Source organism: Dromiciops gliroides, chromosome X, assembly GCF_019393635.1.
Source record: "Dromiciops gliroides isolate mDroGli1 chromosome X, mDroGli1.pri, whole genome shotgun sequence".
In the NCBI taxonomy this organism is placed as follows: Eukaryota; Metazoa; Chordata; class Mammalia; order Microbiotheria; family Microbiotheriidae; genus Dromiciops; species Dromiciops gliroides.
The window spans coordinates 80,706,534-80,777,251 of NC_057867.1; the positions used below are offsets into that span (position 1 = coordinate 80,706,534).

General features: G+C 43.3%; 1 pseudogene; it reads right to left on the bottom strand.

The window, feature by feature from the left end:
* Window positions 1-52,026: 52,026 nt before the first annotated feature.
* Window positions 52,027-52,571, bottom strand: LOC122734140 (annotated as a pseudogene).
* Window positions 52,572-70,718: the final 18,147 nt, after the last annotated feature.

Consider the following 70,718-nt stretch of genomic DNA (forward strand, 5'->3'; position numbering starts at 1 on the left):
CTGCAGAACAGGGAACCATGTGGACTGAGGTGGGACATTATATTAGCTCTAGGCTCACTTTAAACCTGAGCTCGTGCTTGTCAGGTGCTGTTACACTTAGATCAGAGACCATGGAATGTCAGGGCTGGCATCCTTAGATCACAGAATGTAAGATCTGGGAATTCCCAGAGATCAGAGAACATGGAATGTCAGGGCTACAAGGGACCCTGGAACAGAAAATCTCAGAGGTTGGGAGGATCATCTTAGCATCACAGAATGCCAGAGCTGAAAGGGACCTTGGAAGGCAGAAGAATGTCAGTGCTGTAGAGGGACCTCTGACTGGGACAAGAGAAAGGCCTTCAGTATAGAGACAGACAGCCAGAGTGGGGAGGGTCGTGAGAACACTGTATAGCATTGCAGGAAGGCCTGTGAAAGAATGGGCTCCAAAAAAAAAGAAAGAATGGGCTCATGTAAACCCAGCAGAGCTCAACTCCCTTCCATTGTATGAGTGGCTGGAGCTAGCTGGTTTGGCTCAGTCACTGACAACTACTGATGAGGTGAATCATTTCATCAATGTAAATGTGGAAGCATAAACAGGCATTGAAGTGCCCTGTGCCAAATAGCCCAAGCCCTGGGCCCCCTGGTGCTTGCCTCTGGCTTGTTCACAGAGCAGGGAGTAGGATGATGCTCTCACACTTTGTCCAGGGGAAATCCAGATCAGGCTGGCCACCCCACCTTTGGGGGAATATAAACTCTCTAGAGGCACAGTGGAGTGTTCAGCCAGGCATCCTCTCCTAGTTCTAATCACAGGTTGCCATGGTGACTGGTGGTTGTCAAGGATACATGCAATTCTGAATTGCTGGCACTCAGGCTACCTCCTTATCTGGCCTCCATTATGATGCCCAGGTGGCAGGAGGGGAGGGCTTCTTCCCAGCTCTGTCCTGACCTGTCAGCTCAGAGCAGATTTAAATCACCAGGGACCAGAAAATATCAGGAGATACCCAGCCATACACTATTATGTACACAAAGATGTATATACATATATATATATATATATGTTTGTGTTTGTGTGTAATCTTTAGCTTTACATATTTATATCTATGTTTTATCTATTATATTTATGCATATTTGTATATTCATTTTTATGTTTTTATTCTATATATTTTATATATTCACACACACACACACACACACACACACACACACATATATATATATATATATAGAGAGAGAGAGAGAGAGACAGAGACAGAGAGACAGAGAACAAAACAAAGATAGGCATAGAGATGCTGAGCCAGAGACGGGCAGAGCCACAGAAAGGAAACCATAGAGACCGACTGCAGAATAAGATGCACTAGAAGACACTTAAAGGAAGCATCAGGGAAGGGAACAGACATGATCCCAGGCACTCTGGTGACCTCACTGAGCTCCTCCTAGCCAAGTGAGAAGAAACTGAGGCTCAGTCAAGTTAAGGTGGTGCCCAGGGTCACTCAGGTACTAAGGATCCGAGGCAACATTTGAACCCAGGTCCTATGATGGCATGGTAGCCAAACTTCTTCCATGATACAATTCTGCCTCCCAAGCAGCTTTTGCCATCAAACCATGGTTTCCCAGGGCACATGAGAATCTGGCTTTTAATTCTCCACATAGAAAGGGTAAATAAAGGGCCTTACACTTGCTTGTTAGCAATCAGGCTAATAACATAACAAATCTAGGACAGCTTTTACATTTGACCTGGTGAAAAATGCAAAGTATAAAGCATTTGTCCTTGATCACAGTACCTGGCACATACACAGCAGGCACTTAATAAATGCTTGACTGATTGGCTGGGCATCTAAAAGTCAAGACAACTCTTCGTCCCTCTCCAATGGCCTTGTCTCCCTCCCCAAAATCTATCCTTAGGTGGAGGTCACACATCCACCAAGGACAAAGCCCTTGGGATCAGGACAACACACCACTGTCCCTTTGGTGGGGTCCAGCTTCAACCTTATTATGCTCCTTAGATCTCTATGTTGGCATGATGATGCTTGAGAGTGGCTCCTTAATGGGACTCCAGCCCCAGAAGTGGGTTTAGACAACCTTCCACCGGGGAGCTTGGGCCTCCTGTTGAATGCTGTGTTTACACTGTGAAGCGTCAATGGAATGAATGGTTGGGTCATTTCAGTCATGTGAGTCTTTGGGACCCCATTTGGGTTTGTTTTGGCAGAAGATATTGCAGTGGTTCTCTGTGTCCTTCTCCAGCTCATTTGAGAGATGAGGAATCGAGGCAAAGAGGGTTAAGTGACTGCTCTAGGGTCACACAGCTAATAAGTGTCTGAGGCCACATTTGAAGTCATGAGGATAAGTCTTGTTTTCAGGGCCAGCCCTCTAACCCCTGTGCCATCAAGCTACCTGTGCTTGTGCTATCAGGTCCCATTGGGGTCTGCCTGATGCATATGTATTACTAGATTAGCTGGTTTACATAGGGGAAATCTGGCAGAGCTGTCCAGGGTCTTTGGTGCTGAAGTAATATTTTGTATATCTGTTGACATCTCATGTAACCTAAGCTCTTGTGTAAATCTTTTTTTTTTTTTTTTTTTTTTTGTAAATCCTTGAAAACTCATTTTGGTAAAAGTTAAAACTGGGAGGCAGCTAGGTGGCGCAGTGGATAAAGCACCAGCCCTGGATTCAGGAGGACCTGAGTTCAAATCTGGCCTCAGACACTTGACACTTACTAGCTGTGTGACCCTGTGCAAGTCACTTAACCCTCATTGCCCTGCAAAAAAAAAAAAGAAAGAAAGAAAAAAAGAAAGAAAGAAAGAAAGAAAATGTTAAAACTGGTATTAAAAAGTTCTTACATTAGAGAGTCGGATATAGATAGCAATTCCACCAAAGGATTCAATTCAGGCCAACAAGAAGCTGTTGAATGCTCACCAGCTAAAATTGGATAGTTTTTGCCAGTGACTTTTCTTTTCTTTTTTTTCTTTTTCTTTTTTTTAGTGAGGCAGTTGGGGTTAAGTGACTTGCCCGGGGTCACACAGCTAGTAAGTGTTAAGTGTCTGAGGCCTGATTTGAACTCAGGTCCTCCTGACACCAGGGCCAGTTCTCTATCCGCTGTGCCACCTATCTGCCCCAATGACTTTTCTTTTGACGTTTAAGAAAGAAATTTACCTCTCATGCTTCTAGGCTTAGAACATCTAGAGATATGGGTACACCAGTGAGATGAGAGTATTAAAAGCAACATCATATATATGGCTACACCACTCAATTTTGAGTGTGGAAAATCTCAGTTCACATTCTACATTACTAAGTCTGTGCTTTCAGTTTTTTCTTATGTAAAATGAGGTTCCACTAGGTGACCTTTGAGGTCCCTTCCAACTCTATATCTCTGATCCTACGTGTGATTTGGGGCGAGTCCCTATACCTCGCTGGTCTTTATTTTCCTCTGTAGCAGGAGGAGATTGGACTAGGTGCACTCTGAGGGTGCTTTGAGCTGGAGACATCAGTCTATGATCCTGTGGACCCATTTGGTGACGTAAGGTAAGGACTGGGTGAAGAGGGCATGGAGGCAGCAGATAGAGAGCACATGGAAGAGACTTGAGGAGGCTTTGGACAAGAATAGTGGGATATGGAGTCAGAGGGTCCGGACTGGAGTCCCAGCTCTACTGCTGCTACAAAGACCACATCTAGTCTCTCCCAGTGGCTGCTCTTTCTTTGTGTACTCCAGGGTGAACTTTTCTTTGACACTCTGCTTGGGCTTCCCTGATTTGGCACTGGTCAAGGCTTGGCCCAAACTGGCTAGTTATTTAACAAAACTCCTTCAAAGCTAAGGGCAGCCATTTTCTGGTACATATTTCCTCCAGGTTTTGTCCTGGTCAGTGGGTTACGTGAACACGTTGCCTGGGGCATAGCCTCTGGACTTAGCTGCTTGCCCATTTCCCTGGACTCACCTGCTTAGTGAGGCTCTGACTTGGCTGCCTCTCCTTCACACAAGTAGAAGAGCATGGTCATTGGTCTCCCAGCATCTCAGGGCAGGGGACACCTGGAAGACCGTCTTTGGGCTGACCCTCAACCTTCTGCCATGTATTGCCTGTATTTACTGAGGAGGCTGAGTCACCTAAGGTCTCCATGTTCTGGGCAAGTCTCTAAGAGTACAAATTGCAGGCAGAGTAGGAATCAGTGGAGAGATTTTTCTATTCTGGGAGTCCCCCACTGTCCCTATCCCTTCAGCTGTCTGATCAGGATGCCTTCTTCTCAGCCTCCAGGGGCTCCTGGCTCCATGCGTGGGCCCCCTCAGGGTGTCCTGTGGCCCCCTGTGGGTGCCCTGGGTGAGGCTCTTTGTGGGTAGTGCAGCATGCTGGAGCCTTCGTGGGATCCCAGCCCTTTGCCTCAACACTCCTTCATTCAGGGGTGGGGGGAAGGAAGTTGCCCAGGAGCAATTGCCCTCAGTTTCCTACAGCCCAGGTATGCTCAGGGTCAGACATGCCTGGGTGCCCCCATGTCCCTCCCAGCTCCTGGTCTGATTTTGTCTCCTCATGCCTGGATGAAAGAGGCTGAGTCCAGCCTCTGCCCCAGATCACCCCTTTTCTCCACTGCTCTGGGGGTTGTCAGGAGTCTAAATCCCATTCAGGGGATGGTGTCCTTGGCTTTAGCTGTATGGCCAGAAAGGAAATCTGACCTCCAGTTCACCCCATTAGGGCACCTGGCCTCCCATTCACCCCATTACAAAAGGGGAGGTTATGTGCACAGGGGCATCCTCCAGGCACACTGCTATATCCTTAGTCCATCCTTGACAGCTTTGGGGATTTATCAATACTGTCCCAGGGAAGCATGTGTGTACACCTGGTCTCTCATGTCTGCTTGGTTTGCCCCTCCCTGTAAAAGGGGGCCTTTAGATCAGGATGGCAGGAAATCCACTTTGTCAGCCAGCCACCAAGGACTACTACCCACCCGTGGGCAAGTGCCTTATCACAAACTTCTCCCTATGATTCACAATACTGGCTGGTCCGGGCTCCTTCTTCAGTATCCCCTTTTCTTTGGTTTTTGGTGCTGTTGTTTTTCTTTTTTGAGGTTTTTCTTTTTGCTCTGAGTCTTCTCTTATAACATGACTAAAGCAGAAATATGTTTGATGTTATTATATATATATATGACCTATATCAGATTACCTGCTGTCTAGGGGAGGGGCGGAGGGAGGCGAGGGAAGGAGAAAAAGTGGAAATTGGAAATCTTATAAAAACAAAGGTTGAAAACTATCTCTACATGTAACTGGAAAATAATCAAATACTTTTATTTAAAAAAAAACTATTACAAAAACAAGCATAACTGCCTGCTATGTGTCAGACACTGCGACAACTGATGGGAGTATAAGGAAAGGTAAAAAAAAAAAAAAACCATTTCTGCCTTCGGGGAGCTCTCCATCTAAATAAGGGAGATAACATGTCTGTCAATAACTGTACAAATAAGACACACAGAGTAATTTGGAGATGGTTTTTGGGGGGAGGAGGTACCAGCTATGGGGAGCCAGGAAATTAGAGTTCAGGATATTTTAAGCCTGTAGACTGGAAATTTCTTGCCCAAGGTCCCAAAAATAGAGATGGCAGCCTGTGCACAGGGGGACATAGGTATATTTGCCAATAATTATGGCTAACATTGATAAAACACTTGAATAAGGCTTATTTCTTAAAGTAATAAATATTTTTATTTATAGTTTGGGGTTCGAATTTTTATCCCTCCTTCCCTCCTTCCACTCCCCGCTGTCTGAGGCACTAAGCAATCAGATATAGGTTACACATGTACAATTATGGAAAAAATTACCACATTAGTAATTTCATACAGGAATTAAAAAATGAAAGAAAGTGAAGAATTCACTTCAGTCTCTGTTCCATCAATATTAGTTCTTTCTCTGGAGGTAGATAGTATGTTTCATCAATTACCCTTTGGGATTTTCTTGGATCATTGTATTGGTGGGAATTGTTAAGTCTTTCATAGTTCTTCTTCAAACAATATTGCCCTTTCTCTGTACAATGTTCTCTTGTTTCTGCTCACTTCACCATACGTCAGTTCATGTCTGTCTTTCTGGGTTTTTCTGAAATCATCCTGCTTGTCATTTCATAGAGCACAATAATATTCCATCACCATGATATACCACAGCTTGTTTAGCCATTCCCCAATTGATGGGCGTTCCTTTGATTTCCAATTGAATAAGGCTAGTTGAGTTCTTTATATAACCTCATTTAAATCGAACAGCAGAGGAGGAGGTAACAACAATATTATCCCCATTTTACAGATGAGAAAACGAAGGCTGAGGTCAGTGAAGGGAATCCTCATGTCCAGAAAGGCTGAGCCAGGGCACACCCACCACCCAAGTTCTAGTAAGTACTCAGCACTACAGAGAGAATGAAGGGGGAAACAGTGGAAAGAATTGGATTTAGAATCACGGGACCTGACTTTGAAACTTGCCTGCTAGTTTTACCACCTGTGATCTTGGGGAAGTCCCTTGCCCTCTCTGTGCCTTGGTTTCCTCATCTGTAAAATGGGTCAATCTTGAAATTAATGAAAAGTCAATCCATAAGACAAAATTAAGATCTTTAATCAGGGCAAAGGAGTTACACCTGATGGTACCCCATGGCAAGTGCTAGGAGTACCCAAAGAGTGGGATTGGGAACACAGTTTATATAGAATACTATGACAGAGTAACTGAAGAGTTTACCTTTAGGAGGGGAGAGTTTGAGATTTACAAAATAACGAGAAGCCAGAATGGTAATTCTGGGTCAGCAACAGGCAATTCACTGGCTTGGGAATAGAGACCAGGGCAGGATCAATCAGTTCTCAGTCAAATGTGGTTGTCATTTCATCCTCTTGGCCAAGAGGAAGTCTGGAATTCTGATGATGACTGAAAAGATGTGACAAGGGTCCAATGTTTCACGGGAACAAGAGTTATCCTGCTAAACATCTGATTTATAAAGGGGGTTGTTTTTTTACATATTTATCCATTTGGAAAAATAATTTGCTAATGGGAATAGATAATAGGGAAAGACTAACAAGTAGGGTACATGGACATAGGTTGCAAAAGTTCTAAATTAATATAAGCTGGGACATGGTACACAGGATTCTCAGGCCACATCCCGTGTCTTAGGAAAGGGGTCTACCCCTGCTGTTGTCTGCTTCTTTTCCCAGGTTAGATGGAGTTTGGTATCACTGGTAGTGGGCTGGGCTGTCCATTGGGGGATTGGAGCCTTCTTCAGATGTCATAGGTTCATCCAGCTGTCAGTTCCCTTTAGTGCTGCAGCAGGAGGTTGGTCACCAGGACTCGGTAGGGCCTTTTATTTGGGTTCCAACTGAAAGGCAGATTGATTCAGGATTGAGTCCCTAGAAAATGGCTGAGAAACAAGAGAGTTAAGGCCTCAAAAAGTTCTGAGTGAATCCCAGCAGTAGGACAGAAGGAAAACCTTGGTGGTGAGGGAGTCACTGGGGGTGGGCGGGAAGGAGGGGCATAAGATGCCCACTGAGGATTTCAAACCATAAAAGAGAATATTTCCCAAAAGGGGTCACCCTATCTTTCAGAAGACCTAGGACTTTTGGCCATGGCAGACCCCAATCATCCATACATTTGCTAACTGATTCTTAATTCCATTTATAAGTTCTACCAGACTAGAGGATTGGGGGTCTGCTGCAGGGGCTTGCTTGCAAAAAAAAGCCACCACCCACCACGGAAGACATGGAGACCATGACAAATACAAACATAACTAGAGGAGGGGAGGAATGAAATAGAATCATTCTGCCAAACTATAAAGGGGGAATTTCTCTGGTGGAAGTCTTAGGGGCTTGTTAACATAATATTTGGGGAAGATTTCACATTGTAGATAAACGTCAAATGCAGTTGGTCTCATTTTACCCCACCAATATTTTCAGCCCAAACTAAGCAGCCTGTCAGGGGTCCAGTGCCTAAAGAGTACAGGTATTCCATCACAAGTAGACACAGAGAGTCAGGGAGGACTAGGCATCCATTTGGCCCATGCCAGAACCCATGGTTTTTCTCCTTTTTGTACCCTTCTCATCTTACCATGTCTTGGGATGGGACAAGACATGGCCTCTTAGACAACAGTAGGCTCTGCTGGGGTGAATGTTAATTTGAGAGCATGCCCAGCAGATGTAAAGGAAGACAGACCTATAGGGATTGGGGGCTTCTGAGCAGTTTACTTGGGATGCAGGTCAGCAAGGACATTACCCCAGGCATAGGGATAGTATTCATAGCAGTGTCCTGGAACTTTAATAGCAGTCACTGCTGCTGGCAACAAGAGGGATTTTTAATGGGAGTTCCAGAGGAAGTCAGGAACCCTTGACATTTTCACAACATCCTGAAATCATGTGCCACCCCAAAAGCATACCTTCTATCCGTGTAAATGTCCACTCATTTCCCTTTCGGTAATTCACAAGATGGTATCAGAGCTTCAAGTTCAGCTTGATGAGCTGAAGAGGCCTTCTCAGTGGTGGTGAAAACATACCCACAAGTTAATTTACCAGAATCATTTGGAGGCAAGAAACATCAGTGTACCAGGAATAATATGACCTAAGAGCCACCATTTCATTAACACCATTGACCAGACTGAGGAATAGCCATAGAATAGGCAGTGAAGAAAAAAAAACTCATTCTTGCAGATAACATGATGATATGCTTACTGAAAACCTAGAGAATCCACTAAAAAAGTTGCTGAAATAATTAAGAAATTCAGCAAAGTTGCAGATGTAAAATAAACTCAGATAAATCATCAGCATTGCTCTACATTCCCAACAAAGTCCAGCAGGAAGAGACAGAAAGAGAAATTCCATTTGAAATAACCACAGACAATAGAAAATACTTGGGAGGCTACCTGCTAAGACAAAACTTAGGAATTATATGAACACAACTACAAAACATTTTTCATAGAAATAAAGTTAAATATAAACAAGTAGAAAAATATTAACTGCTCCTGGGGAAGCCAGGCCAGCATAATACAATGACAATTCTACACAAATTGATTTATTAATTAAATATTATTAAATTTTTATTCAGTGCCAGACCAATTAAATTTAAAAAGAAACTTTAAAGCGCTCAGAAAAAAAAACTAAAAACATTCATCTGGAAGAACAAAAGGTGAAGAATAGCAAGGGAATCAATGAGAAAAAAAGTGAAGGAAGGTGACTTACCACTACCAGATCTCTCACCAAAAACGTTGGTACTGGTGAAGAAAGAGTGTGGAGGATGAGTGGAATAGATGAGGAACACAATAGATAGCACTAAATGATCACTCTGATCTTGTCTTTGATCAACCAAAGCAGCCAAGATATGAGGACAAGAAATCAGTATCTGCCAAATGTTGGTAAAACTGGAAAACCGCTTGGGAGAAATTAGGCACAGATACACATCTGACTCTGTATAGTGAAATTAGTTCTAAATCGGTACCTGATTTAATCATAAAGGGTGATGAATTAGGGAAGCATGGAATGATTTACCTGTCACATGTTATGGTGACTGTATGGACCACCTTTTTATCCAAAAGGATGTTATCAAACTCTGGATTAATAAGATCAAAATGCCCTCCATCTGAACTCCAACTTGAACCTAGCTAGCTAGCAGATAAGTTCCCATCTACTGGCTTCTTTCCCCAGGATAGTAAGTCCCTATCTTGTAAAAACATCTGGGCATCCTTGTTCTTACCAAACACTTTTTGGAATCATATAATCTTATCATAGGGTTTTCTTTTTTTTGTGGGGTAGTGAGGGTTAAGTGACACAGTTAGTAAGTATCAAGTGTCTGAGGCTGGATTTGAACTCAGGTCCTCCTGAATCCAGAACTGGTGCTTTACCCACTGCACCACCTAGCTGCCCTATCATAGGATTTTCTTTAAGTCAAACTATCAAATTGTTAAACTGATTTCTATTTTATACATTCTTCTTATAGTTTTGCTTTTAAGTTGAATCGTTTCATACTGATGAAACTGATACCACCTTGTTTATATATACCTTCCCCAAAAAAGGCATCTTCAAACTCCTTCTTTGGAAGAAGTCTCCACATGATTCATGCTGATTGTTTTTCAGACAAATAAACTATTACTTTGTTTATCTTGTATGTGTCTAATCAGGTTTTTTTTCATAGGAGGCCAGATACTAAAAAAAAACAAAACCTGATGACACAGATTTTTGGAAAAGGGAAGAATTTGTGACCAAACAAGAGATAGAAAAGAATGATATGCAAACTGAAGAACTGTTTACATCAAGTTTAAAAGGTTTTGCACAAAAAACACAAGGCAGAGAAAATTAGAAATAAAGCACAAAGGTGGGGAAAATTATATAGTGCATAATACATTCTTACATAACGTGAATTGGTTCCCTGAGGTAAAGAAGGAAGTAAGGGTTGGATCCAGGAAGGGGATCCTGTGGCCATGAAGGGAGGGGGCTGGCATATGGTTTAAGGACACATGAGGGACAGAGAAAAAAGATCTGGAGAAATCCAGAAACCCATGAGTGCCAGGACCAGTCACTTGGGGGCCTGGATATAACTGACAGGAAGAACAGATAAGTGGGGCCAGAGATGGATACAGAGAGGTGAAGGTGGGTGCCTGGGGAGGTCAGCAATAGGCATGCAGTAACTGAGCACAGCTGGATGGAAGAGAGACCCTTGGGGCTGGACATGCTGGTGGGTGGAGCTGGGCAAGTCTCTCTCAGCACTGGAGGTCTCAAGCCAAGTCCTGATCCAACGGTGGTGGTGGTGGTGGTCTCTCTGCTTCTCTCTTCTGCTTTTCTTGGAGACACTCTCTCTCTCTCTCTCTCTCTCTCCTTTTCTCTCCCTGGCTTTTTATCCTTTCCCTCCATCAATGTTTTGCTTCTGAACTCTGCCATTTTTATCTGCCCCCCCCGAGTTCTGACTCCCCTTTCTCTTACCCCTTTACTCTCCCCTACTTCCCTAGCTGGTAAGAGAGACTTGTATTGCCAATTGAGTATGTATATGAATTTTTCCTTTCTGAAACACTTTACATGTGACTGAGGTTCAAATGTTGCCCAACCCACCCTCCATTTTTCCTTCCATTGTAAAAGTTCTTCCTGGGGCATCTCTTTTACTTAAGACAATTCTCCCCCCCACCCCCAATCTTTCTCTCTCTTTCCCCTTCTCCCACTGCATCCCTCTTTCTCACCTATCCATTTTGATCATCTCAACCTAATCAACTCCCTCCCAGACCCTTCTGCTCTGTAGAGCCATTCTAACTTCCTAATAATGATGAAATTCTGAAAAATGCATAAATTATTTTCCCTTATAGAAGGCTACACAAGTTAACCTTCTTGAGTCCATCATGATTTCTATTTCATGTTTACCTTTTTTGGGTCCTCTTGAGTCTTGTGTGTGATTTTCTATTCAGCTCGGGTCTTTTCATCAGGAATGTTTGAAAGTCTTCGATTTCATTAAAGATTGCGTCTTGTCTTGAAGGACTATACTCCATTGGGAGTAAGCCTGTGGTCGCCGATTTGTTTTCAGAGACAGTGTCTCCAGCCCCCGGATGTGTTGTCTACAAAATGTTTTAATACTAGATGTGTGTCAGCAGAAAGCAATTTTATAGTTACCGGCATGTTCTCAGAGACAGTGTCTCCAGCCCCAAAAGTCTTGTCTAGTGTATGTTCTACGATTAGATAGATGTATTTCCCCTGAAAGTAATTTTGTAGTAACTGTTAAGTTCTCAGAGACAGTGTCTCCTGTCACAAGTATTTTTTCCTCAGTGTTCAGAGACTAGATGTACTTCCCCAGAAAGCAAGCCTATAGTAAGTGGAATGTTCTCAGAGACAGTGTCTTCAACCCCAAATGTCTTGTCTAGTGAATGTTTTAAGATTAGATGTGATTCCCCTGAAAGTAATTTTGTAGTAACTGTTAAGTTCTCAGAGACAGTGTCTCCTGCAACAAGGATCTTTTCCTCTGAGTGCTTGGACACTCGATGCATTTCCCCAGAAAGCAAGCCTGTAGTAAGTGGAATGTTCTCAGAGATGGTATCTTCATCCACAAGTATTTTTCTTCTGAATGTTATAGTTGTCCTGACTTTGTTTTTCTTTTCTAAAAAAAAATATGATATGTCATAAGGGATGGCTCTCAGGGAGGTGGAGAGGGAGAGGTAGGTATGGAATACTGTGTTTTAAGAAAGAGAAAACATTGATAATTTTTTTAAACCAAGTCAAATCTCAAGGATATTAATGGAGGCAGGGGGGAAGAGGATAAAACAGGGTTTTGAATACATGGAGAGACCACCACCATCGCTGGATCCAGGGCTAGGCTTGGGACCTCCAGTACAGGGAGAAGAGATCTTTGCTGTGCTCTGGCCACCTGCTGGAGTGCTCAGCCCCTGTGTGCCAGTCTTCTGTCCATCCATGCTCAGGTATCCTATGCTTGTCACCAGGCCCCACATGTCACCTGTTCTCTCCTGTCTGGGGCTGTATCCAGGCCCAAAGTGTCTATAACTCATCCTTTGTGTTCTTTTTTTGGTCCCAGCCAGGACCCCATGTGAATGGCACTGGCCCCGCATCTTCCTCTGCATGGGAAATAGAGTGCTTAAATCATCCTGTTTTAGAAAAAGAAATTGAACAAGCTATAAATGAGCTCCCTAAGACAAAGTCCCCAGGAACAGATGGATTCAGAAATGAATTCTATGAAACAGTGAAAGAACAATTTCTTTTCCAATACTATAGAAAATTTATGGAAAAAGAGGCAAAGAAAGAATCCTACCAAATTCCTTTTATGCCACAAATATGGTACTGATACATAAACCAAAAAGAAAAAAGAAAATTCGAGAACCAATTTCCCTAATAAATATTGATGCAAATTTTTGAAGTAAAATCTTAGCATGGGAATTACAGCAATATATGTCAAAGATCATACATAAACTATGAGCAGGTAGGATTTATACCAGGGAATGCAGGGCTGCTTCGGAGTAAGAAAACCATCAGCAAAACTGACCATATCAGTAATAACAACCAAAAATATGATTTCATCAGTAGATGAAGAAAAACCTTTTTACCAAATGCAACTCCCATTCCTACAGAAAGCTTAGTAATCAATAGAACCTTTAAAAATAGGATAAGCATTATCTATCTAAAAGAGCAAGAATGATTTATAAGAAATTGATATATCCTTTACTATCTATCATGTTTTTATTTTTAAATATTTTATATATAATGAAAATGATCTATAATGTAACCATCTATAATTATCAATATTGGAGATAAACTTGAAGCCTTCCCAATAAGACCAAAGGTGGGGCACTGATGTCCTTTATCACCACTATTATTCAATGACATATTAGAAATGCTTGCCAGAGCAATAAGTCAAGAATAGGAAATGAAGGAAATTAGAGTAGGCAACGAGGAAACAATACTACCCTTCTTTTTTTGATGATGATGATGTAACTGTATTAATATTATCGCATTTTTCTAATATCCTTAATCCACAAAATTTAGGAAACAACAATCAGTGTGCCCAGTAAGTCACATGGCAAATAGCTATCTGTTCTGAGGACGGAGGCGGGTAGAATATTCAATTTTTAAGACTATTCTAAGATATTAGACTTCATTCAGTCAAATGAGTTCAAAATCCATCATAATAACTGAATATCTGACTGGCTTACGTGGAAAAAAAAAAAGAACTGTGGAGTATAGATGCTGAATGAACCATACTATTTCTTTTGTTTTTGGTGCTGTTGTTTTTTTTTTTCTATTTTGAGGGTTTTCATCATTGCTCTGATTTTTTCTCTTATAACAGGACTAATGCAGAAATAGGATTAATGTTATTATGTGTATGTATATGTGTGTATAGATATATATGTATATAGATATATAGATATAACCTATATCAGATTACCTGCTGTCTAGGGGAGGGGGGAGGGAGGGAGAAAAATCTGAAATTGTAAAGCTTGTATAAACAAAAGTTGAGAACTATCTTTACATGTAACGGAAAAAATAAAATATCTTATATGTAAAAAAAAAATGAAGATCCAACATATAAATATTGTCTCCAGTTGGCAGTAGCTGTGTTGGCAAGGAAGCAACTCATTCTAAATGTTGAATTAAGTTTCCTTCACTTCTTGATTCAACAGTGGCTGGAATCATGGTAAAGCTATAAGCCTAGTCCCAGAGCCCTTAAAATGATATACAGAGCAAAAATGTCTGTTGTAAATGTGCCAAGGCACACAGACAGACTCAGAATAAAGAGAGAAACAGCTTGATAGAGGGAGTTTGTAACATTGTCACACTCTTTGAAAGCAAATAGAATAGTCTCATGTTTTACAGGACTTTGGTCTTTTAAAAACATTTGAATATACCTAATTACTACCCGTCTTTACACAGGATATGCTGGTATACTTACAGCATCCTAAAGAATCAATTCAAAACCTAATTGAGGGGAAGGGCTAGGTGGCCCTGGATCAAGAGGACCCAAGTTCAAATCCAGCCTCAGACACTTGAGGCTTACTAGCTGTGTGACCCTGGGGAACTCACTTAACCCTCATTGCCCCACCCCGCCCCAAACAAAACCTAATTGAAAAAATTAACAATATTAGAAAAATTACAGGATATAAAATGAGCCCATATCAATCACCAGCATTTCTATATATCATATATATTATCAACAAAACCCATCAGGAAGAGATAGAAAAAGAAATTCTGTTTAAAATAACTGCAGTCAATATAAAATACTTTGTGGTAGGGACTGCAGGAACACAATTGCAAAACACCCCTGATACAAATAAAGACACACCTAAACAATGGGAGAAATATTAAGTGATCATGGTTAGCCCAAGGCAATAGAATAAAATGACAATCCTACAAAACTTAATTTACTTATTCAGTAGTATATTACTCAAACTAGAATTATTTTATAGAGCAAGAAAAAACAATAATATTCATCTGAAAGAACAAAAGGTCAAGAATATCATAGGAATCAATGAAAAAAAGATGTGAAGGAAGATGGTCTAGTCATACCAGATATCAAACTAGATTATAAAGCACTATGATCAAAACAACCTGGTACTGGCTAAGAAATAGAGGGGTAGCTCTCTGGCAAAGATGAGCTACACAATTCATTGTAGTGAATGACCACAGTAATCTATAGTATGTGATAAACCCAATGATTCAAGCTTTGGGGACAAAAACTCATTATTTTACTAAAAATGCTAGGAAAATGGAAAAACAGTATGGCAGAAATTAGGTACAGACCAACGTCTCATATTGTATACAAAAATAAGATCAAAATGGGTTCATGATTTAGACATGAAAGCTGATACCATAAGTAAATTAAGAGAGCATGGAGGGGATGATTGACTACAATGTCAAAACGTATGGTACCTACTCTGCTGGGCTATTGTGAAGAAAATTCACTGTCAAGTGTCATGGGGTACAGAGCACCCCAGAAGTTCTCTGGGGCACATCAAGGAACCTTCTCCTTGAGAAACTAAACCAGAGGACAGACAACGCCTAGAGAGATAAGTTGAACCAAATCGGACTGGCTAAACAAAGCAGGGGAGCATCATGGGATATTACTACTACAGTCGGAGAAATGATGTATGTGATAAAGACAAAGAAACACAGAAAGAGCTTTGAGAACGGATGGTGAGAGAAGTAAGCAGAGGCGAGAAAAGAGTAGACATGGTAAGCACAACAACTGAAAGGAAAGAGGGATGCACCAAAAATTAGAAGTACGTGGAACAAAATGTTAAAGATTAATTAGGAATCAAAACAAGATATGACACCATCAACTTAGCCCTTCCTGGAGGGAAGACGTCCACAGCTGGTACAGTGCTCATGTTTTCCAAATGTATCCATTACTCAGGCCGACTTTTTTCTTCTTCCCTACAACAAAAGAAATACTCTTTGTCACATTGGGGTGGCTCTGAGAGGAAGGGAGATACATGGGATACCTCAGTGATGCAAGAAAACATCAAAAACATTTTTAAATAGGTAAAAAAATCTCAAGGATAGAAATGGAAGGAGGAGGGGGCAGCTGGGTGGCACAGTGGATAAAGCACCGGCCCTGGATTCAGGAATACTTGAGTTCAAATCCAGCCTCAGACACTTGACACTTACTAGCTGTGTGACCCTGGGCAAGTCACTTAACCCCAACTGCCTCACTAAGAAAAAAAAAAAGAAAAAAAGAAAGAAAAAAAAGAAATGGAAGGAGGAAAGAAAGGGGTCTGGGTTGATGTTAATCAGCAGCAGCTCTCAAATCATACCACAAGTCAGTGATTAAGAAACCAACTGCTACTTCTTTAAGATGAGGAATGCTGTAAACAGAAGCAAACACTGTCTTGACTAAATCCAAAGAAAGCAGTTGGGGGACAGAGAGAACAGGGGAGGACCCACTATGTGATAAAAAACAGAAAGGATAAATCAAAAGCAGTTTGGGAGATATCTGAGACGAGATCAACACCTCCCACCACATATCAAATTCAACTACAGAGAGATACAGGAATTTGATCTAAAGGTGGAATCATGAGCCAATTGGAGGAGGAAATAGCTTTCCCCCACCTGTGGACAGGGAAGAGGTCGGGACAGGGGGGAATCACAGAAGATGGACAATTCTGCTTCTAAAAATCTGAGATGTTCTGACAGAAATAAATCGAATGTAGTGAAATTAGAGGGGTAAGAGTTAAGTGAGGAAAACCATCTTTTTGCTTATGCAAGCTGTAAGGAACAGATTTAAATTTCAAACACCAAGGAGCCATTCTCCAAGAGGTCAAAGGATACAAACAAGAAGCTTTCAAAGGAAGAAATCCAAGCTATCAATAAACATATGACCAAATGCTCCAAACCCCTCCTCATTAGAGACCCGCAAATCAAAACAACTCTGCTCTTTCAGGCTGTAAATCCTAGAGATCCGCAGGTTCACAGACGGTCCCCTCTTTCTGCCTGATAATAATGTACAGGGAAATGTTCCCTTCACCAAGTGCTGGTTGAAACCAGAACAAAACTAAATATAACATTAAGTTCCACGTGGTCAAACAGAAGAGATGATGGGGAGAAGGGGAGGGAAAGAGTTCATCAACTGTGTCCTCTCTTCCCAAGTCCAAGGTCAAGCAGGTGCAGGCCTGGAGGGAGAGAGGAAGGAAGAGAGAAAGCCAGCCTTCACTGCAGATGGGGAGGGAGTGTCCCCAAAGGCTTTACCCAGCTGGCCTCCACCCCACCCCATTAGCCTCCAAGCCCTGAGCCCTCAAGGCAAAGGACTAAGAAGGGAGGTGGCCCAAGGCAAACTGGAAGTCTGGGCAACCCTGGAGAAGCAAGCATACACAGGTAGAAATAGATGTATATACACACACATACATACTTACGCCCCCCACCTACAAACACACACACACACACACACACACACACATACATGCGAGCGCGAGCGCTCTTGATCCCACTGACTCAGGCAGCACAAGCATAAACAATGGTATCAATAGCACCCCCAACACAACACCCACATGCCCAATGCACTGAGACAAGGTTACAGTGCCAGGAAAGTTCTAGAAAAGTTGGGAGGCAGGGTTGTCTAAGAGAAGATTAAGGAGGGGAAAGGTAGGGGGGAAAAGAGGAGGGCTAGTGGCAGGAGACGATGGGGAAGGATGGCAGGGACAGCAGAAAGGGCAGGGGCAGCAGGAGGGGCAGGGCCAAGGCCAGTAGAACAAAGAGAGAAAGATCTTACCGCCCATACCCCAAATCATGCACATGCAGGATCCTTGGGAATTGGGGGCTGGTAAAGAGGGGAGGAGAAGACAGTGAAGGGCAGAGAGACCTCCAGGGGCCCAAGGCCCCCCGCCCAGGCTCCAGAGAACAGGGGACCCAAACCACCTCTTTGTCCAAAGACACAAAGGACTGATAGGCAGAGAGGATCAGGAGACAGTGACATCACAGGAGGGGCGGGGTAGTGGTGGTGCTGGCCAATGGGAGACAGCAGAGCCTGGACCACTGAGGGAGCAGGGCTGGCCTCCTCCCTGAGCAGAGGGACAAAGGATGTCTGAAGGACATAGGGAGGGGAGGAAGTTCTATGACATCATTCCAGAGGAATGGAGAGTACCAACCCCCCTTCTGCCCTTTCTTTGTTCTGAGAAATCTTTGTCTCAGCTTTTACCTTTTGCCAAACCAATATTCAAGAACTGACACAACAACTTAGTTATCATGAGATTTCAAGAGATAAAAACCATCACATCTTCACCGAAGACAATGGAATGCTCTATCAGTAAGACCCCTAATCTAGTCATAGACACACATGCATGCAACAGAGGAAGCCATGATGATGGAGAGAATGGGGAGGGGAAGAGGTACAGCACTATCTCCTCTCTTCCTAAATCCAAGGTCAAGCAGGTGCAGGACATGAGGGGGAAGGAAGGAAGGAAGGAAGGAAGGAAGGAAGGAAGGAAGGAAGGAAGGAAGGAAGGAAGGAAGGAAGGAAGGAAGGAAGGAAGGAAGGAAGGAAGGAAGGAAGGAAGAAAGGAAATAGGAAGAAAAGAAGCCATTCTACACTTGAAGAGGGGAGGGTGCATCCCCAAAGGCTTTACCCAGCTGGCCAACACCCCACCCCATTACCTCCCAAGGACTGAGTCCTCAAGACAAAGACCTGGGCAGGAAGGTAGCCCTAGGCAAACAGGAAGTCTGGACAACCCTGGAGAAGCAGGCACACACAGGTACACACATGTATAGATACACACATACACCCCCGACCTAAACATACAAGATCCCACTTACACACCTAGGACAAGCATAAACAATGGTATCAATACTCCTGCAACACACCATCCACATCCCCCAGGGCACAGAGACAAGGTGATGGGGGCAGGAAGGTTCTGGAGAACTTTGGAGGGGAGGGCATCTAAGAGAAGAATAAGGAGGGGACAGGTAGGGGAAATAAGAAGAGAGGAAGGGGCAGTAGGGCAGGGGCAGAAGGAGAGGGAGAGCTTACCTCACACAACCATGATCAAGCACATGCAGCACCCTTGGGCACTGGTCAGGGAGGCGGGTTGGAGGTAAAGGAGGGCTGGGGAGCACAGGACAAAGCACAGGCAGACCTGCAGCCTTCCAGGGCCCCATGCCCAGCCTCCATGGAACTGGGGACCCAAACCTCCTTCTCCTCCTCCAAAGACACAAAGGACTGATGCTGGGGGAGGACCAGAATAAATGCGGTGGTGCTGCCTGACCTCAGCCAATGGGAGACAGGAGAGGCGGGACCACTGAGCGAGCAGGGATGATCTCATCCTAGAGCAGAGGGAGGAAGGATGCAGGAGGGAGGGAGCTCCGGGAGGGGGCTCTGTGACATCCTTCCAGAGGAGTGCGGAGCCCACCCTTCTGCCCTTTCTTTGTTCTGAGAAAGCCTGATCCCAGCTTTTACCAAATGAGTTTTGAAGACTTGACACAACAGCTTAGTTAACATGAGATATCAACAGATAAAAAACCATCACTTCAGCACCAAAGATAGTGGATAGCTCTTCCAGGTATCCTCTCTGTAAACCCCCTAATCTAGTCCTAGTCATACATGCATGCCTCAGAGGAAGCCCAAGGGCACATGGCAGCACAACCACCCTGTGACTCTTCAAACACATGATGGATGCCACAGGCTGATGCACACAGACCCACACTGGTCATCTGCCACCCCCACCAAGCTGTGTGAGTCCAAAGTAAACATGCTGTTGTTAAATTCAGTGACTTGAGAGTGCTCCACCTCATGCCAACAGTGATTTTGAACTGAGCATAATTGGCCATTGGGATGAGAGTCAAAGGCCTCATGACTCACACTGAGGGTGAAGGAAGCACCAAGCCCAGAATTCCCTGGTTGGTGTTGACTGCCACAGTAATAAGACCAAAAGTTAGGTCAGCCCATTCAGCAGCCAGAGACAGAGTTCTTAGCCTCCAGGGACTGCAATGAGCACCTCAGGTCATCTAATGGTACTGGTGGCTCTGCATGTGAAGGGATCTCTCTCGATGGGAATGGGGATGGATGGGCTACAGCCAAGGCCAAACCCTATGGTCTCATACCCAGAGGCTCAACTACCTGCTGAGACTGGAGCCCTGAGATGGGAGAAGAGAAGACATAGTGTAGAGATTGGGGAATTCCTGCCCACTTGGGCTCCTCGTGCCAGGCAGAGCTCCCACCCAATGGAAGTGGTCCTCAAGCTGTCCTCATCAGCCAGAATGGTAATCTCCCATTACAGGGAATATGTTTGCCTCAATAAGCATCTGCAGCTACATCTCCCAGGTACTCCCAGGACATGTGCCCAACCTCCCAGAAGTCATGGCAGTAACAGATCAATGCCACCCTGGGAAGGCCAGGGAACTCTTGGGCCCTGTTCTTGGGAGTTGAGTCTCCAGGACAAATTGCCTGATAAGAAAAGGCTGTTTCTAAAAATAGTTCTGGCTGATCTTCTCCAGTCCTTCCTTTTTCTGTTTCCAGTTCAGAGATGTCTTGGTCTCAGTCTTTCTTCCATCAGAGGGTTTTATACATTTTGCAAAAACATCTCAGGTGCTCCTCTAAAGCCAGGCTTGCATTCCTCTGGGATAGTTAAGTCAACTCACTCCCCAAAATGGCTTGGTGGACCAAGGGATGGAATTATTGGGACCTTCCTTCTTTGTAACAGAACGAAGGAGGGGAAGCTGACACTATATTACCATGGTAGGGATGCATTTGCTTGGAAGAAATGGTGGGTAAAGTGATCTTCCCAACACAGGTCTTGCCACGTCACTCCCCTATTCAAGAAACTCCTCAAGGCTCAAATATGAGCTCCTTTGTTTGGCAGTCAAAGCCCACCATAAACCTTGCCCTAGATTTGTGCTCTTTCTACACCCTATCCTCTCCCCACAGGTAGTCTGTGACCCAGTGAAACTGACCTCCTTGCTGGTCTTTGCACAAGACTCTTCATTTCCCAGCTCTGGCCCTTTTCAGGGGCTGTCCCCTTTCCCTCCTCATCTCCACATCCTGGTTTCCCTGACTTCTTTCAAGTCAAAGTTATCATCCCAGCTTTTGTGAGAAGCCTTTCCCGAGCCCTCCCAAGTTCTGGGGCCTTCATCCTCTTGCTTATTTCCAAATCATCCTGTATAGAGCTTGTTTATACTTTCCTGTTTGCATATTGTCTCTCCTATGAGTCTGTGAGGTCCTTAAGGAAAGGGACTGTCTTTTAGTTTTCTTTGTGTCTTAAGTGCTTAGCAAAACATCTTGCACTTAGCGGGAACTTAAAAATCTTTATGGACTGAATCCCTGACCGCTAGATCATAAGTTCCTGCATTAGGTTGTAAGCTCCCCCATTAGACTGGAAGCTCTCCCATTAGACAATTCTCCTCTAGTTGACAGTAAGCCCTGGGGCAACTAGGTGGCACAGTGATTAAAGCACAGGCCCTGGATTCAGGAGGATCTGAGTTCAAATCCGGCCTCAGACACTTACTAGCTGTGTGACCCTAGTCAAGTCACTTAACCCCAATTGCCTCACCCCCCCCAAAAAAAAATTCCTGATAGTAAGCCCTGCTGTCAGATCCTAAGCTCCCCCATTAGACTACAAGCTCCTTGAGGGTAGGGACAACTGTTGCCTTTTTTGTGCCCCTAGCACCGAGCATAGAGTCTGACACATAGAAGGCACTTAATAAATGGTTGTCTATTGATGGCACGATTGATAACACTGGAGTTTCTTTAAAGTTATGCCTTTTGGGGCAGCTAGGTGGCATAGTGGATAAAGCACCAGCCCTGGATTCAGGAGGACCTGAGTTCAAATCCAGCCTCAGACACTCGACACTCACTAGCTGTGTGACCCTGGGAAAGTCACTTAACCCCCATTGCCCTGCAAAAAAAAAAAACAAACACCAAAAAAAAGTTATGCCTTTTCCTTTCCTTGGCTATAAACACAGTTCTATGTTCCTTCAGTTGCTTTAGCTTATTCTTTTTCACACGGACCTATTCCCAGTGGCTCTCTTCTCACCCTGATCACCTCCCCCTGTTAGCCCTTGCTCTTAGAGGATCAGGGCATAGCGGGTAGAATGTCTTATGACCTTTATTGGCCTTTATAGCCAATAAAGCTGAGAAGGCCATAGGTGCCCAGGAGAAAGATCTTGACTTCCTGGCACTGGTGTTTTTAACCCACCACACTACCCTAGGTTTCCTGCTAGTTAGTATAAGAGGCATCTGGGCCATGGCCAATCCTTCATGTTGCTTTGGGGTGACTCTCTGTGCGGAAGTGGCCACATCCACAGAGAAGATTAGGGAGCAGCTCACTTGGTTCTCCAAGTTCAAGCAGAAAGAACCAAGGGATTTGTTCCCCTGGTCCAGCCTAGGCTCTTGGAGAGGGTGACTCAGAGGCCTTCCTCAATCAGTTTCTCCAATCATCTTATTTGTCATAGATTCCTATGTAGGTGCAATGCAGTCTGCACTATATCCAATGAACAGTGTATACTCAGCCATTTCCTGTTCTGCTAATTGAGATGAATCTCCTTTGAAGGTAAGACTTATGCTGGGGCAGTCTGGGACAGAGGGGTCAGGGCTGTATTGAGTAGCCGGAGCTGCCTATGGCCCTATTTTTCCAGGCATGGCTCCTGCTAAGGCTGACCTGCCATCAGTTCTCATTAGAACTGGCCACTGTAACTCTCCCACAAACTTGCTGATGTGGCACAGTTATCATTCCATTCTCCCCTTCCTGAATAGGTCTTCCTATCGCACCTATTCCAACTTCAAATGGTCTTTAGAGATACCCCTATGCTCCTGGTCCATGTTCTCTCAACCCATGCCTTCACCAACCATGTGATAACTGCCAAGTCAGGCCCTTTGTATGAAAACCCAGGCCCCTGGTGGCTCTGTGCTTTCAACCACATCCTTCATCACCTTCCTCATCTGGGCCAACACTCTGCATTCTGCCCCATGGAGTGGAATTTGACATGACACCTATTTCTAGCTAAATTGTTGTTCATCTGCCCATCCCTTCCTAAGTGCTTGGCTGAATTAATAAGCCATTTTGACCTATCCTAGGGTTGCTTAACGCCACTCACCTGAATCCACTTCAACCTCCACAAAGATCTTGCATCTACCCCTCATCACTTTTCAATTGGAATATTTCAGTAGCCTTCTAAATGGACTCCATGACTCTTTAATCCATCCCCCACTGAGCCACCAAAAGAATATTCGTCCAGTGTAAATCTGGTGATATCCATCCATTGTTTTATGAATTCCAGGGGCTGCGTAGTATGTCTGGGATCAAAAATAACACCTCTGTTGCCCATTGAATTCCCATTCCTTACCTGGCTTCATCCTTCCCTTGTAACCATGTTATTCATGATTTCATTGCCTCTGTGGTCCAGACAAATTTCTTTTCTTGCTATTCTTCACCTGTAATACTTTAGTCCCCAACCTTACAGAGGCTGTCCACTTTTAATCGCCATTGGGGAAAACACCACAGTCTTTTGGTGCCCCTTCATCCTTGTAAATGACATTGCAATTTGCTGAAAGATTAGGCACAGACACGGAGGAAGGGGAGAAGCATAGACCAGGGGAGTCCAAGTGTTACTGTGACACTTCCATACCTTCCAAATCATGATTTGATTGGCTATTAGCCCATGTGACAGTTCAGTCCCAGTTACAGGGGGTGAAACACAGCCAAATGAAGTCCTGAATTTAGGGACTTAGCAATGCAGCCCTTCAGTGTAAATATGGCCATTCAGACCAAACTGTCACCATTAAAATGTTGACTAAATCCTTAGTCATAGCAAGGGTCACCTGATGCAGGAAAAGGCTCAAGGATACATACTAACTGGGGAAAGTATTGATGTTGCCCCCCTACCCCACCCAAGAGCATAGGAGGAAATCCCAAGTTCAAGTTTTGCTAAACAGGGAAATTGTATATGGGGGGGGGGACACTCCTCTAGTTCCTCATAAATCGAAGGGAAGAAGTTGGGCAAGAGAGAAATGGAGAGCTGCCATTTGGAACTGGATGTGCTAAAGGGAACTCCAAATGAACATGTTTTTTAAAAAAAGGCACAGGGGGCCGCTAGGTGGTGCAGTGGATAAAGCACCAGCCCTGGATTCAGGAGTACCTGAGTTCAAATTCGGCTTCGGACACTTGACACTTACTAGCTGTGTGACCCTGGGCACATCACTTAACCCCCATTGCCCTGTGCAAAAAAAAAAAAAAAAGAAGGCATAAAAAAATATTTAATAATAATAATAAATAAATAAAAGAAGGCACGGTTCCCCCAGAAACCCATTCCTCTGTTGAGCTTCCTTTTTACTGATAAGGACATAAGTACCCTTCTAGGCACCCAGGGTTGCCACCTCGAAGTCACACTCTGACAGGTGACCTTAGGCCTTACCTTGCCTAGAAAGAACTAAGCCTCCATCTCACTGTTTGGCCACCAGCTGTAAACAATGTTCCCTAAGGTGGAAGATTGGGTCTCTCTGTAGCACCAGAATCCGTTTACAGGCTGGATTTCATGTTGTATCTCAGGGAAACTCTGGAGAGCCCAGGCAACTTCCTGGCTTCTCTCTGCCATCTTGGCCCCACCCTCCTGAAACTAGAACAAAAAATATACACCATTCAGTTAAAAGACACCACGGAGAAGAGATGATATGGAGCAGGGGAGGCGAAAAGTTCCTAGACTTTCTCCTCTGCCCAGCCCCAAGGCCAAGCCGAGGATGGGAGGAAGGGAGAAAGGATGGAAACGTCCACCTGAGGAGAGGAGGGAGGGAGCGTCCCCAAAGGCTTCTTTCTCCCTGCCGGCTTCTACCGCAAACCCCCTCTCCACGACCCCCCAAACCCGTCCTGCTACAGAGGCCTGGGCAGGTAGGTAACCCTAGCCAGAAACCATCCTGGAGGACCATTCACACACACACACACACACACACGTTTACCCTTGAGCATGCCCACCCACCCTCAAACACACAGCTGATCCTACCGACATACACAACAAAGGTAGAAACAAAGGAATGAAGATCCCCACACCCCTTACCCACATCCCTCTGGAAGCTGAGAAGCCAATTCGGGGGGCAGCATGAAAAGTTTGGGGGGAACCGAAGAGAAGAGGACAAGAATGGGAGGGGCTGAGGCAGGAGCAGGGGAGGGGGCACTTACCTCACACCCAGCCCCTCAGGCAGGACCCTCAGGATCGGTCAGTAGGGAGGATGGGGGTAAAGGAGAGCAGGGGTGTGGTGGGGGAGGGGAAGGGGGGAGGGGCAGGCAGACCTCGAGCTGCTCGCGCCCCCTCTCCAGACTCAAAGGAAGAGGAAGATCATCCATCCTCTTCCTCCTCCAGAGACAAAGAGGACTTACATTAATGGAGGAAGGGGCCGTTGCTGTGACGTCACAGCAGGGCGGGGCTCGTCTCCCAAAACGGAGAGGAAGGGAGGAGGGAGCGGAGGAGGCTTTGTGACTTCAGGCCCAGGGCAGTGGGGACCTCCCCCCAAATCCTTTCTCTCAACCCCCATCACCCGGCCCGGCTAGGGGAGGGGGCCCCACTGCATCTTGCACCTGGAGGTGGAGTTGAGGCTGACCAGGGTCCCAAGTTCCTGAGGACAGGATGCTGGGTCTGGGATGGGGGCGACGGCTGAGCTCAGCTTGGGGTTGTTGAGGGTCGAAACTGGGAGAGGGAGGGCGAGAAGGGGGAGGGGCGGGTCTCAGCCTCCTTTCTCCAGGCAGGAGGAGACAAAGATCAGGCGGGAACAGGGGGGCACCCAGTCACATCAGCCGCCTTTGTCCATGTGTGGGTACCCTGGTCTAAAGCCTATTATCATGTAAAACTTCCAGAGCCTGGACAAGAGGGAGCCACACCCTCCTCTCTGTAGTCAGTAGAGGGCTACCAAGTGACTTCATCATTTTCTTTCTCAAACTATTTCAGATTTGGGACTTTATTCTCTCCCACACCAGCTTCCTTGCCGTGAATTAGCACAGTGGAGAAACAACTGGAATTGGAGGCTCAAGACCTAGACTAGCGTGCTGCTGCCTTACTAATTGTGTGACCATAGGCAAGCCACTGAAACTCTCTAAACCTCAGTTTTCATGAATGTAAAATGGGGGTGATAATAATACCTATGCTAAGTAAATTACCGGGTGGTTGTGAGGTTCATATGAGATGTTTACAAAGTGCTTTTCAAACCCTGGAGCACCATAGAAGTGTTTATTATTACTGTCATTATTATTCCTCTCTGTTAATCTTTTGGATGGAGTTTACATATCATGCTATCTAATCTTTTCTTTTGAATGTTCTTTTAGATCACTGCACAGAATTACTGTCCAATGAAAGTCACTAAGAGTGTTGGGATGTTACCTCATCTGCTGCAGGCTCCATGAAGCCGTCTTTAGGGCAATTCTAGGAGGACCCAGGACTGTGGGGATCACATGTTCCTCATACCTTTCCCTTCTTCCCCTAGGTCTCTGTATGCCCAAATCCTTGCATCCATGCAGATTATATATTAGGGACATTGGGAATGCTATTAAAATATTGCTGTTGCATTTTTATGCATCAGTGTTATGACTGGGAGATGGAGGCAAGAGTTTTGTTCCATGGCACTGTTCCAGTTCCAGGACAATTTATTTCTGAATTCTCAATGATATCCCAAGGTCTCCATTGGTAGTTCATGTGAACATTTGTCATTTGGCTATTGTTGAAGTATAGTGAGCTTCTAATGGATAATCCCAGCCACCACTTCATGTCTTGCTAAGTAAAATACACCCTCCAGAACATTCACCGGAATTCAGTAAAATAGACATAAAAGGGGCTTCACGTGTGTTATTTCATTTGATTGCATTCAGCACCACACCAATGTAAATACAAGAAATGGGAGTCAATGCCAGCCTGCTGCAAACATGCTGGCAGATACAGAGGTTCCTAAGTGGCTTAGCATCCAGGATTCAGAAGGAGAAGTGAAATTGCAATTCCAGTCCATTCCTTCCAAATTCTGGCCCTGGGTTCTTGTCACTTTCACCAGGAAACTCCTCATGGGTGGTTTGTATTGGCACTTACCTTATGTAGTAAGCTGGGCAATGGGATGGAAGAGGGAAGAAAAACTGAACAGAAACTGCAGGCAGCAGCACCAACATCATCAGAACCGCCACCAGTATCATCACCATCGTCATCATTGTCATCGTCCCCACCACCAGTCAACATGATTACTGACAGTCACTATTCTCAGGAACAGCACAAATGTCTGCATTGAACAATTCCAAAAACATCTATTTAGAACCCATCAGCATGACTTCAACTGAGCATCCAGGGGATGCTGCTGCTTTGGTGCCTGCCACAAACACCCCTCCCCAAATTAAGCTACTGAGGTTTCTTCCAAAACCAAAATGAAAAACCAACAATTCTTTTTAGGTTTTTAGTTAGTTAGTTTGTTTTTGTTTTTGGTGAGGCAATTGGGGTTAAGTGACTTGCCCAGGGTCACACAGCTAGTAAGTGTCAAGTGTCTGAAGCCAGATTTGAACTCAGGTACTCCTGACTCCAGGGCCGGTGCTTTATCCACTGCGCCACCTTGTCATCCCAACGATTCTTTTTAAATGTCACTTTACAATTTGCATGTGCACTTGCTCCAGAGAAAAGACCATTCTGCCACATTCACCATAGTGAGGAGCCCCAGTAATTATAAATACTAAAGCCCATATTAAACTGTCCAGTACCTGCCTGCCATGAGGATCCTGCAGCTGACACCAGCCCTGTTCACATGCTTGTCCTTTGCAAGGAGCCTTGCACCAGCAGGAATTCGATGGAATTGAGCGTGGGGGATCTGACAAGGCCTGAAGCAAAGCCAAGAACAAGTTGTAAGCGCCCCACATGTAAAGGTGTGACAGGCCAGGACTGTGTTAGAAGATAAGGGCTACCCTTTCACACCTCTGAGCTTGTCTCTCTATTTGTCTGCAGAAAGTGTTGCTGGCCTCATCTCTCTCCATGGTCTCATCAGTGGCACAGAAAGGTGCCACCACACTTGCCGTGTGGACTTGGAAGACAATGCAAGGGCCAGAACTGCAGAGCTGAAGGGAAAGGGAGCAGAAGAGCTAAAAGACTTTCAGCTTGGAAGGGCTCCAAGCTCAGCGGGACTTGCATACTGGAAGTTTTGACTTCAAATCCCTCTTCAGCTCCATCTTAGCTGTGGCAACCTGGCTCACTCACTTTGAGAAACTCAGCCTCAGGTAATTCCATTGTCAAACATGGGGAGGAATGGCTCTCACCTCAAATGAAGTTAAAAAAATAACAAGGCCCTGACACAATCACACCCTCATTGTCACCACCAGTATGGATATTCCTGTGATTGTGAGTGTGCTTCCCTTCTTCCTGAACACTTCAGAAAAGGTCCTTCAGGAGAGCGTCTGAAGAATTCCATCTGTCTATCCAGAGGCACTTCCTCTACTTGGCAGTCATGATTCCCTTTCAAGAGCCACCCTCAAGAAGTGGCTTCACCCACAGAAATGGTTTGTGGCACTCTTTGAAGCCTAAAGCTGCCATATGAATTTAGTGCACAACAGGGAGTCTGACTCTGGCATAGAAACCCTTTCAGGAGTGAGAAATGTAGAACCTTTTTTGAAAATTCAGGGATCCAGAGGCCAAGAGATCCAAGACTTGACCATAAGTAACATCCTGGAAACTGAGCCAGCCTTGCTACATCTTTTGGCCCTCGTGTTCCACTTTCCTGCCAACACAATTCACTTGGGAGACTGGGAGACATAGGGTTGACCAAGCAAAACACTATATGGCTGCACCCAAGATGACATGCTCAAAGGTTTCATTGTTCAGTCTGAAGAAAACTTATTCTTGCAGCCACAAAACTCAGTCTGTCATTTTGGCCATGCAAAACACCCTCAATGTCATCAATACTTGCAACACAAACCCTGGAAAGCATGGGGGCTCTTTCCACTAAGGAAAGGAATGTGGGTAAATGGTGGAGTTGAAGGGGAAATTAGGGTTAGAGATGGCTGAGAGAAGCCAGGAAGTTGCCTGAGCTCTCCCAACTTTTCCTCTGAAACAAAGTGAAATTAAGCTTTTCCACAGATGCTGGAGCTACAGAACCTTTAAAAAGATGACCTGTTCTATTAGTTCACCACTGCCAACTGCCCCTCGCCTTTCCATGAGGTTAGTATTGAGTACATGAATCCTCCTGGGGCAGCCCTGGTCTGAGTCCTCCAGGGGGCTCTACCACAAAAGCAGAATACAGTAGTGAGACTGAGCCAGGTAGTTGCCTCTGCAGGGAACCTTGGGGCATGCTGGGTTTGTGTTCCAAGAATACCTTGTGGGAGCACCGGCCCTGGAGTCAGGAGGACCTGAGTTCAGATCTGGCCTCAGACACTTAATACTTACTAGCTGTGTGACCTTAGGCAAGTCACTTGACCCCAATTGCCTCACCAAAAAAAAAAAGAATACCTTGTGGACAGATGCAAGGTTTTCCTTTGAACTCCACCCAAGATGCTGATCTACACACACACACACATCTCCCAACCCCCCCCCCCCATACTCTTCCAGTGGAGGAATATTTAACCTGTCCCTTAGTATTCCTGAGTGGAGTCGAACAAACAGGATTTCAGCCCACCACCTGATGATTGACGGGCAAGCCAACTCCCCTGGAGTGGAGAGAGCAATCTTGGATGTATTAGCAGATACTTTAATGGCAGTGAACACACCTTTTGTAAAATCTGTTATGCAAAGAGCATCTCTAAAACATAAACAATGTCATAGACCAGTGTGGACCCTTCCCTCCACTCATACTTCCTCCTCAGCTTTGGGAGAAATTAGCATCAGAGAGTAAGCTCTAGGAACTCACAAAGATCGCTCTGAAATTAGCATCAGGAATTAAATGCTCAGCCTCAGACGTTTGACACTTACTAGCTGTGTGACCCTGGCCAAGTCACTTAACCCTCATTGCCTGGCAAAAAAAAAAGAAATTAAATGCTGTCCTTGTGGCTATACAAGCATCCCCTCCCAGCTCTAAACCTAGAATGGCTCCTCATCCACAAGGCTGGTAAGCTTACCGCTTAATGATTCCCTAAGAATAGGTTGCTGAGGGGGGCCGCTAGGTGGCGCAGTGGATAAAGCACTGGCCCTGGATTCAGGAGTACCTGAGTTCAAATTTGGCCTCAGACACTTGACACTTACTAGTTGTGTGACCCTGGGCAAGTCACTTAACCCCCACTGCCTCGCCAAAAAAAAAAAGAATAGGTTGCTGAAACTGTCCCACAAGCTTGCCAATGGGTCACGATTCTAATTACATCTTCCTGAAGAGGCCTTCTTGTTAATATTAAGGGAACTCTTTTGCTACAGGTCCATGTGCCCTTGTGACTCTGTCCCTGGCTGAGTTGCTCTTCATCTGTCCATGTCCTTCTATTCAGTATTTGGTTATGAGAGTCAGCAAAACACTTTGAGCCTTTCTGGTGTTGCTGAAGGCAGTATGCCATGCAAAGAATCCCCCAGAGTCTCCTCTCGATTTGCATGACACCAGCCTCAACCCCCTTCCTGGCTACCAGCTCTATCTCATGATCCCACCTCTCCTTAAATCCCACATCCAATCAGTTGCCAAATTTTGTGACTACCACCTCCTCAGAGAGTCTTTCATCCATTGCCTGTCCACTCACAAAACCTCATCATTTCTCACCTGGACTGTTTCTATAGCCTCCTCATTGGATTTTCCATATCAGGATTTTCCTCCTCTCTGATCCATCATTCACTCAGCAGCCAAAGGGATTTTCCAAAAGCCCTGGTCAATCTGTTCAATAAAATGGAGTGGTTCCCCAGTACAACTAGCATCAAATACAGATACCTCAATTTGTCATTGAAAGCCCTTTCCACCCTGGCTATGTCCTACCCTTAGGGCCTTGTTATATACTATTCAATAATAATACGATTAATCAATAAACATTTATTAAGTGCCTACAATGTGCCAGGCACATTCCTGCCCTCAAGGGGCTCCAACTCTAAGGGGGAGACAACAATCCAATACATATGAATAAGCTGGGTATGGAATAAATAGGAAACAATTAACTAGGGGAAGGTGGAAACACTGAGAGGTTAAGAAAGGCTTCCTATAGGTGAGATTTTAGTTGGGATTTAGTGAAAGCCAGGGAAGCCAGTTCTCAGAGATGAGACATCCCACATATGGGGACAACCAGAGAACATGCCAGGAGGTGAGAGATGGAGAGTCCTGTTTGTGCAAGAGCCAGGAGGCCAGTGTCACAGCTTCAAAGACTGAGGTGTAAGAAGACTGGAAAGGTAGGAGGGGCTATTCCCCTTCAAGAGTGCTATTCAGCAAGATTTGCCTGCTTACTCTTCCTCACATGTGACACTTCACTTCCTATCTACGCGTCTTTGCAGAGGCTGTCCCCCGTGACTGATACAAAGTAGACCCTTAATAAACGCTTGTTGACCAATTATTTGCCACTGAGGAATATAGCACAGTCTTTGTGACATCTCTAGTTCCAAAGTGTGTTGCAGTTTGCTGAAATGCTTAGAGAATTAGTCAATGAACCTGTTCGATAAACTCCAGAGTCTCTCCTGTACATCTGAGATAAAACACAGACTCCTCTCTTTGTCATTTAAAGTCCTTCACCTTTTAGTTATGCCATACATTTTTTACTTTATTATGACCCTTCTGTACTTTACTGTAATCACCTCCTTATTGTTCCTCACACTTGACATTTAATTTCAAAAAGTCCCCCATGACTGGCACAAAGTGCCTGGTACATAGTAGGTGATCAATAAATGTTTATTGAATTGAATTGAAAGTAGGCACTTAAAGGTCAAGGCTTCTTGACCAACTAATTGTCATTGAGGAACATAGCACAGCCTTTCAGTGTCATCTACTGTTCAAATAGGATACTGCAGTTTACTTAAAATTTTAGGAGAAGGAAAAATACTTCAAATGTCATCACTTAATGACATCAAATAATATCATCATTTCATGGTTACTTTAAGGCTCTTATCTTGTGTCCAACTCCGAATTTTATACTCAGATGAATTCCAGAGTCTACTTTGATTGGATTTTAACCTGTGGGCCAGTTTACTCCTGGTGAAGGGAAAAAGAATGGAGCTAAATGAAGTCCTGAATTTTTGACAGGAAGTGAGTAATGAACACCGTCAGTGCAAATCGGAAATCTGGCTAAATCATCAAGATCAAAATGACCTATTATGTGCTTCCTTATAGCAAAGGTCATGTGATATGGGATAAGAATTCATGGCAGTGGAGACACCACTGAGTTGGTTTCAGCCTTCAGTGTACCAGTTAATCAGGGAAGACATTGATATCACCCACTCACAAGAGCAATACTGAGAGAAAATCAATCCAAAATCAAGAGTGATATTAGTTTTGAAGGAAATTTATGAAAGAAATATCAAACCTTTGATGGAGACTTGACCACTGTGAAATCAGGCATGTAGGTGAATATTTGTCTAGGTGTGCAGGGCTAGGAAAAACAAAAAAATAGCCCTAGACACATATAAAATCAGATAGTGAGGCTTCAGCTGCAGTCATTGTCCATGTGAGCTGGGCTTGGATTTAGATCAAGATCCTTTACTTTCAAATCCTGACTGATGTTCATCTGTGTCCCACTGTTACGTTCCAGCTGAAATTTTCTCTGTCTCTGTCCCTGTTTCTGTCTCTCTGTCTCTGTCTCTGTCTCCCTCTCTGCCCTTTCAGGCACTGCCAATATTTTTTTGCCTCAGGTTCCTCTTTACCCACTCATTCCTTGAAGACCTTCCATAGGAGTCCATGGGATCACAGGACTGTAGATCTAGGGCTGTAAGACACCTCAGAACCCATTGAGTTCTATCTTCCCTGTTTTATATAGAAGGGGAAAATGAAAACCACACAAGTCAAGTGAGCTCACAGCTAGTAAATGTCTAAGGCAGGATTTGAACAGAGGATTTCCTGACTTGAAATTCAGTGCTGCATCCTCTAGGTCCTGCTGCCTTCTATTCTCTTATCTCACTAAGATACTCTCTTATCTCTAGAAGTTCTAAGACTAAATGTACAAGGAAGGGTTTGGAGTTTTTGATGTTAAAGGAAAAAATAACTTCCCCTAAATGGAAAGGATCCTATACCAAGCACTCAGTAGATCCTTATTGGCCTGAACTGAATTCTTTGGCTTCCTGGCAACATAATACTCTATCCTGAAGGTGTCAATTCCTTTACCCCAGCTTTGCCTCTTGCTGATGTGAGAGGTTTGAAAGGATTTATCCAGAAGCTTAATTTATGAGATAGCAACAGACATAAAATTCATCATTTCAGCACCAAAGATGATATAAATCTCCTGTATCATCCTATCATGGAAACAACTGAATCCAATAATACCTACCTATGTGTCAGAGAGGGCCCAGGGAGGCATGGTAGCACTCCCACCCTGAGGTTCTCAGAAAATTCTGTCTACCAGAGTCTGATGGGAATGCATCATCTCCTTCACCCCAGCTCCCCCTGACGATTCCCACAGGTCTCAGTGTATCAAGTATTGTCATCAAAGAGCGCAAAGACAGTCTGTCTGTACAACCTGGGTCTGGGGGAATCGCTTCACAGAAAACTCCCTTCTTTCTACAGTGACTGTGCTAAGGAAACAGGATAATGGAACACAGGAGCCCACTTGCCCTTTGCTGCCAGGTGACCAGTCTCAAAGCACCACAGAGCCACTGACAGTGGATCTGCAGTGATTGGAAAGGAACTGATGTGAAATTTAAGATTATATTTTGTTCTCCTTTCCATTCCAGGATCTGGCAGGGGACAGAAGAGGAAGGAAAATCTTCAAGAACTTTGTCTAGGTGGAAGAGTTGCAACCATTAGCAAGAACTTCTTAGGCTCAAAACATCTGAGTGAAGGGTGAGTAGATGATGGTCAAAAAAATCTGAGTCATCAGTTCCTTTTTTTTTTAGGGAGGCAATTGGGGTTAAGTGACTTGCCCAGGGTCACACAGCTAGTAAGTGTTAAGTGTCTGAGGCCGGATTTGAACTCAAGTACTCCTGACTCCAGGGCTGGTGCTTTATCCACTTTGCCACCTAGCTGCCCCCATCAGTTCCTTTTTAATTGGCTTTAAGTCAGTTAACTTTAGAAAAAAAAACATTTTTAGCCCTTACGGCCTGTCCAGCACAGGGCTAGGCTCTGTGGAGAGGGGTATGGAACTTGGGCAAATCACCTCTGAAACATGAGGGGATTGGACTAGATGGTCTCTGAGGTCCCCCCCCATCCCTAGAACTAGGGTCATATGATCCTGTGGATCCACTGAAGGCCTTAAAGGAATAACTGGGTAGAGAGAGAACTAAGGCCACAGATATACAGCATACATTGGACAATGTTGGTCTTACCTGAAAGGACACAGATGGCTTTGTTTAGAAAGGAGTGTATCCGTTGGATAGGGATGGAGACCATGGTTCAGGGCCAATGAAATGAATGAGAAGCCTGAGAGACAGTTTCTGGGTAATTGATAATCAGTTAATTAATTAGACTAGCTGATAATCAATAAATTGATGGTCTCTGATAGAAACTGTTCTCCCTCAGACACTTGACACTTACTAGCTGTGTGACCCTGGACAGGTCACTTAACCCTCATTGCCCCACTTTTAAAACAGGGCAGCTAACTGGCACAGTGGATAAAGCAGTGGCCCTGGATTCAGGAGGACCTGAGTTCAAATTCAGCCTCAGACACTTGACAGATACTAGCTGTGTGACCCTGGGAAAGTCACTTAACCCTCAATGCCCTACCAAAAAAAAAAGAAAGAAAGAAACTGTTTCAACATCCAGAAAAAATAACTGTGGATTCTGAATGCAGATCAAAGCATATGGTTTCTACTTTTTGGTTGTTGGGTTTTTTTTAGTTTTTTCCCTTGTGTTCTGATTCTTCCTTCATGATATGACTAATGCAGAAATATATTTAATGTGATTTTAGATATATAACCTATATCAGATTGCTTTCTGCCTTAGGGAGGGGGGAGGGAAGGGAGGGAGGGAGAAAAATTTAGAACTAAAAATCTTATGAAAACATGCTGAAAACTATCTTTACATGTAACTGGAAAATAATAAAATACTTTTATGATAAAAATAAATAGATTTACCAATTAAAATAAATAAACAAACAAATAAATAGATAAATTGAGGATCTCTCCATTACCAAAGACAAAATCATGGAGATCCCTGAATGCTTAAATATCTTTGGAAAAGGAGATGAAAAATCAGGTGAAAATTAACCTGACTGGTGAACAATTAAGGGGGGGGGTATATTAATGAGGAGGTGGGCTAAAGTCTTTCAGCTCCTCCTGCTGAGAACATGACTTGATTAGGGAACTCAGCCACCTCCTGCAATCTGGACAAAGGAATCCATCTCTATGGAGACCACCATGGTAGGTTTTCTCTTTCATGACCTTGGTTGCGATAAACCACAGTGGTGGGCTTGGGGAGGGGGTGTCTGCAAGGGCAAAGACTTCATGTTTTAGGGCTGTAATTCACCTAGATTAGCTTCTCTTTACACTCTAAACAGGAGTAAGTTCTTGTTGGTTAGGCCGCTGCCAAAGATCAAGGAGTATTTTCCATGAGATCTTGAAAATCTCATTTATCAGCAACGTCCTGCAGAGACTGAGTGACTTACATGGGCTGGTCCCTGAATGAGGAAATAGAGTGAAAAGGAGTTAATCCTAATTTATTAATTGGTTATTAATATAATAGAAAAAAATCACTTCTCTGAGCAAGAAGATGAGATTTGAAATTGGAAAAGCAGGATTGGAATCTCAGCCCTACTACTGAGGGCAATGACTACAGATGTAGCTTCACAATCTGACTTTGTATACTCCCAAGGTTATTTTTTTTCTTTTTTCTTTTTTTTTTGGGACAATGAGGATTAAGCTAGTAAGTGTCAAGTGTCTGAGGCCGGATTTGAATTCAGGTCCTCCTGAATCCAGGGCCAGTGCTCTAGCCACTGTGCCACCTAGCTGCCCCCCTATCCCCGTACTCCCAAGGTTATTGTGGATTTTTGTTTTTTCTTTTTCACTAGTCCTGGACAGGGCAGTTAGGTGGTGAAGTAGATAGAACGGGGGGCTAGGAGCCAGGAAGATCTGGGTCCAAGCTGGCCTTAGACACTTACTAGCTATGTGACCCTGGGCAGGTTACTTAACCCTTATTTGATTCAGGTCATCATCTGTAAAATGGGAACCCACTGGAGAAGGAAAGAGCAAACCCCTCCAGTATCTTTGCCCACAGATAAAAGTCCAAGGATATAATAAAGTCAAACATCACTGAGTGACTGAACAACAAGCCCTGGGCAACTAGGCAAATATTTTCCTCAATGCCTGATTTCGAACTTGTAAAGTCTCATTCAAACTTGCTATTTGTTTCATAAATTTCCTTCAAAACAAAGATCAGTCATTTTTTAAATTGATTTCCTAATTGCAATGCAATACACCCTCTGTCCACAAGAAAACCACGTTATTAAATTCTGCAATGCCGACATTGACCACTAGATGTCGGAAAAGACCGTGACATAATATTTTTCAATATCCTTTTTTTTTTTTTTTTTTTTTAATCACCATCAGATGGCAGGACAAGACTGTCCCATAATCTTCAAGGACACTAAAATGGTCAAGAAACATTTCTTAAAAGCACACACAATGGGCCACACACTGCTCTGGGTGCTAGGGGTCCGAAGATAAAAAGGAGACAGTAATTTCCTCCACAGAAAAGTACATACTACTAACGGAGACCAATTCTGTATGAGTGATACCAAACTCAATGAGCATGGCCCTTGGAAAGAGGAAGAAGACAAGCCTCACCATTCCTTTGCAGAGATGGAAGATCCACAGGGATAGCAGAATGAATTTATTTTCAAACATTTTCAATGTATTGATTCGTTTTCCTGAATTTTTCTTTAAAATTATTTTCTTCTGTAGAATGGATCTCTGTATGCTTTTGTTTTTCAGTTGTGCCAGACTCTTCATGACCCCATTGGAGGTTTTCTTGGCAGATCCTTAGGTGATTTGCCATTTCCTTTTCCAGTTCATTTTACAGACAACAAAACCGAGGCAAACAGGATTAAGTGACTTGCCCAGGGTCACAAGCAAGTGTCTCAGGACAGATTTTAACTCAGCTCTTTCTGATTCTGGTCCCAGAGCTCTATCCACTGAGTCACCTAGCTGCCCTGATCTCTGTACAGTAAAGCAATATAGATATATGAACTATCTATTGGTAAAAGCTCTTAGAGTGAATGGGAAGTGACAGAGGATCCAGCTCTGATGGGGGCCCTTCCTTCCAGCACCACTGACTGAGAACTTCTTTATCATTTTTTCATCCAGTCCCCTGCTCTTCTTGCCTAATATCCTCTGTTAGCCTCACGTTCCTCTAATGGGGATGATCCTGGCATTCCCTAACTAACAGGGCTTTTGTCAGGAAAATAGTGTATCCTTCTCAAAGTTATACAGAAATATGAGTCATTCTATCATTATGATTAACAAACTTGCATCCCTGTCATCAATCCATTAACCAGTCAATCTCAGAAGTATTTATTAAGCACTTACTATGTGCCAGGCACTTGATGTTTCCCTTTGATTCTAGGTTTCCACACCAAAGACCATGCAAAGTCTAATCCCACTGCCCTGTAACAGCCCTTCAGATATGGGAGGATGGCTTCCCCCAGCTCCTCTGGCTTCTCTATTTAGAGTGAAATGCCACCCACTTAGAGACTCATAGAATTTAGAGCTGGCAGGGTCTTGTACTTTCCCTGGGGAAAGAGAGTGTTTCTGCTCCTGACAATCAGCCAGGGATTAAGGAGTTGCCTGGGAAACAGAGGGGTTCAATGATTTCCTTACAGTCACACGGAGATCATTGTGCATAGTCACAACCATGTTGTAATGATGATCAATGTGGAAAACTTGGCTGCTCTGATGTATACAATGATCAAGACACTTCCAAAGGACTCATGATGACAGAATGTTCCCCTCCTGCAGAGAGAACTGAAGGATTCTGGATGCCAATTGAAATCCACTTTTTCACTATTTTATTTTTCTTGCTTTTTTCATATGGCTCACATGGAAATAGGTTTTGCATGGTTTCACTTTTATAACTGACGTCATATTGCTTACCTTTCAGTGGGGGAAGGAGCCACAAAAAGGAGAGAGAATTTGGAAATCAAAATTTAAATCTACTTTTTCACTATTTTCTTTTTCTTTTTTTTCATATGGCTCACATGTAAATAGGTTTTCCATGGTTATACCCATATTCCAGAACTCCTAGGTAAAGGACAAAATATTACAAGCAGTCAGAAAAAAAAATTCAAATACCATGGAGCCACAGTCAGGATCACGTAAGAGTTAGTGGCATCTATGTTAGAGGATCAGAGAGCTGGGAATATGATATGAGGGAAGGCAAAGAGCTAGGTTTACAATGTAGAATAAACTAAAGAGAAAAACTGAGAATTCAAGGGTACTGGACATTTTATAATTTGGAGAAAGTTTAAGAATTCTCAAATACAAGACTAGAGAAGCATAAAAGTATAAACAGAAAGTAGAATCAATAAGGTTAAATTGTTTACACTCCCATATACTGTAAGTAAAGAATATCAATAACTGGTCTCATGGGAAGATTTAGAACGTCCCCCCTATATTCCAAAAACCCCGAATTTTTTCCAGAAATACTTCAATTGATAATATTGCATGTAACTCTCTCCATCTTGGTCAGTCCCTGGCCTACCATGCAAGGAATTTCATGTAGGGCAGGGAAGCTAATTGTGTTCTACTCAAGCTTGGGTGGAGACAAATACTTTTGTCTAGATAGCTGAAGGAATGCTTTTACACCCAGGGTCACTCAGTCCATTCATGAAAAAGGATCTTTGAATTGATAGCTTAAAGCTATAATTAGTCTGGTATAGGGCTTCATTAAAAGACAGCCCACCTCCAACTATCTTAACCAGTTTGATTTGTTTGCTACTTGATAAAACACCTATTGTTACAGGGTTATATAAACTGTGACCCAACCATCATGATGGACCTTAGTCTGAGATAACAAAAGAACCATCCTTTCATTAATAACTTGCAGGCCTAATGAATAAAATGATCGAATTATCCTGAAACTATGCCTCCCAAATTTTAATTTGTCACAATATATAATACATGTAACTCATAAGATCTTTATCATTATAAGGGCAATTAGAAGGATTCTACATAGACAGAGACCATGGGTGTGAGTTGATTATGTTAGGGTAATCTCAGAAAGAAAATGGAGGAGTAAGAAAGAGGGAGGCACTGATAGAAGGGAGAGATAGAATTGGGGAGATTTTCTCATAGAAAAAAGGGCATATGATAAAGAGCTTTTACACCGAAGGAGGAACTGGGAGGGGGGGAGATAGTGGGCAACAGTTGAACATCATTCATTGGAGTCTTTCCAAAGAGGGAAGACTATATATCCATATTCAGTTGTGTAGGAAAATCTATCTTATCCAATAGGGAAATAATAGAAGAAACAGGTAAGAGAAAGGGAAGGATGACAAGAGGAAATGATGTGGTATTAGGGATGCATTTAATTTATCAGATTGATCGGAAGGGGTCCCAAAGGAATTATAAGACTCAGTGACTCAGTTTCCCAAGTTTACTTAAAATACTGTGATGACCAGAGGGAGAATCGCCCAAGAAGAGAGGTGTCTTGAATAGGGGGGTGAAAATGGTTATATTTATAGTGAGAAAAAGTGGGGTATCTCCTCATTATCCTAATCTCCTCCTTAAGGAGGTACATGGGAGGTCTGAGCCTAATTTGGACTTCCTGAGGTCCTAAGGCTACCTCTGAGGTGGGTACCTTTTCCTTGGAAGTGTGTTTTGGGGGTTTACACATCATGAGGTGAAATTAAGGACACATTTGGTCGTTTCTGGGCATCTTCATAAAGACAGGCTTAAACCTGTGAGACCCAGAGGGTCTCTGTGTTTATAATATCTCTTTACTTAAGATCTGGTTTCTAGGTGTCCTGTCATGTAGAAATATTAATGGCTATGAATGGTTAATGGTCCCTAGTTACAGTCTCTGCTGATGGTGACGGTTGATAGGGACAAAACCTCTTGGCTGGTTACTGTAAGAACACAAACCTTAGGTTCTCTCTTAACCCTTTTAGGTACTATTGATAACTCAAGTTTTAGGTTATCAATTAAGCCCTTTAAGCTACTACTGATAGGTTATCTATTAGCCCCCTTTTAGCCCCCTCCATCAGAAGGGCAAATTAAGGGTGGCAACTGATCTTTGGCAAGGGACTGGCTAAAAAAGGAAAAAGAAGAAACCCTTGAAAGGGCTTGAAAGTTGAGAGGAAGGAGCAGAGTCAGAGCAAAGTGAACCAAGAACTGGCAGAGCTGGTTCAACCAGCAACAGCAGAAAGAGAAGGTAGCTTTGAGCTCTGGCAGCAAAGGAAAGTATCCGAGATGGAGACTGGCTTTATGAGCATCTCAGAGTGGAAGAGCCAGCTGGTGCCAGCAGTGTATCCATCTAAGGAATGTTCCAAGAAGAGGTCTGCTCCTTCACCAGCTTCCCCTCTAAATCCCTATCTAGTCTTAGACAATATAGTAATCTGATTTTTATTTACACAAAGGTTTCTAGTAACCTGAGTTTTGCCTCAACCATTAAGAGGCCAGGGGTTAAATAGAGATAGATACAAATGCCAATTTAAACAAAGAGTCCAACCTCAGCCTAAATGTTAGGAATTGTCTTAACCCATAGTGTTTCATCTAAAAAATCCTTTGAAGTTATAGAAGAGGGGGCCTGGCGGACTGAGGAGGGGTATTATGTCATCCCTAAGATCACTTTAAAAATGAGCTCATGATTGTTAGGTGATGTTACACCTACATAAGAGATCATAGAATGTCAGAGCTGGGGACACCCTTAGATCAGAGAATGTGATATCTGGGAGCACCCAGAGATCAGAGAATATGGAATGTCAGAGCTGGAAGGGACCCTGGAACACACAATGTAAGAGGTGGGGAGGATGAAATTAGCATCACTGAATGCTACAGATAAAAGGGACCTTGGAACTCAGAGTGTCACTGCTTCAGGGGGACCTCAGACTACCTCTGGACTGGCTCCACTAGAAGGGCTTTCACCACACAGACAGAGCTGGGAGGGTCTTCAGAACACTGAATATCCTTGCTTGGAAGGGTATTCGCCTAAACTCACACAGCTTGTCCCAGAGATCTTCTTGATGCCTAGAATTTTTGATCCTTCAAGGCTAATTAAGACCAAACTCTTCCTCCCACTATCAGACCTCCTGCAGAACTTGTGGTGTATATGGTGCAAATGTATTCTACCTAATCCTGGAGCAAGCTCCTCCTCCCAGTGATTTTTAGTAATAAATGAATAAAAAAGCAAAAACGATTTTTCCCCTTGCCAAGTTGCACAAATGAACCCATGGAATTCCAGCAGAGCTTAACCCCCTGCCTTTGTATGAGTGACTGATGCTTTCTACTTTAATCACTGCACTTTACTGATGCGGTGAATGATGTAATCAATATAGGTGTGAAAGCATAAAGAGGCATTGAAACTCCCTACCACAAAAAACCCAATCCCTGGGCCCCAGGATGCTTGTCTCTGGCTTGTTCAAAGGGCAGAAGTAGGGTGGGGGTCTCACACCTTTTCATATGGAAATGCAGATCAAGTTAGCCACCCACCTTTGTTGGAATATAATGGCTCTAGAGACAAAAAGGTTCCTTTAGCAAGGCAGCAGTAGCTAGCTCTAATCACTGGTTACCATGGTAACTGGTTGTTGCCAAGGAAACCCGCAACCCTGAGTTGCTGGCATTCAGGCCACCTCCTTATCCAGCCTCCATTAGGATCCCTGGGCCAGCAGGAGGGGAGGGCTTCTTCCCAGCTTTGTTCTGGGCTGCCAGCTGGGTGCAGATCTAAATAACCAGGGGCTACAAAATACCGGGAGGTACCCACCCATGCACACATATGTACACACAGGCATATAAAGTGCACATATTGAGAGACAGAGAACAAAACAAAGACAGACATAGAGATGCAGAGACAGAGACAGGCAGAGCCCGAGCCAGAGAAAGAGAAATACAGATGCTGACTGCAGAACAGTGTGCACAAGAAGAAACATAAAGCAAATAGTTGCTGCCATGAGACATGCATCAGGGAAGGGAACAAATATCATCCCAGGCACATTGGTGACCTCCTTGATCAGCTCCTAGCCAGCAGAGAACAGACTGAAGCCTAACCTGGTTAAGTTGTTGCCTGGGGTCTCACAGGTACTAAGCATCAGAGGCAACATTTGAACCCAGGTCCTCTGATTCCATAACAGGCATGACTCCATAAAAGCCAAGCTTTTTTCCAAAGGACAGTTCTGCCTCCCAGAGCAGCTTTTGGTACCAAACCATGGTTGCCCCAGGAGGCATCAGAATTTGGCTTTCAATTCTCCACAAGGAAAAGGTAAAAAAGACCTTAAGCTTGCACGTAAGCAAGTAGGCTAATACTATAACACATACAGGGCAGCCTTTATTTTTGCCTCCTTTAGGAGAATTTCTCAAAATCCTGTGTATTCTTTTTGTTTGTCTGTTGTTTTTTTTTAATTTTCGGGGCAATGAGGGTTAAGTGACTTGCCCAGGGTCACACAGCTAGTAAGTGTCAAGTGTCTGAGGTCAGATTTGAACTCGGGTACTCCTGAATCCAGCACTAGTACTTTATCCACTGTGCCTCCTAGCTGCCCCCCATCCAATAATTCTTAAATGTTTACCCCTTAATTGTTTTTCCATATGTATGGAGCAAACTGACTCAGTTTACCCAAATAACTCGAGGAGACCACCAAGTCAAGCAGAGACAGATTTATTACATTCCCTTAGGAATGGGCAAGTTCAATACCTGAACCGCGCCAGCCAATACATTCCTTTACCTTATATAGGAATGTTGGCCAGAGGGGAAGTCCCCACGCACACTAGGTCGAGCTCACAATCTAACATCCAATCCTGTCTCACCCAGGGTGCGTGTTCAGCTCGTGATCAATGTATGGAGACATGCATACGTGTTCCAGGAACAAGGGGGAAAAGGTAAAGGGGAACAAGGTCAAACCAAAGGAAGAGGAAACAGGGGAGTGACAGTCAGATGTTTCAGATCTCACAGTTCCCACTGACTCCCCTCTCCCGGCCCCTGTCTCTAAAGATATTCAACCTGAATAACAGGAAGAGTCACTCAGGTGCTTTAGCATTGTTAAGGATGACAGGGTTAAAATTTATCTTCGGTTATGTTGGGAAGAAAAGAATAATACATTGTTGGGACCCTAGGGTCAAGGGGATTCTGCTCTGAGAAAAAGAGACATGTCACTTAACATCTGGTCTCAACTCAATTGCTGCATCCTGTGCTGAGTCCCGTCCTTTCTTCTTGAGTCCCGAGTATTGAATTGGTGGGCAAACTCCCTGACCCACTGACTGGGGTTCTGACACATGATGGATTGCAGACAAAACTAATATGTAGCTGACAAGTGGGGAGACTGAGCAGAAGTAAAAATACTGTTAATTGGCAATAAAGCTTAAAGGAGACAGTGAGAATTTGACAAGCAATAAACTTCTAAACGAACTATACTGGGGCAGGGCTGGGTACCTTCCAGACCCCATCCTCAGAGTTTAATCTGACTCAAATCCATAATCATATCATACACATATCACTTGTTTTTTTCTATGAGCTATAATTTTTTTCATTTTATAAGAAAAGGTTTTCATTGTTTTTTGTATATGGTACATCATATTTATATTTCTAATTACTTATATCAGTAAAAGAGAGGAAAAGCACATTAATGGATTGTGCATGTAGCTAAAGAATCTTGAAAATGAATAAATTAAAAATCCTCAATTAAACACCAAATTGGAAATCCTGAAAATCAAAGGAGAGGGTAATAATTGTAAGCAAGGAATCCATTGAGCTAATAAATAAAACTAGAAGCTGGTTGTATGAAAAAATAAAATAGATAAAGTATTTGTCCATTTCATTAATAAAAGCAAAGAAGAAAAGCAAATTAGCAGTATCAATAATGGTGAATTCACTAGCAATAAAGAAGAAATTAAGAGAATTGTTAGGAGCTATTTGGCCCAATTATATGCCAATAAATTTGGAGCTTTAAAAGAAATGGATGAGTATCTACAAAATATAAATTACCCATATTAACAGAAGAGGAAAAACACTTAAATAACCCAGTCATAGAAAAAGAAATTGAAGAAGTAATCAATGATCTTTCTAAGAAAAGATCACCAGGACCAGAAGGATTCACAAGTGAATTCTACCAAACCTTTCAAAACAATTAATTCCAATATGATATAAAGCACCTGGGATTCTACCTGTCAAGGCAAATCCAGGAATTATAGAAACACAGGGATAAAATATTTCTCACACAAATAAAATCAGATCTCAACAACCGGAAAAATATTAATTTCTTGTGGCTCAGCTGAGACAATATAAGAAAAACGACAATCCCAACTAAATTAATCTATGCATTCAGTGCCATACAACTCAAACCATCAAAAATTATTTTATACATCTAGAAAAAATAACAACAAAATCCATCTGGAAGAACAAAAGCTGAAGTTATCAAAGGAATCAATGAAAGTGCACAAGAAGGCAGTCCAGCCATACCAGATCTCAAACCATTTTATACAGCAGTAATTATAAAAGCAATCTCATTCTGGCTAAGAAATAGAGTGGTGGATCAATGGAATAGAATAGGTATGAATTATAGTATATTAAATTCTTAAATTTTTATTCCTTGTTTTCTATAACACTGATTTTTTTCTATGATATAGTTTTAATTTCTTTCTTTTTTGTTGTTTGTTTTTATTTTTTTGCAGGGCAGTGAGGGTTAAGTGCCCAGCGTCACACAGCTAATAAGTGTCAAGTGTCTGAGGCTGGATTTGAACTCAGGTCCTCCTGACTCCAGGGCCAGTGCTCTATCTACTTTTCCACCTCACTGCCCCTAATTTCTTTCTTTTTAAAGGTGAAGTTTCCCTTTTGTGTGTTTGTGTGTGTGTGTGTGTGTGTGTGTGTGTATGTGTGCATGTGCATGGTGCATCCCTAGTGATCCTACATATCCCTTTCCTTCCCCAGAAATCCCAGAGAACCATCAGATATGCCCAATAATATTTTAAAGAGAATAAAATAATCCACACAACTGATTGATACTTTGAAAAAGTCTGAAAATATTTGCAACCCGTAACAGCCATGGAGCTCTGGTTAGAAAGGGCCAGGTTGGGGCAGCTAGGTGGCGCAGTGGATAGAGCACCAGTCCTGGATTCAGGAGGACTTGAGTTCAAATCCGGCCTCAGACACTTAAGACTTACTAGCTGTGTGACCGTGGGCAAGTAGCTTAACCCGAATTGCCTCACCAAAAAAGAAAAAAAAGAAAGGGCAAGGTTGGGGGTGTGTTCTCATATCTGTTCATTTATCATCATGCTTGATCCTTTTCTTCTTCTTCTTCTTTTGAAGGGAAATGAGGGTTAAGTGACTTGTCCAGGGTCACATAGCTGGTGAGTGTCAAAGTGTCTGAGGCTGGATCTTAACTCAAGTCCTCCTCAATCCAGGGTCTGTACTTTATCATTTATTTTTTATTTTTTTAGTGAGGCAATTGGGATTAAGTGACTTGCCCAGGGTCACACAGCTAGTAAGTGTTAAGTGTCTGAGGCTGGATTTGAACTCAGGTACTCCTGACTCCAGGGCCGGTGCTCTATCCACTGCGCCATCTAGCTGCCCCAAGGGCCTGTGCTTTATCCACTGCACCACCTAGCTGCCCCCATGCTTGATCTTTGTGATTTTGTTATACTTACTTTTAACTTTTGGTGTTTTATTTTCATTTTAATTGTTGTAGTTACTGTGAAGTTGTTTCTTGGATCAACTTACATCATTCTGCATCAGATCATATAGATCTTTCCATGGTCCTTTGTATGCATCAGGTACATCACTTCTTACATTTCAGTAACATTTCATTATATCCAGGGACTAAGATTTGTTTAGCCATTCCCTGTCATCTATAGGTATCTGTCTGTTTCCATCTCTTAGCAATCACAATTCTTTGTCATAAAGATTTTGGAGAATATAGGGTCTTCCTTCTTAACAAGGCTTCCTTGAGGTGTAAGGTCAGTAATGGAATCTTTTATTCAAAGGGTATGGACATTTTAGTCACATTATTTGCATAATTCTGAATTGCTTTATGGAATGGTTGCACCATTTCACAGCTCCATCAACAATGCATTCATATGCCCATCCTGCCCAAGCCCTCCAACATTGACTGTTGTCATTTTTCCCAATTTGCAGGGTGTAGGATGAAACCTCAGGGTGGTATTCATTTGCACATGGAATTTTGAGAGCATAAAGTATGGCCTGTAGAGTAAAAATAATGAGCACATTTGATCAAGGGAAATCTGCCTACAAGTGAATGATGATATAAAAGAAGAGAAGTAAAACCCAATGACATTTAAAGAAAAATATGCTCACTACTCAAGAAACACATCTTGAAGACAGGATGCATAGAGATTGTCAGGAGTAGAGGTCTCCCAGAGGAACACACCTTAGCACTACAATGCAGGAAATCATACAAGTAAACTGTCCAGACTTTCTGAAATAGAAAATGAAATACCAATAAAATACCTCATACATTAAAAAAAACCAAACACATATCATTATAGAAATAAAAAAAAAGAAAATGAAATACCAACTGAAAAAATGCAAATGTCACCTTCACAAAAGAAATAAAACGGGGGGGGGGCAATTTCCAAGAAACAGAGTGATTGACTTTAATAACTGAATTGAGAAACACCAAGTTCTACAAGCAATGGACAGACACTGGCCATGCCCTGCCTATCAGTGAATCAGTAATATTTGTGGGAAAACAAATGGGACGGTGAATGAAAAGGAGATACAGCAGACTGTGTGATGATGGATCAACCTGAGGATTAGAAAAGATGGCCAAGGGGCAGCTAGGTGGCGCAGTGATAGAGCACCGGCCCTGGAGTCAGGAGTACCTGAGTTCAAATCCGGCCTCAGACACTTAACACTTACTAGCTGTGTGACCCTGGGCAAGTCACTTCACCCCAATTGCCTCACTAAAAAAAAAAAAAAGAAAAGAAAAGAAAAGAAAAGATGGCCAAGGGAGTAAAGAGCCTTCAGGACTAGTGAGGAGCTGGAGGGAAGGATTTAAAAAAGGAAGAGGGAAGCAGGCATGCCCTGTTTTGGGAGTTAGAGGGGGAATCTACTGGACTAACTGAGAGGGAGGAAGAAATAGCCAGAAATAAAGGACACAAAAACGGAACAAATAAGCAAAACCCCAGGAGAAAGGGATAATAGGAGGAAGTGATCAGGGGTGAGGAGAAAAGAGCCACTGGGAACAGGGCCACTTGAAAAATAATACTCTAAAGTAAATGAAGGAACATAGTACTGAATTTAGAGCCAAAGACTGGGAAATTATAACTTGAAGTCCCCATAATATTATCAGTCAGAAATGAAATGTTTATTCAGTATCATCTATGTGCTAGGCCTTGTGTTCATTGCAGGAGATACAAGAAGAGGCAAAAGACATGCCCTTCCCTCAAGGAGATTTCAATCTAAAGAAGGATCTTTCAGTCTAATGGGGAATCTTACAGTCTACTGGAGGAACTTACAGTATAATTGTAGAGACAAATAGAGGAAAATGGAAACAAAATGAGAAAGAAGGACAGAGTGAAGAAGAAAAAAAAATTCTATAATGTCATTTATAAAAAAATATTTGAGGGGCAGCTAGGTGGCGCAGTGGATAGAGCACTGGCCTTGGAGTCAGGAGTACCTGAGTTCAAATCCAGCCTCAGACACTTCACACTCACTAGCTGTGTGACCCTGGGCAAGTCACTTAACCCCAATTGCCTCACTAAAAAAATATTTGAAATACAAAGACATGCATGAAATAAACCTGGGGAGATGGAAGAAAAAAAACCAATACATGATGCATTAAGTGATTCCAAAAAGCAGACAGTGAAATCATGATATCTGACAAAGCAAGAGCAGATATTCAAATAATAACAAAAAGCAAATAAAAAACTACATTAGAAGGTAAGCAACCATAAACAGCAGATAAATATCAGTAATAACAAACATTTACACTCCCAAAGCCTTAACATCCCAATTCATAAAGGAAACATTAACTGACCTAGCAGAAGACACAGACAGTAACAGAGCAGTGACAGGAGACTTCAATATACCACTGGAGCACTGGCCCTGGAGTCAGGATGAAATCAGGAACTTGCTAGCTGTGTGATGCTGAACAAGTGGATTCACCTGTGCATCCTACTTGTGAAATGGGGGAGAATATCATCTGCCTCACAGGGTTGTTGTGAGGATCAAGTGAGATAATATTTGTAAAAGAGATTAGCACAGGTCCTGGCACATAGTAGGCACTTAGTAATGCTTGATGAGTAGAGTTCCAAGTCTGGAAGATTATATTTCCTTCTGTTGTAATAGTGTACCCAGGTTAGCCTTCAAACAGTCTGCACTGAAGGGTGCAAGGGGCAAAACCAGGAATACTGAAAGGCAAAAGAGAAAGCCTTTCAGATCTAGAAGAAACATTCCAAATAGAAAGGGAATGAGGCTTCAGGTGCTCAAGTGCACACCCGTGGCTTTGGGTAAATGCTTTGTGACTAGTGTTCTTGCTCTGCCATTTCAATGCCTTGGCTAGAAAGGAAGACTACTGGCTGATTGTTAAGGGGAAACACAGGAGGGAGTGTTCTATAACTAGTGTTAGTATCCTTGGTGGAGTAGCAGCTACACCTGGTAGTACCAGTGTGGGATGGGGAGTCGAGTAAGACAAGGGGTGTGCGATAAGAAAGACCTTAATAAGCTGGGGAGGAGATATGATGGACTGTATGATAAAGTGGGGAAAATTCATGCCATCTGAGGATGAAGAATACTATGGTATATAAGTTTTTTCAGTCAATAAGCATTGATAAAATGCCTACTGAGTGGGGCAGCTAGGTGGCGCAGTGGATAGAGCACTGGACCTGGAGTCAGGAGGACCTGAGTTCAAATCCGGCCTCAGACACTTAACACTTACTAGCTGTGTGACCCTGGGCAAGTCACTTAACCCCAATTGCCTCACTAAAAAAAATGCCTACTGAGTGCCAGACACAAAGCAAGGAAAAGAAAAGCCAGACAATCCCTTTTCTCAAGGAGGCAACATACAAACAGCTGAAGTTCAAACAAACCATATACAGGATGAATTGGAAATAAGCAGAACAAAAGGCCAGGAGCTAGATCTGGGAAAGGCTTCCTTTAGAAAGTGGGATTGTCAGTGGGGCCTGAAAGAAGTCAGGGAAAGCAGAAGGCAGAGATGAGGAGGGAAAGCCCTGCAGGCAAGAGGGACACCCTGAGAAAATAGCCAGAGTTGGGAGGTGCAGTGTCTTGTGCAAGAGCAGCAAGGAGGAGGGTGTCACTTAATCCTAGACTATGTGGGGGCAGAGTGTAGGGTATATGACAGATGCAGAAATGGGGGGCAGATTGTGATGCACTTCCAATGCCAATGGATTAGAAGCAGGTCTGGTGGCTTGGGGGGCCTGTTCTTTCCAAGGCTCTGAGTTGAGGGCACAAGTGGATATCCATCTTGGTCTGTGGGGAGATGCTGGACAAGGTGGTAGTGATGGGTTGACTTGTCTGGCACATGCTGCCCTCCATTTCTTCTTCAATTGCCTTTGACAGGAACTGTCACCATTGTCTGAAAGAGTTAAGAAACCTCCTGGGGGCAGCTAGGTGGCATAGTGGATAGAGCTCCTGGATTCAGGAGGACCTGAGTTCAAATCTGACCGCAGACACTTAACACTTACTGTGTGACCCTAGGCAAGTCACTTAACCCCAATTGCCTCACCAAAAAAAAAGGAAAGAAAGAAACCTCCTCAAGCAATCAGAGCATGTCCAGAAGGACAATTACCAGGCACGATTCCTCTAATCTGCAAAACAGTCACAGCTCTCTGTTGCCATGGCGACTCCAGCTTCTCAAGTTCTCATCCCACTTGCATTTTCATGATGGTTTTGACACTTCCTTTAGATTTTTCCAAGGAGAAACTGGTGGAGGCCCTTGATTACTTAGCCCCAAACCCTTCATCTATTCAAGGGGAGCTCTGTCCTCCTAGCCATTATTGGGTTAATGAATTAAAAGGCATTAATTAATAAAAAAGCAATTAATATGTGCAAAGAACTGTGCTAAGTGCTAGAGTACATAACTGTTGCCAACCCCCACTTCCACTTTCTGAACCCCACAAATCCAAGTTCATACATTCTATGTTATTATCCAAAAGGGGTGTCTAATTTTGTGGAATCATACTTCCTGATTCAAAGGAAATGAGAAGGAAAAGGAAGGAGAAGAACAGAGCCAGCCTATCTAGTTCTGGAATTTGCCCCAGGGCTGCTGTTTCCCCTAATCTACCCACTACCTCTAATTCCTCTGCACAGCCTAACATTATGCAGAACATTCAGAAGGTGATCAACAAATGTTTATATTCTAAAGCAATTTGAATTGAAATCTAATCAACAAGGAAGTGCCCACCTCAGATTTTGTTGATCATCAAGTCTGGTCTTCCTCAACTTTTTCAAGTCTAAGTATGGTGTTCATGATTTTTCCAACTCTTTCATGTATATACTTGTTGTTATGATTTTTCTTCTTTCTGATTCTAACATACAATCAATGTTTTGGCTTTGCAGTCCCTATAGTCAGGAGCAGGCTTCCATTGGTCAGTGTCAGTCAACCAGAAGTCTCTGAGTGTCTCTCTTGTGCTAAGTTGTTAGAAGAGTCTTGAGTGGCAAAAATATCTTTTTTTATTTAATAGTATTTTATTTTTTCCAACAAAATGTAAAGATAATTTCAACATTCATTTTATAAGATTTGGAGTTCCAAATTTTTCTCCCTCCCTCCCCCAGCCTCTCCCAAAGACAGCAAGCAATCTGATATAGGTTATAAATACACAACCATGTTAAACAAGTTTCCACATTAGTCATGTTTTAAAAGAAGAATCAGAACAAAAGGGAAAAACCACGAGGAAGAAAAAGACAACCAAAAAGCAAAAATAGTATGCTTGGATCTGCATTCAGACTCCATAGTATTTTCTCTACCTGTGGATAGAATTTTTGGAATTGGCTTTGATCATCCTACTGCTGAGAAGAGCTAAGTCTATCTTAGCTGAGTATCACATCATGTTACTATGTACAATGTTCTCTTGGTTCTGCTCACTTCATTCAGTATCAGTTCATCAAAGTTTTTCCAGGTGTTTCTGAAATCTGCCTACTCATCATTTCCTACACAACAATAGTATTCCATAACCTTGATGTACCCCACCGTGTTTAGCCATTCCCCAATTGATAGCCATTCCCTCAATGTCCAGTTCTTTGCCACCATAAAAAGAGCTGTTATAAATATTTTTTTACATGTGTGTCCCTTTCCATTTTAAGATCTCTTTGGGATACAGACTTGGCAGTGTTATTGCTGGATGAAATGGTATGCCCCGTTTTATAGCCCTTTGGGCACAATTCCAAATTGTTCTCCAGAATGGTTGGATGAAGTCACAACTCCACCAGCAACTTATTAGTGTTCCAATTGTTATGGGCCCATAGCACCCCAGAAGTTCTCTGGGGCACATCAAAGAACCTTCTCCTTGAGAAACTAAACCAAAGGACTGACATGTCTAAAGAGATAAGTGGAACCAGATTGGACTGAGCTAGCTCAGGGACCCCCACCCTTTATTCTAGTCTCCCTCAACCCTGGGGTGATAAGATTAGGTGTGTCTGCTTCCTTTCTGTTCTGAGGAGATGGTTTGAGAGATCTGCTGCCACCCCTCACCCAATTCCTCCACCCACCACCAGTGGAGGATGGTCCTCCCTCACTAAAGTAACTTTCCACAGTCAGATGGTTACCCCCATCAGTTTTCTATAAAAGTACCTGCCTGTCTCCTGCTTGAAGAGACTGGTATCTCAGAGCCACACTCCGCCATGCCTTTCTCCCCATGAGAAGTCCAAGGATTTCTTTCATGGTTTCCCTTCCCTTCCCTTCCTCTGCCACTAAATAAATTACTATCTTATTCTAGCTGCTTTTGTGTGCAAGAGGGTGTAATTCTTTTTTTTAAGCAGGCATAGTTCAGTTTATTCAGTGTTTATTAAAAAAAATCTTACGTGGTTGCCACAGCAGCTGCCTGGGTCCTCCAGACAGGCACCTGAGTTTGAGTCTTCACAAGATGGTCAGTGAATTCCTGATAGGGAGACTCAGTAAACACAGTCACCTTCCACAGGTCTGGGGTTAGGTAGCTGAAAAGTTGCCCAGAGTGGCACTACAGCCCCTTACAGAAGTATAGCAGTCATCAATTCCAGCCATCATCAGGAGCCTCTTAGGCACAGGAGCTGAGACAAGGCCAGGACCTACAGGGGTGGAGATCAGGTGCACCAAAACAGATCCACAGCGCCCAGTGACCTTTCAGGGCACTGTGTGAGGCTTGCCAATCTTATTCCCCCAGTAGCCATGTCTCACAGGAACAATGGACAGCTTGGCCAGAATGATCCCACCACAAATAGCTGTGGCTACTTCCTTGGAGCACTTGACACCCAAGCCAACATGGCCATTGTGGTCGCCAATGGCCACAAAAGCCTTGAACCTGGTACGTTGTCCAGCTCTAGTTTGTTTCTGAACAGGCATGATCTTCAGAACCTCATCCTTCAATGAAGAAGTTTATTTTGGGGCTGAGGAAGGAAAGGGGAAGTGAAGGGAAACCATGAAAGAAGTCCTTGGACTTCTCATGGGGAGAAAGGCATGGCACAGAGAGTGGCTCTGAGATACCAATCTCCAGGTGTAATTCTTTAAAGAGGAATTTCTAAGGACCCCAAACCCCTACCCCTATCCCAAACCCCTAACCCCTATCCCGAACCCCCCCACCCTATTTTCCCCATGACACTAGAAACACATTTCAAAATGAGAGATACACACAGAGTTAAGCCTCAGCCTGTACAAAAAAAGCAGGGGTAGGAAATCATGATATCAGACAAAGTCAAAGCTAAAATACATTTAATTAAAAGACATAAACAAGGAAACTACATTCTGTTAAAGGAACCATAGATAATGAAGCAATATCAATATTAAACTTATATGCACCAAATACCATAGCATCTAACTTTTTAGAAGAAAACTTAAGTGAATGACAGATAGAAATAGATAGTAATACTAAAATAGTGGGGGATTTTAATCTTCCCTTCTCAGAATTAAACAAATCTAACCAAAAAATAAATAAATAAGAAATTAAAGAAGTGAATAAAACCTTAGATAAGCCAGATATGAGAGATATCTGGGGAAAATTGAATGGAAATAGAAAGGAATACCTGTTTTTCTCAGTGGTACATGGTACCTCTACAATGACAGACCATATAGTAGGGCACAAAGATTTTAAAGCTAAAAGCAGAAACATTAAATTTTTCCTGTAAAAATCACAATTGAATAAAAATATATTAATTGAGGGACCATGGGAATACAGAAAACAAAAGTAATTAAAATCTAAACAAACTAATCTTAAAGAATGTATGAGTGAAATAATAGAACCAATCAGTAATTTTATTAAAGAAAATGACTAATGAAATATCACCTATGGGATATAGCAAAAGCAATAATTAAAAGAGAATTTATATCTCTAAGTGCTTACATCAATAAAAAAGAAAGAGTAGACTTATGAATTGGGTATGTAATTGAAAAGAAAACAAGAAAAAAATTTAAATCCCCAATTAAACACTAAATTGGACACCCTAAAAATTAAAGGTGAAATTAATAAAATTGAGTGTAAGAAAAACATGAGATTAATAAATAAAACTAGGAGATTGTACTATAAGAAATCACTAAAATAGATAAAGCATTGGTTAATATGATTTTTTAAAGCTACAGAAGAAAACCAAACTGCTAGTATAAAAAATGAAAAGGGTGAATATACTAGTAAAGAAGATGAAATCAAAGTAATTATAAGCAGTTATTTTGCACAATTACATGCCAAAAACTTTAACAACTTAAGTGAAATGAAAGAATATTTACAAAAATATGAACTGCCTGGGGGCGGCTAGGTGGCGCAGTGGATAAAGAACTGGCCCTGGATTCAGGAGGACCTGAGTTCAAATCCAGCCTCAGACACTTGACACTTACTAGCTGTGTGACCCTGGGCAAGTCACTTAACCCCCATTGCCCTGCAAACAGACAAAAATAAATAAATAAATAAATGAATGAACAAACAAACAAACAAACAAACAAACAAACAAATAAATAAATAAATAAATAAACAAACAAACTGCCTGGATTAGCAGCAGGGGAAATAGAATACCTAAACAGACCACAAAAAGAGCAGCTATAAATATATTTTTTTTACCTAAGAGTGGTATTGCTATGTCAAAGGGTTATGCACAGCTTTATAGCACTTTGGGCATAGTTCCAAATTGCTCTCCAGAATGATTGGATCAGTTCACAGCTCCACCAACAATGCATTAGGGTTCCAATTTTTCCACAGCTTCTCCAACATTTATTATTTTCCTTTTTTGTCATATTAGCCAATCTGATAGGTGTCAGGTGGTACTTCAGAGTTGTTTCAATTTACATTTCTCTAATCAATTGGGATTTAGAGCATTTTTTCATTTGGCAATAGATAGCTTTGATTTCTTCATCAGAAAACTGCCTGTTTATATCCTTTGACCATTTCTCAATTGGGGAATGAGTGACTTGAATTCTTATAAATTTTATTTAGTTCCCTGTATATTTTAGAAATGAAGCCTTTGTCAGAAACACTGTCTGTAAAAGTCATGAATTTATTTTCAAACATTTTCAATGTATTGATTGGTTTTCCTGAATTTTTCTTAAAATTTTTTCTTCTGTAGAGTGAATCTCTGTATACTTTTGTTGTTCTGTTGTGTGAGACACTTCAAGACACCCGCCTGGGGTTTTCTTGGTGGATACTGTAGTGCTGTGCCATTGCCTTCTCCAGCTCATTTTACAGATAACAAAACTGAAGCTACCAGGATTAAGTGACTTGCCCAGGGTCACAAGCTACTAATGTCTCAGGCCAGATTTTAACTCAGCTCTTTCTGATTCTGGTCCTGGAGCTCTATCCACTGAGCCACCTAGCTATCCTGATCTCTGTACAGTAAAGCAATGTAAATATATGAACTATCTATCGGCCAAAGCTCTTTGAGTGAATGGGAGGGGGCAGAGGACCCAGATCTGATGGGGGCCCTTCCTTCCAGCAGCACTGACTGCGAACTGCTTTGTCATTTTCTCATTCAGTCCCCTGCTTCTCTGCCTAATATCCTCTTTTAGCCTCAGTTTCCTCTTCTATAAAATGGGGATGATCCTGGTATTCCCTACCTAACAGGGCTTTTGTCAGGAAAATAGTGTATCCTTCTCAAAGTTATACAGAAATATAACTCATTCTATCATTATGATTAACAAACTTGCATCCCTGTCATCAATCCATTAACCAGTCAATCCCAGAAGTGTTTATTAAGCACCTACTATGTGCCAGGCACTTGATGTTTCCCTTTGATTCTAGGTTTCCACACCAAAGACACCGCAAAGTCTAATCCCTTTGCCCTGTAACAGCCCTTCAGATATGGGAGGATGGCTTCCCCAGCTCCTCTGGCTTCTCTATTTAGAGTGAAATGCCACCCACTTAGAGACTCATAGAATTTAGAGCTGGCAGGGTCCAATCCCCTGCACTTAAACCAGAGGAAACAGGCTTGGAGAGGGAGGTTCGGTGACTTGCCCAGGATCACACAGGCTGTAGGGAGTAGAGCTGCAATTCAAACCCAGGTCCTGGTTCTATATTCAGGGCTCCTTCCACCATACCACCCTCCTCCATTCATCTTTTCCTCATAAGCTGAGGTTTCCCTGCCCCTCCCCATCCCTGTCTGTCAATGTCCTTCCTAACTGTGGTTCCTAGAAGTGAACATGATATTGTAGGTGTGGTCTGACCAGGACCACAGTGAGTTGCTTCTCTTCTTGGCATGATTATTTTATCCAGCCCTGTGGGAAAGAGAGTCCTCCTGCTCCTGTCAATCAGCCAGGGATTAGGGAGTTTCCTGGGAAACAGAGGGGTTCAATGATTTCCTTACAGTCACAAGGAGATCATTGTGCACAGTCACAACCATGTTGTAATGATGATCAATGTGGAAAACTTGGCTGCTCTGATGTATACAATGATCAAGAGACTTCCAAAGGACTCACGATGACAGAATGTTCCCTTCCTGCAGAGAGAACTGAAGAACTCTGGATGCCAATTGAAATCCACTTTTTCACTATTTTATTTTTCTTGCTTTTTTCATATGGCTCACATGGCAATAGGTTTTGCACGGTTTCACTTTTATAACTGATTTCATATTGCTTGCCTTTCAGTGGGGGAAGGAGCCAAAAAAGGAGAGAGAATTTGGAACTTAAAATTTAAAACAAAAAGAATGTAAATTATAAATGAACAATAACATGTTTTTTAATTAGTTATGTAAAAAAGAGAGATGAGAGAGGGGAAGAATGCCCAGACTAGATCCTCTCTAGAGATTTTGACCTTTCTGGGGATTGCCATGTGGTTTTACCCTCAGGAGAAATTGTGTGGCTTCCCTTGCTTGTGTCCTGCTGGAGACACAGCCTGATTGTGTGTGCTGGGAGGAGAGGTCCGAAGGGGGGAGCCTACCAGCTTGTGTTTGCCTGTAGGAAGTGAGAAGGAAGCAGGAACCTGGCCTGGGCTGAGTGTAGCAGAAAGTGTTGGGAGTCAGGGCTGGGCTCCATGTCCCTCGTCCTCTGGGCAAGGTTCAGGCGGTTGGTTCAGAGCAGGGGGTCCCTACCTTTTCAGGCCCCTTGGCTTCTCAAGAAACCTTCCCATGCCACTTACTCAATGAGAAATGCAATAAATTCTACTGCATATTCTCATTGTAACTGAAATCAAGAGATCCGTTTTCCTTCTCCCAGTGTATAGCACTGGATGGGATGATATCGTTATTTGCTGAATATTCTGTGTACCCCCTTGACAAGCTCCTCTTTCTCTCTGGGGCCGAGATGATGTCCAAGGGCCTCCTCCTCTTTAGATCAATGAACTTCCAATTTTCCTTCCATACTCTCCCCGACAGGGCTCTCTGGAGGTCACTGGCTCATTCATTAAGCCAGGGTTGAGCTGCCAGGCTGCCTGGGACCAGCCCTGATAGCCCCCGCCTGAACCACTCTACCAGCAACCTCCCTGCCTGGCCTGATTGACCTCTGAGCCTGGGGTCCTGGAGGGAACCCTGGTGAGATCTGCTGTCACAGAGATGAGGGCCTGCACTTCCCCCTCCCCAGTGCAGTTCCTGGCCAAGGTTTCCCATGTAGATAGATCCTGTCTATCTGGACATTGCTGAAGCCTATTTACCTCTTCCTCCCCTCCCTGAAGTGACAGACAGCTTCCATGGGATGGATGGATCACTGGGGGTGGAGTCAGAGGGTCTGGGTTAGAATCCTGACTCTGACTTTCTAAGGTTCTAGGCACCTGGGTGACCATGACAATTCATGTGGCCTCTCTGGGGTCCCAGACTCCCCTCTGACATCCCTTTCAGGACTGGGTTCTAGAATGGATCCCTGTGGACAGGCTGCCCTGATACCCAGAGAGGAGACCTCTAGCCCTCTATGGTGGGGATGGGGAGGGAGGACTGTGAGTACTCTCTCTAGGTGGGAGGAGGGAGGGGGATCAGGCTGAAGTCACTGCTCTCCCTCCATGAGGCAGCTGCCCCAAAGTGGAAGAGGCTGCCTCAGGAGGAAAGGACTTAGTTCTCCAGCCCTGGCTGGATGCTCGTGAGTCCTGAATGTCGTACAGGGGATTGGCGCTCCGGCCTGGGCAGGAGCCAGGCATCTGCAGTCCTCTCCAACTCTGTGGGTCTGTGATTGGAAGATCCCATGACCCTAGGCTGCCTCTGAAGAGCCTCATTGTCCTCCCAGCCCTTCCCCCCTCCCAACTGTACCACCAACCTGGGCTGCCACTCACAGGGATGAAGTTGCCCAGTCCCTCCTCCTCTCCAGATCTCAAGCCTTTCCCCAAGGCTGCTTCCTGCTGCTTCTCTCAATCAGCCCAGGCAAATTTCTCTTCCCAGAGACTCTCAATGGGACTTCTTCCCTCTTTCTGCTCCCTACCCACGCCTTGTTCACAAAGGAGCAGCTCTGCGGGCAGGTGTGCTGGGCAGGTTCCTTCAAACAACCTTCCCTTAGTACAAATTTTAGTATATCTAAGCCAGCACCTAGAGATTGGTGCCTCCAGCCTCAGCCAGACCAGGGGCTCTGGAATCAACCGGGATTTGGTTTGGGATATATTTGGCCACATTGAAGACTTCAGGGACACTAAAACACTTTTCCCTTTCCCAACAAAAATAATGAGGTCCCCATCCACTTGCGTTTGTGTTGGGGTGAGGAGGGAGGGTGAACTGGATAATTAAAGGATGAAAGGATTATAGATGGTTTTTTTGGTGAGGCAGTTGGGGCTATGTGACTTGCCCAGGGTCACACAGCTAGTGTCAAGTGTCTGAGGCTGGATTTGAACTCGGGTCCTGAATCCAAGGCCAATGCTTTATTCACTGAGCTACCTAGCTGCCCCAAGGCTCATAGATTTTACAGCTGGAAGGGACCTTAGGGACCAGGAAATCTAGTTTCCTTCTCATTTTTCAGATAAAGAATCTGAGGCACAGAGAGGTTAAGTGACTTCCCTAGGGTCACACAATGACCCTCTGTGTGTGTGTGTGTGGCTCAGACCTTCTGCAATTCGAATACAGCATTCAAACCAGGCCCCTATTAGGACCTTTCTCCCAGTTAGAGGCCTTGGCCTCTATTCAAATGGTACAATGACGCCTTTAGCATCCTCAAAGAATGGGGCTGAATGTGTTTCTCACAGCCCTGACAATACAGGGGCCTTTGGAGAAAACAAAAGCTCCAGACTGTGGCTTCTTTTTCTCCATCCACAGAACAGACAGTGTCTGAGTTGAAAAGAGCCTTTAAGGGTTCAACTGTGAATGTAGAAAGGGGGCAGTGGGGGGAGGGGAGGGGGAAAGACAACTCTGGTTTAGAGGATATAGGAAAAATGAGATTGTCAGAAACAGACTTTAAAGACAACCCACAACCCAAACCAAAATTTAAATGCTCAGAATTGGCAGCACAAAGGGAAAGCTCTCTCCTGACTTGTACTTTGACAGTCTGAATGCCCCAAAAATTATGCCAAAGAGTTTAAAAAAAAAAAGAAAAATATAAACAAGAAAAAACCCATAACAAAATTCAGGTTACTATTTTGGAAAGGAAAAAGAGGATAAATTTAATGTTCAAACAAAATCTGATAAAATAGCCATTTGGAAAAGAGCCTTTAAGAGAGAGAATGTCCAAGCTGAGGGGAACCTGCAATCATACCATTTTAGAGATTGTGGGGACCAATTTTTAATTGGGGAGTGCTAGCTAAGCAGCTCGCCGCAATATTGGGGCAAGGAAGGAAACCGGCAGCCTCCCTCAAAACAGAACAAGATTTATTTTAACAAGAACGAACTTAAAAAAAAAAACCACAAACAGGATCAGTAGGATCAAGGGAAAGGAAATAAAAATGGGGAAAGGGAAATTATAATACCTGAAAAAATACCACCGCCCAGGAATCAACTGAAAATACACAGCAGAACGCCTGTCCCTTTCCAGCTTCCACCTCGAATGCCCAATTCTCCTCCCCCAAACCTAGAAACACCCCACACAGTCCCAGCCAATGGGATAGGCGATCTGACAGTCACATGACTGCCCTCACTAGGCTTCCAATCATTATAATTTTGCCAGGCCCACGTAGGAGTCAGCCAGTGGTGATGACGTGAGGTGCCAGAGCCCTGGCAATGGCTACAACCAGTGGGTGGAGCACCCTGCGGTTTGTGGAGCCCCAGGCCAGTGCTCCCTGTGGCATAAAAACCTCAAATAACAATTAATTTTTTACAAGATGGAGGAGCCCTTCAGGCAGAATCACAACTGGACACAGCGAGCACAGAGGACCTGAAATGTTAGGCCTTAAAGGGACCTTGGAACATGGAATGGTAGAGCAGGAAGGGATGTTAGAGACAATCGAGGACAAATGACCCATTTTCTTTTTCTTTTCTTTTTTTTTTTTTTTTGCGGGGCAATGGGTGTTAAGTGACTTGCCCAGGGTCACACAGCTAGTAAGTGTCAAAGTGTCTGAGACTGGATTTGAACTCAGGTACTCCTGAATCCAGGGCGGTTGCTTTATCCACTGCGCCACCTAGCTGCCCCCCAAATGACCCATTTTCAAGATGAAGGGACTGAGGCACAAAGATAGGAAGTAACTTTTTGAGGAACCACAGCCACAAATTACAATCCCAGGTCCTAATGACTAGTCTGGAGTCTTTCCTTAAGAAAGCTTTTGGGTTCTATAAAACCATGCATACTCGCTGACCCAGCAATACCATTACTAAGTCAGTATCCAAAAAGAGATAAAAAACAAAAAGTTAAAGACCTACTTATATGGACAAAAAATAGTTATGGCAGCTCTTTTCTGGTTCAAAGACTTCAAAATTCAGGGGATGCCCATCAATTGGGGAATGGCCGAACAAATTGTGGGATGTGATTATGATGGAGTGCTATTGTGCTATAAGAAATGATGAGCAGGATGCTATCAGAAAAACCTGGGAAGATTTATATGCGATGCAATGTGAAATGGACTGTATACAAAGTACCAGCAATATTGTAAGATGATCAGCTGTGAATGACTTTGCTAATCTCAGCAATAGGATGAGCCAAGACAACTCTGAAGGACTTATGAGGAAAAATGTGATCCATCCCCAGAGAAAAATTAATCAGTCAGAACGAGGTGTGTCTGCATATATCTTCTGGAATCAACTGTTATAGGGCCTAGCACCCCAGAAGTTTTCTGGGGTACATCAAAGAATGTTCTCCTTGAGAAACTAAACCAAAGGACAGACACACCCAAAGAGGTAAGTGGAACCGGATCCAGATGGAGCTAGCTTTGGGACCCCCACCCTTCATTCCAGTCTCCCTCACTCCTGGGGGGATAAGATTAGGTATGGCTGCTGCCTTTGTGTCCTGAGGAGAGAGATGGCTTGAGAGATCTGCAGCCGCCCCTCACCCAACTCCTCCAGCCACCACCAGTGTGGGGTGGTCCTCCTTCAATAGGGGAACTTTCCACTGTCAGACGATCACCTCATTGGACCACCACTGGACCTCTATAACAGTATCTGCCTGTCTCCTGCTTGGGGAGATTGGTATCTCAGAGCCATGCTCTGTACCATGCCTTTCTCCCCATGAGAAGAAGTCCAAGGATTTCTCTCTCTTGGTTTCCCTTCCCCAGCCCCTAAATAAACTATTATCTTATTCTATTGGTTTTGTATGCAAGAGGGTGTAATTCTTTTTTTTGTTTGTTTTTTGGTGAGGCAATTGGGGTTAAGTGACTTGCCCAGGGTCACACAGCTAGTAAGTGTTAAATGTCTGAGGCTGGATTTGAACTCAGGTTCTCCTGAATCCAGGGCCGGTGCTCTATCCACTGCGCCACCTAGCTGCCCTGAGGGTGTAATTCTTTAAAGAGGAATTCCTAAGGACCCCTACCCCAACCTCAAACCTCCCCCCTACCTATTTCCTCACAACATAACTGGTGCCTGTCATGAAGGGTATGGGAAATTTCCTCTTTCCTCTTGGCACACAAAACCTGGAGGTAGGAACCTCCCTTTTGGGTTTCTTTTCTCCCTCTCCCACCTGGCTTGACCTCCTGTTTGAGTCACTGAGAGGTAGAGATGGTCAGCTTTTGCATGCGACAGCAGACGGGCAGCCTGGGTCTCCCTCCCTCACCAAAAGCTCGGCCAGACATCCAAACCATGCTCGGACCCTCAGACACCATGTTTCTGGGTAAGACCTTTGTGTTTGTGTGTCTATCCCTTGCCAGCGCTCATCTCTTCCATGAGACAGGCAGCCAGCATCTCCCTCCCTTGAGAAAGCTCAACGTAACGTCTGAACCACGTTCAGACAATTCTCCTTAGACAGAATGATATCTGGGTACAGCCATGGGGCAGAAAGGGAGTGTTCTCGAAGGCTCATTCACCGCTGGGATGCATCTTCAGAGACTGGACTAAATTAGGACTTACAAATTGGAGAAAGAGATGCATGATCTATGAATGTAACACTCTTTGGCCAAAGTATCAGTTAGGATCCCAAGAGAACTGGTCTTTACATGGAACTCTTAGCTATAACACCATTTTGCAATTGGACAACTTTTGCAGGCGTGAAGGGAAATGGACAGAGATTCCACACATACTGGCCTTTATGGCTTTAAGCCAGAAGTCAAAAGGAAAGGAACAGAACAGAATATGCCCAGCGAAATCAACTGAGGCTTGGGATAACCCTAAAATGCCTCCTTCCCCACAGGAGGCTCAGGAATTAAATGATTTATTGGACGATGTCCTCCTGCTGGTAGAAAATCACCGCAAGTCCAAGCGATTAGCCAACTTTTCTGGCACACCCTCCTCCTCTGGGACCCCATCCCTTCCTGCTCCTCAGCCTCCTCCCTACCTGTTCCTCGTTTTACCCCTTCTTCCTCGCGAGCTTCTGTCCCTATGGGTCAACCACTGTCATACCACTCTATGACTGAGACTCCTCTTTGCCCACTGGCTGATCTCAGAACCAATCACCTGTGCCCTCCACAGCCAAGCTCCTGCCACACTTGGAGTGGACGTCAGTACTCTTCTATTTGCCCCACCCAACAGTGGTCCCCACAACCTATCCAGCTGTATCCCTGGCACAATCTGGGGGCTCCAATACATTCGGTATTCTCCTATTTTTTCTATTCAGCAGCCACTCCCATCTGCTTTAACTAATCTGCAGTTGCCTATGCCCATTCCCCCCCCCCCAGTCTCCTTTACCCCTCCTTCACCCACTCCACAGCCAAAGACTGCTACCCCTCCCCCACCCACTTCACAGACTCCTACCTGCCGGGTGGGGAGGGTCATGAGAACACAGGCTCCTACCTGCCTGGTTGACGGAATGAGAAGGGGTCGGGGGATTAAGAAACAAGTCGATTATGAGAAGGTGAAGGAGATCACACAGGGGCCAGATGAAAACCCAGCTCTTTTCATGAGTCGCCTCGTGGACTCTCTGAAAAAATATACTAATCTAGATCCAGAAAGAGATGTAGGAATAACTGTCCTCAATATACATTTTATTAGCTGATCTGCTCCTGACATTAGGAGAAAACTCCAGAAGTTAGACTGGGGTCCCCAAACCCCACCCTCACAACTCCTTGATGTTGCTTTTAAGATTTTTTATTATAGGGACCTTAAGGTATCCAAAGAGAGAGAAAAGATGGCTGGTGCCCGATCCATAGACCAAGCCTCGCTAATAGCAGCATCCATTACGTCTGCTACCAGCAGATCTCTGGGTGGCTGAGATTCTGGCAGCTGCAGGAAACTGGGACACAGGAGTTGAGGACAGTCCTCAAAGGTGAGACCACCTCCCCTACCTCCTTGTCCCCATTGCAGCCCCCAAGAGGTTGGCCTAGCAAAAACGCATCTCCCTGCATTCCAGTCTCATGGCCAGCCCCTTGTTACTGACATTTCAATGGCCAAGCTGAACGTAGTGTCATGGGGCGCAGAGCACCCCAGAATTTCTCTGGGGCACACCGAGGAATCTTCTCCTTGAGAAACTAAACCAGAGGACAGATAACGCCTAGAGAGATAAGCTGAACCAAATCGGACTGAGCTAGTTTGGGATTCCTACCCTTCATTCTGGTCTCCCTTACCCTGGGGAGATAAATTTGGGTGTGGCTGTGGCCTTTGCGTTCTGAAGAGGGATCTGTAGCCACCCCTCACCCAATTCCTTTAGTCACTACCAGTGGGGGATGGTCCTCCACTCCTCACCCAATTCCCCCAGCTACCACCAGTGGGGGATGGTCCTCTCTCACTAAAGGAACTTTTCACGGCAGATGGTCCACCCCCATCAGTCCTCTATAAAAGTACCTTCCAGTCTCCTGTTCGAGGAGATTTGGTACCTCTGAGCCATGTGCTTTGTGCCAAATCTCCCCATGAAAAGTCCAAGGATTTCTTTCATGGTTTCCCTCCCCCCACCCTTCCCTTCCCTTGCTCCTAAATAAACTATCACCTTATTCTAAGTTTTGTGTGCAAGAGGGTGTAATTCTTTAAAGAGGAATTCCTAAGAACCCCAACCGGTACCCCATTTTCCCACCATATCAGTAGGAAGTCTTACTGTTCCATCAAAGGAGCAGGTTGTGGGGAATGGGGGAACACCCCTAAAATGTAGGCCAACATTGCATTTAATGTGTATGCATGAGGATCACAAATTTCTTCATCCCCATGAGAAGAAGGCCAAGGATTTCTCTCTCTTGTTTTCCCTTCCCCAGCCCCTAATTAAACTATTATCTTATTCTGTTGGTTTTGTGTGAAAGAAGGTGTAATTCCTAAGGACCCCCACCCTTACCCCAAACCCCCTACCCTATTTTCCCCACAACATAACCAAAAGTACTGCCTTAAGTGATTTGTTCCTGCATTTTGGAACTTGTACGGAAGAGATGACCCATTTCAAAAGTAGATAGAGATTCGTAGGGTTTGGAAGCAGAGAGGAAGTAGCAGAGTTAAAGAGCTGGGTCAGTCAGCACCAGGAGAAAGAAAAGGTGGGACTGAGCTCTGGCAGAGAAGAAAAATATCATAGGCGGACACTGGCTCTATGAGCATCTCAGAGTAGAAAACCCAGGCTGGGGCCACCAGTGCACCTGCCAACTTGAGGCCTAAGGATGGTTCCAAGAAGAGGTCTGCTCCTTCCCCAACTTCCCCTCTTAATACCTACCTGTCTGGTCACAGGCACTATAGCAATCTGCTTTTTAGTTTCACAAAGGTTTCTAGTCATTTGAATTTTTCCTCAACCACAGAGAGGCCAAGGGTAAAATAGAGACAGGGATAAGTGTCAGATTAAGCAGAGAGTCCAACTTCTGACTAAATGTTAGGAATTTTCCTAACCCTTAATGTTCCATCTAAAAGAAATTCCTTAAAGCTGCAGAACAGGGAACCATGTGGACTGAGGTGGGACATTATATTAGCTCTAGGCTCACTTTAAACCTGAGCTCGTGCTTGTCAGGTGCTGTTACACTTAGATCAGAGACCATGGAATGTCAGGGCTGGCATCCTTAGATCACAGAATGTAAGATCTGGGAATTCCCAGAGATCAGAGAACATGGAATGTCAGGGCTACAAGGGACCCTGGAACAGAAAATCTCAGAGGTTGGGAGGATCATCTTAGCATCACAGAATGCCAGAGCTGAAAGGGACCTTGGAAGGCAGAAGAATGTCAGTGCTGTAGAGGGACCTCTGACTGGGACAAGAAAAAGGCCTTCAGTATAGAGACAGACAGTCAGAGTGGGGAGGGTCGTGAGAACACTGTATAGCATTGCAGGAAGGCATGTGAAAGAATGGGCTCCAAAAAAAAAAAAAAAGAATGGGCTCCGGAAAAAAAAGAAAGAATGGGCTCACGTAAACCCAGCAGAGCTCAACTCCCTTCCATTGTATGAGTGGCTGGAGCTAGCTGGTTTGGCTCAGTCACTGACAACTACTGATGAGGTGAATCATTTCATCAGTGTAAATGTGGAAGCATAAACAGGCATTGAAGTGCCCTGTGCCAAATAGCCCAAGCCCTGGGCCCCCTGGTGCTTGCCTCTGGCTTGTTCACAGAGCAGGGAGTAGGATGATGCTCTCACACTTTGTCCAGGGGAAATCCAGATCAGGCTGGCCACCCCACCTTTGGGGGAATATAAACTCTCTAGAGGCACAGTGGAGTGTTCAGCCAGGCATCCTCTGCTAGTTCTAATCACGGGTTGCCATGGTGACTGGTGGTTGTCAAGGATACCTGCAATTCTGAATAGCTGGCACTCAGGCTACCTCCTTACCTGGCCTCCATTATGATGCCTAGGTGGCAGGAGGGGAGGGCTTCTTCCCAGCTCTGTCCTGACCTGTCAGCTCAGAGCAGATTTAAATCACCAGGGACCAGAAAATATCAGGAGATACCCACCCATACACTATTATGTACACACAGATATAGATATATATATGTTTGTGTGTAATCTTTATCTTTACATATTTATATCTATTTATATTTTATCTATTTATATTTATCTATTCGTTTTTATATTCTATATATTTTATATATTCATATATATATGTATATTGACACAGACAAAGAGAGAGAGAACAAAACAAAGATACACATAGAGATGCTGAGCCAGAGACAGGCAGAGCCACAGAAAGGAAACCATAGAGACCGATTGCAGAATAAGATGCACTAGAAGACACTTAAAGGAAGCATCAGGGAAGGGAACAGGCATGATCCCAGGCACTCTGGTGACCTCACTGAGCTCCTCCTAGCCAAGTGAGAAGAAACTGAGGCTCAATCAGTTAAACGTGGTGCCCAGGGTCACTCAGGTACTAAGGATCCGAGGCAACATTTGAACCCAGGTCCTATGATGGCATGCTAGCCAAACTTCTTCCATGATACAATTCTGCCTCCCAAGCAGCTTTTGCCATCAAACCATGGTTTCCCAGGGCACATGAGAATCTGGCTTTTAATTCTCCACATAGAAAGGGTAAATAAAGGGCCTTACACTTGCTTGTTAGCAATCAGGCTAATAACATAACAAATCTAGGACAGCTTTTTTTTTTTTTTACATATAAGGTATTTTATTTTTTCCGTTACATGTAAAGGTAGTTCTCAACTTTTGTTTATACAAGCTTTACAATTTCAGATTTTTCTCCCTCCCTCCCCCCTCCCCTGGACAGCAGGTAATCTGATATAGGTTATATCTATATATCTATATACATATACATATAGATATATATACACACATATATATATACATAATTACATTAATCCTATTTCTGCATTAATCCTGTTATAAGAGAAAAAATCAGAGCAGTGTTGCAAAACCTCAAAATAGAAAAAAAAAACAATAGCACCCAAAACAAAAGAAATAGTATGGTTCATTCAGCATCTATACTCCACAGTTCTTTTTTTTTTTCTTGGATTTGGAGATCCTCTTCTATCATGAGTTCCCTGGAACTCTTCTGTACCATTGCATTGGTGAGAAGAATATAGTCCATCACAGTAGGTCAACACTCAGTGTCGATGATACTGTGTACAATGTTCTTCTGGTTCTGCTCATCTCACTCATCATCAGCTCATGTAAGACCCTCCAGGTTTCTCTGAACTCTTCCTGCTCATCATTCCTTACAGCACAACAGTATTCCATTGTATTCATATACCACAACTTGTCCAGCCATTCCCCAATTGATGGGCACCCCCTCAACATCCAATTGCTTGCTACCACGTAAAGAGCAGCTATAAATATTTTTGTACATGTGGGTCCCTTTCCCCCTTCCATGATCTCTTTGGGAAAAAGACCCAAAAGTGGTATTGCTGGCTCAAAGGGTATGCACAGCTTTATCACCCTTTGGGCATAATTCCAAATTGCTCTCCAGAATGGTTGGATCAGTTCACAGCTCCACCAACAATGCATTAGTGTTCCAATTTTCCCACAGCTTCTCCAACATATATTATCTTCTTTTTTTGTCATTTTAGCCAATCTGATAGGTGTCAGGTGGTACCTCAGAGTTGTTTTAATTTGCATCTCTCTAATCATTAGAGATTTAGAGCATTTTTTCATATGGGAATAGATAGCTTTGGTTTCTTCATCAGAAAACTGCCTGTTCATATCCTTGGACCATTTCTCAATTGGGGAATGACTTGGATTCTTATAAATTTGATTGAGTTCCCTATATATTTTAGAGATGAGGCCTTTATCAGAAGCACTGGCCTCAAAAATTGTTTCCCAGCTTTCTGCCTCCCTTCCAATTTTGGATGCATTGCTTCTGTTTGTACAGAAATTTTATAATTTAATATAATCAAAATCATCCATTTTGCATTTTATAATATACTCTATCTCTTGTTTGGTCAAAAACTGTTCTCCTTTCCAAAGATCTGATAGGTACACTATTCCTTTCCTAATTTACCTATGGTATCACCTCTTATGTCTAAATCGTGTATCCATTTTGACCTTATTTTAGTATAAGATGTAAGATGTTGGTCTATGCCTAATTTCTGCCATACTATCTTCCAGTTTTCCCAGCAGTTTTTGTCAAATACTGAGTTCCTATCCCAGAAGCTGGAGTCTTTGGGTTTATCAAACACTACATTACTAGTGTCATTTACTACTGCATTTCCTGAGCCTAGCCTATTCCATTGATCTACCACTCTATTTTTTAGCCAGTACCAGATAGTTTTGATGACTGCCGCTTTATAGTAGAGCTCCAGGTTTGGTACCGCTAACCCACCTTCCTGTGAATTTTTTTTCATTATTTCCCTAGATATTCTTGATTTTTTATTTTTCCAGATGAATTTTGTTATTATTTTTTCTAGCTCTATAAAATAATTTTTAGGTAGTCTGATTGGTATGGCACTGAATAAGTAAATTAATTTAGGCAGTATTGTCATTTTTACTATATTAGCTCTGCCTATCCATGAGCAATTGACATTTTTCCAATTATTTAGATCTGATTTGATTTGTGTGAAGAGTGTTTGGCAGTTGTGTTCATAGAGTTCCTGGGTTTGTCTTGGCAAGTAGACGCCCAAGTATTTTATATTATCTACCGTTACTTTAAATGGAATTTCTCTTTCTATCTCTTGCTGCTGGACTTTGTTGGTCATGTATTGAAATGCTGATGATTTATGTGGATTTATTTTATATCCTGCTACTTTTCTAAAGTTGTTCATTGTTTCAAGTAATTTTTAAGTTGATTCTCTAGGATTCTTTAAGTATACCATCATATCATCTGCAAAGAGTGATAGTTTTGTTTCCTCCTTGCCTATTCTAATTCCTTTAATTCCTTTCTCTTCTCTGATTGCTAAAGCTAACATTTCTAGGACAATATTAAATAATAGGGGTGATAATGGACATCCCTGTTTCACCCCTGATCTTATTGGGAAGGCCTCTAATTTATCTCCATTGCATATAATACTTGCTGATGGCTTTAGGTAGATACTGTTTATTATTCTAAGGAAAGTTCCACCTATTGCTAAACTCTCTAGTGTTTTTATTAGGAATGGGTGTTGTACTTTGTCAAAAGCTTTCTCTGCATCTATTGAGATAATCATATGATTTTGGTTGGTTTTAGGACAGCTTTTTCATTTGACCTGGTGAAAAATGCAAAGTATAAAGCATTTGTCCTTGATCACAGTACCTGGCACATATACAGCAGGCACTTAATAAATGCTTGACTGATTGGCTGGGCATCTAAAAGTCAAGACAACTCTTCGTCCCTCTCCAATGGTCTTGTCTCCCTCCCCAAAATCTATCCTTAGTTGGAGGTCACACATCCACCAAGGACAAAGCCCTTGGGATCAGGACAACACACCACTGTCCCTTTGGTGGGGTCCAGCTTCAACCTTGTTATGCTCCTTAGATCTCTGTGTTGGCATGATGATGCTTGAGAGTGGCTCCTTAATGGGACTCCAGCCCCAGAAGTGGGTTTAGACAACCTTCCACCAGGGAGCTTGGGCCTCCTGTTGAATGCTGTGTTTACACTGTGAAGCGTCAATGGAATGAATGGTTGGGTCATTTCAGTCATGTGAGTCTTTGGGACCCCATTTGGGTTTGTTTTGGCAGAAGATATTGCAGTGGTTCGCTGTGTCCTTCTCCAGCTCATTTGAGAGATGAGGAATCGAGGCAAAGAGGGTTAAGTGACTGCTCTAGGGTCACACAGCTAATAAGTGTCTGAAGCCACATTTGAAGTCATGAGGATAAGTCTTGTTTTCAGGGTCAGCGCTCTAACCCCTGTGCCATCAAGCTACCTGTGCTTGTGCTATCAGGTCCCCATGGGGTCTGCCTGATGCTTATGTATTACTAGATTAGCTGGTTTACATAGGGGAAATCTGGCAGAGCTGTCCAGGGTCTTTGGTGCTGAAGTAATATTTTGTATATCTGTTGACATCTCATGTAACCTAAGCTCTTGTGTAAATCTTTTTTTTTTTTTTTTGTAAATCCTTGAAAACTCATTTTGGTAAAAGTTAAAACTGGGGGGCAGTTAGGTGGTGCAGTGGATAAAGCACCAGCCCTTGATTCAGGAGGACCTGAGTTCAAATCTGGCCTCAGACACTTGACACTTACTAGCTGTGTGACCCTGTGCAAGTCACTCAACCCTCATTGCCCTGCAAAAAAAAAAAAAAGAAAGAAAGAAAAAAGAAAGGAAGAAAGAAAGAAAGAAAGAAAATGTTAAAACTGGTATTTAAAAGTTCTTACATTAGAGAGTCGGATATAGATAGCAATTCCACCAAAGGATTCAATTCAGGCCAACAAGAAGCTGTTGAATGCTCACCAGCTGGATTGGATAGTTTTTGCCAGTGACTTTTCTTTTCTTTTTTTTCTTTTTCTTTTTTTTAGTGAGGCAGTTCGGATTAAGTGACTTGCCCGGGGTCACACAGCTAGTAAGTGTTAAGTGTCTGAGGCCTGATTTGAACTCAGGTCCTCCTGACGCCAGGGCCAGTTCTCTATCTGCTGTGCCACCTATCTGCCCCAATGACTTTTCTTTTGACATTTCAGAAAGAAATTTACCTCTCATGTTTCTAGGCTTAGAACATCTAGAGATGTGGGTACACCAGTGAGATGAGAGTATTAAAAGCAACATCATATATATGGCTACACCACTCAATTTTGAGTGTGGAAAATCTCAGTTCACATTCTACATTACTAAGTCTGTGCTTTCAGTTTTTTCTTATGTAAAATGAGGTTCCACTAGGTGACCTTTG